Source organism: Juglans microcarpa x Juglans regia, chromosome 5S, assembly GCF_004785595.1.
Source record: "Juglans microcarpa x Juglans regia isolate MS1-56 chromosome 5S, Jm3101_v1.0, whole genome shotgun sequence".
NCBI lineage: Eukaryota > Viridiplantae > Streptophyta > Magnoliopsida > Fagales > Juglandaceae > Juglans > Juglans microcarpa x Juglans regia.
This window is the reverse complement of record NC_054603.1, coordinates 24,162,285-24,234,373: the sequence shown is the minus strand read 5'-3', so window position 1 is coordinate 24,234,373 and position 72,089 is coordinate 24,162,285. Positions and strand designations below refer to the sequence as shown.

The window sequence follows — 72,089 nt, the reverse complement described above, 5'->3', positions numbered from 1 at the left end:
TGACTAGGGACTATCAGAACCTCAAACATTGGGTAGAAGTCATGTGGGAGAATGGAGAATTGGAGTCACTCGTTGCTGAACGTGAGCCTCTACTAAGATAACATGCATCTAACAATATCTAATATTCGCAGCGGATATTTTTTTTTTTTGAGCAATATTATGCACTAAACTAAAGATATCCCAAATACTTACAACATGATCCATGCATATTGAAATGCTAATATCCATTATTACAGCACGAATCTCAAAATATCCGTAATCTCAAAATTATGGGAGACCGAGCTCCATAATTACATCACCAAAGCATAATTATTATGCTAGTTTATCGAGCAACTCGCGTAACTCGAATAACAATGCCATAATATTGTTTATAAATCTAATTGTGGAGGCTACAAGCTCGATGTCGCGTCGGCGCTGCATAATCAACCTCTTCCAGTCGGCCAAGCTTCGTTCCCTCTCCTGGTCTTAACACATTTCCTACCATTCGGGGGGAATGGTAGTTGAGACTACCGTAGTGAGATTTGAGTACAAATCTCAGTAAGTTAACGGTTAATGATGCATGCATGGCAGTAAAGACATGAATGCATAATCAAAGTCATAAGCAGACATAAAATAAATTCACGTATAACATGGCATAATCTAACATGACTTGAACTGAACTTGAAACTTGACCTGATGTGAAATTGATCTGAACTTGAAAACTGAACTCGAAACTAAAACATGGATTAAACGTGAACTTGAAACATGATTGAACGTGAAATACATGGACTTGAACTGAGTATGATTGAACGTGAAATACATGAACTGAGTATAAACATGAACGTGAAGATACATGAACTTGGAATCTTGTTCAATAAGCATGATAAATAAACGTGAACATATGGGTGTGACACGGTTCCCCTTGATCCGTGTGTCCCTACCAATTGCCACATCACAACACAGGTATCTGCACTAGTTGTGAGTGCATTAACATACGTGTCAGTTCACAAGTATTTACACTTTCTATGGAACATGTAATGTACCTATCCCGTGTCAGGTATCTGCATCAGCACGAGTATGTATAACATTAAGAGTGTGGCGGGAGGTAGCCTTGACCGCGCAACTTTGGTGATAAGGGTTAGATGCAACAAAATATTCCACGACTAAATTAACTGACATAAATATGCAAAATAATGGCCATGATGACAATGACAAAGTGTTCACATGCTTTCAAATTCATTGTACTGAATGTAATACACCTTGGGTTAAATGTAATATCTTCTTAAGTGCTCGGCGTTCCAATGGTGAGGTAGTTCACGACCGTTAGCATCTTTGAGATGATATGCTCCCGGATGATAGTTGGCTACCACAACGTATGACCCTTCCCATCAGGGTCCCATCTTTCCCTCTTCTGCCGTAGTTACTTTGGTTTATTTTAGGACTAGGTCACTCACTTTGAAGGATCTTGGTCTTACTTTTTTATTGAAGTACTGCTCCGTCTTCCTTTTGTGGGCTGCCACTCTTATTTCGGCTTCCGTCCTCACTTCTTCCAACAGGTCTAAATTTTCTTCTAGTTTCTTGTTATTCACTTCAACCTCGAAACTTTCCCTTCTGTGGCTTAGCAACCCCACCTTAACTAGTATCATTGCTTTGCTCTTGTATGCTAATGCAAAAGGTGTTTCGCCTGTCAAAGTTTCTCTTTCGCTTACATTCTTCTTTAGCTGTATGATAATGGTTTTGTTGGTTGCTTCAACCTACCCATTTACTAGCGGGTGTCCTGGGGAGGAGTATTTGAGCTTGATCTTGAGTTCGACACACTATTTGCAATAATGCTCCGAGTTAAACTGTTTAGTGTTGCTTGAGATAATGCTTTTTAGCACCCTGAACCTGCATATCACAGTCTTCCATAAAAATCTTGTCACATTTTGGGTGGTCACTGCAACCATCGCCTCAGCTTCCACCCACTTGATAAAGTAATCGACATCGACAATGATGAATTTGGTTCCCCCTTTGCTCGGGGGCATAGGGTCGACCAAGTCTATACCCCATTGAGCGAATGGCCAAGGGGAGATTATCGATCTCAGTTGTTTGGGAGGGGTGCTCGGGACTGGTGCGTGTAGTTGACATTGAATGCATCCTTTTACAAACTCTTTTACATCTCTTAGGACATTTGGCCAATAGTACCCTGCACTCATGATCTTCACAGTAAGGGATTTCCCTCCTGAGTGATTTCCGCACACTCCTTCAGGCACCTCTTTCATGACATATTCGACCTTTTCTTTCGATATGCACCTTAGAAATGGGGCCGAAAAACCTCCCTTGTATAACCTCCCGTCTACCATTGTGAACAAGGCCGCTTTGTTTCTGACTTTCCTCGGTTCTTCGCAGGAGGTAAGAATGTCTTCTATTCGTATTTGATTATATTATTTGTCCACTCCGGTGCATTACCTCTTATCTCCAACACTTCATTTCCTACGATCATGGTGTCAACAGCTCGCATAGTGACCTCCCATGGTAAAGTTTCTTCCTACTTTGTCGAGGCTGCTCGTGCTAATCGATTGGCTTTCCAGTTGTCCACTCGAGAGATTCGCTGAATTCGAAAACTGAAGGCAACTGCACCCTTCTTTGACCTAATGGAGGTACTTGATCAATTTTGGTCCTTTTGCCAAATTCTCTCCTGTCATTTGGCTGACCATGACTTGCGAGTCCGTTCTCATCTAGATTTCCTTTCTGCCTGAAGTCTCCACTATGGCCAACCTTGTGAGCACTGCTTCGTATTCAGCCTCATTATTTGTTACCTTGAAATTCGGCTATATTGCATGATTCAACTTGGTCTTGTCATTTGTCACTATATGCACGCCCACGCCACCTCCTGTTTTGCAAGATGATCCTTCAACATACACCTACCACAGCATTTTCTCTGGAGTCTTGGGCATCTCTTCTTGAAAATTTGTGAATTCCGCTACAAAGTCAACTAGGACTTGTCCTTTGATGACAATTTTGGGAACATAACTAATATCGTACTCATTTAGTTCGATGGACCATTTAACCAACCAGACTGATTTGTCTGGCCTTTACAGCACCTTCTATAAGAACGACGAAATGACGACTTTTATAAGGTGAGCCTGAAAATAAGGGCTCAAATGTCGCACAGCCATCACCATGGTAAAAGAAATTAATTCTATATTTGGATACATTATCTCAGCTCCTCTTAAGGCTCGACTTACATAGTACACATGTCTCTACTCCTTCCCTTCTTCCCTTACCAATGTGGTAGCTACGACATCTGGGGTTACTGCTAAGTACATCGACAACGGCTCTCCTTGCTTAGTCTGGCTAAGCAACGCTGAGTGTGCCAAGTATTCATTGAGTCATGTAAATGCCTCCTCGCATTTAGAGTCCCAACCTTGTGCTTTTTTTAGAACTTGAAAGAAAGAGAGACACCTATCTGTCGATCAGGACACAAACCTATTGAGCGCCACTATTTTCCCCTCCAGCTTTTGAACTTTGTTTAGGTTCGTGAGCGACTTCATCTTAATGATTGCCCCCAATTTCTCGGGATTTCCCCATTTCTGAGATCATGAACCCCAGAAACTTGCCTAATTGTACCCCGAATGTGCACTTAGTTGGGTTAAATTTCATCCTATATTGGCGTAGCACACCGAAGGCCTCCTTTAGATCCTCCATATGTTGTTCGAACTCCATGCTCTTCACCAGTAGATCATCAACATATAATTCCATGTTTCGGCCTATTTGATGTTTGAACATCTTGTTTACCAATCTTTGGTATGTCGCCCCCGCATTCTTCAAGCCGAAAGGCTTGACCTGGTAGCAGTATAATCCCCAATCAGTTATGAAAGTTGTCTTTTGTTGGTCAACCTGACTCATTCAGATTGGATTATATCATGTGTAGGCATCCATGAAACTCAACACCTTGTGTCCTACTATGGGTCGACTATCCAGTCTATGCACGGAAGAGGAAAACTATCCTTTGGGCAGGCCTTGCTAAGATCCGTGAAGTCCACGTACATCCGCCATTTCTCGTTGGATTTTTTCGCCAACACTACATTTGACAACCACTTGGGATATTGTGTTTCTCTAATGAATCCGGCTGCTAGTAACCGTTCTACCTCTTCTGCAATCGCCTTGTACTTCGTAAAACTTCTTCTATCTGACTACTCAAGCTCCCAAACTAACGTTTAGTTTGTGTTCTATCACCTCCATATCGATTCCCGATATATCTTTATGACTCCATGCGAAGACATGTTTGTGCTTAAGGAGGAGTTGTTGCAGTAGTCGCCTTTCATCACCTGTCATTTTGGTCCCAATTTTCACGCAGTTCTCTGGTTGAACTGAATCAATGTTGATAAGCTCCAAAGGTTCATCCGCCTCCCCTTGTCTCAAGGTGTCTTCATCTCTTGTTTTTGCTTCTGTCATAAAAATTTCAAGTGGCGATGGGAGAGTCGCGACGACATCGCCCTGTATCTCGACCACTTCCACTTCTCGTTCCCTTTGCTTGAGCTCTTGGACGTAGCATTCTTGGACAAGCACCTATTCATTGCATACCTCACCAATCCTCATTCTCGTGGAAAACTTCATTTTCAAATGGCATGTGGAGGTGATTGCCCTTAAAGCATTCAACGTAGGTCGACCAATGATAGCATTATACGTTAATAGGGTTCTTACCACCAGGATAGAACTATCGTGGTAGTGGAAAGGTGGGGATCTGTCCCTATTGACACTAGTAACGTGATAGATCCCATGGGTTCTAATGCTTCCCCAATAAACCATTTCAAAGTAGTTTGTGCAGGGCGCAGTTGGTCTACATTAATTCTCATTCTTGTGAATGCGTCCCAAATTAGGACGTCTGCAGAACTCTCATTGTCGATCAATATTCTCTGTGTGGTGTAATTTACTACCAGCATTGTTACTACTAACGTATCATCATGCGGGTATACTACTCCTTGACAATCATCATTGCCAAAAGAGATCGTGGGTAAAACTTGCACTCGGGTCTGCTTGGTGGGTCTCCCCTAGCCCACCTAGCATATGCTTTCCTCTCGAAGAAGGTGGGGCCACCCCCGGCATATCTTCCTGTTATCGTCCGTATCTCACCTATGGGTGGGTTCCTTCAATTCCTGTCCTGCCTAAGGTGTCACTCATGTGGTTCCTGTGATCTTGTTGGCGTTTGTGTTGTTGCCTTCTGTCGCCCAGACACCCCGGGGGGGGGGGGGGGTAGCGTTCTAGGCGACAATGCGTTTAGCTCGCCGCTTCCCTCCATCTCCTCAATCTTTTATTTCAATGTGTAGCAATCTTCAATTTTGTGGTTGCTTGTATTGTGGTAAGTGCAGTACTTGTGGGTCTGTCGCCCCAGCCCCTGTTCCTCACCACACCTGGCTTCTTTGATTTTGTCTTGCATGTGTACACTAGAGTAATGCACATGATTGCTTGTGCAGGCGCCTCATCTTCCTTCGTGCGGGTTTCTCTTGGATCTCGACCCTCCATCTCACTCATTTTTTAAATTCCATTCGGGCGCTTGTTCTTCCTTCTTTTTTGGTCTGGCGGTCAAAACGATCAGTGTATCTTCAACATTGACGAAATCATCTACCCTGTCCATAAATTCTCACAAGGTGGAAAGGGTCTTCCTTGCCCACTCGGCCATAAAGGGACTTCTTAGCCAAATTCTCCTGAGCAGAGTAGCCAACATAATTTTTTCATCGTGATCGTCGACTATCATTCTCTCCTTATTGAACCTTGTCAGATATGCCTTCAGACTCTCCTCTTCCCTTTGGTTCATAGTTAGTAGGTACGCTGCTGGCCTTCTCTACCTCCGACTAGCCATAAACTCGTTAAAAAACTACTTGCCCAACTCTTCAAAGCTTTCAATGGATCCCAGTTGCAACGCTCTGAACTACCCTTAGGCCATTCCTTTCAAAGTTAAAGGGAATGCCCTACATGTGATTTTTCTGGAGAATCTGTGGAGTGTCATATGGATTTTGAAGGTTTCCAAGTGCTCCACTAGATCTTTAGATCCGTCGTACATGTCTATTACTAGGACTTCGAATTTTGGGGGCAGGGGTATTGCCATGATTTCTATGTTATATGGCAGATTAGTGCTAGTCAACAATTGATCCACCAAAGAAGCCATCTCTATTTTCTTGGCCATCTTTTTGTATTTGTCCATCAAGCTGCGAAGGTCATGGTGCAGCTTTCTTGTTTCCTCATTTTCTTGAGGAGGTTGGCCTGCTCCGGCGCTATGTGCTTCCATCTCGACCCTGTCGGCTTGGCTGGGTGTTTTGTGTCCTCTCCTGATGGCCCTTTTTTGCCTTGAGGGTCTCGTTCTCCTTCCGCAGTGAGTCTACTTTAGTAATGAGTTTCTTTACTATTCCCTCCATGCTATGCGACGTCACTTCTTGGTCTCTGGTTGCCTGAGATCCAGTGGTGGTAGACATGTGAAAACACGTTGGTTGTAGGATAGATAGAGTCAAACCCCACAGACGGTGCCAACTATTATGGACGTGTTTCATAGTTTCACCCACACGATCACATGCAACCAAATAGTTTTGTGGCTTATGGGTTCTAGGGAACGCCTCTGATACCTAAGTTAGTGATCACAATAAGAATCTCATTTTCTAGACAAATGAATAAGATAATCTTCACATACCTAGGTGATATGTATGTATAGAGCCCATGAGATTTTTGTTACCGTGTGATAGCGGACTTATATGTTATTTGAAACTCAAGTCTCGGGATAGAGAGATTAATCAAATCCAAATGATCAGATAGCTCTTCTTGTCCGAGAGATTCTCAATCAGTTATTCTTTTAATGGTTAGGATGAATTGGGCTCTCAGGGGAGTAGGTTGTGGCTTAGGCCTGTGAAGCAGCCTAATAGGCCTCGGAGTGGCCTGAGTTCTTGGTAATTTTCTAGTTGTTCGTCCTTTAGTGGATGTTTCAGCATACTTCTATTGAAAGATGAGGGTGCCATCACTTTGGTATATTTAGGCGGCAATGGTTAGTTGATGCTTCCACAAAAATCCCTCCCGCATCTCAGTTAACCTCAACCAGCCACTAAGCTTCTCTCCCCTTTGATGTGCTATTTCTTCTCATCTTAGCTAGACGTGAGGTTTTTATTTTTTGTTCTTTTTTCTCATATATTTTGTCGAAGCTTTTGACTTGCTTCTTAGGGGGTTTGTTTTCGTTCCCTTCTTTTTTGGTCTAGAATTTGCTTGAATGACTGCTAGTTGAAATATTTTTATTCGTATTAAAAATAAAAAATAAAAAATAAAGTGGTGGGTTTAGTAGAGTTCGTGATGGGCATGAAATACGGATCTTTGTAAAAGGTGCTTTTGGTTTACATCATCAATGAAAGATCAAACTTACTCCATATCTTATATGCAATATGCATATCTTATAATGTAATCCTCTAGTTTTGTTTGTTGCTTCCCGAATGAATATTTCAGTCTTCCTGAACGATTTTTTAGCTCGTTGCAAGAAGACATGCTAGTTTTTATTATAGCTTCTTTTCTTTTCTTTTTTTTTTTTTTTAATAGTGTTATGTTTGTTGCAAGTCTGGACATATTTTTGCTTTGGTGTTTTCCTTTCTGATAGTTATTAAGGTTAGGTGTGAATAGTGAGTTGAGATGAGATGAAAGTTAAAAGTTAAATAAAATATTGTTAGAATATTATTTTTTAATATTATTATTGTTTTGAGATTTGAAAAAGTTGAATTATTTATTGTATTTTATGTGAAAATTTGAAAAAATTGTAATGATGAGATGGGATGAGATGAGATAAGATGGATTGAGAGTATTTCTCAATTCAAACTGAGCCTAAATGTTATTTTTCTTTAGAATTTGCCCAAAATAATTGTCTTTGGAAGCTAGAATAACCCCAACTTAATCTGTTATTGACATATATATATATATATATATATATATATATATATATATAACTAGGCGGGAGCAACGTGCAATGCATGTTTGCCTAGTTTTATGAAATGGTTACCTTCTCTCCCTTTTTCCAACTCTTATTTTTATCTATTTTGAAGTTTCAAATGTATTGTAATAGAAGACATGATACAAATTTTCATTCAACAATAGCTTTTATGTTGACTAACAAAATCACGAAGTAAAGATCAATCAAAGGTCATTTGTAGGTACTTTGTTTAGTGTCAGTCACTTAAAATAAACACAATTAAGAGACACAGATGAATACCTTCTCCAAGATACCCACAAGATTATTCAATTTTGCAAAATTTGAATACTATCTGTTGTTCCAGGTCTCAACAACTTACTACCAAAAATAAATAGCAAGTAGTGGCCCATAGATCCAAGCATTCAAGTTGGTGAACATGGTTGTGGGGCTCTACACTTATGGTTTGGCCGTGGTCACAACGGAAACTGGGCTGCTAGAGAAGTTGACAGTCTTGCAGATCAAGAGAAACCTATCCAAACACTGTTAAGAATCCATGATTTTTAATAGCCTAAGACTTAGATTGGCCCTGCTTTGTGGCATTGAAATATTGGTTGCCGTTTTACCAAAGCATCAAACTCTTCAAACAAAATTCATGTACTCAGATGCCAAGTGCTTGTCGTCCTAAAGAAATGGAAATTGTTTTTCACTCGGCATAATAGTATTTCTTTCATCGTGGATGTAAATTTGGTTCTAATGTTATTTGGTTGAGTTGGGAGTTTGCCACCCCTGATTAATGCTTCTAGCTTGTGAATAGAGGGGCAATGACCTCGATTTTCTAGCAATGTTTCTTGGAGGCTCAAGAACAACACTAGTTTCTTAGGAAGAAAACAAGGAAACCAACACTAGTTTGACCAGAGTCTGCAAAAAATGCATATTCTAATTAACCAACAGTGGCTCCTTCATACCCTGTGAGATCCGTGGAAAATGATTGATTTTGTAATAAGTGTTATTTGTAATTGATTCCTCTTGAATAATCAAGTGTACAAAATATGTCAATACAATAATTTCCTCATTTACATCCAATTCCCATTTATATTTTATAACGACACAAGATTAATGTACTAAAAATAAACATGTAGATCAATCAAAAGTCGTCACGTTACGTCATATTAAAGAGTAAAAAAGTCCAAAAATTAAAAATACCATGCATTTTGATAGGTCCATGAGTGCACTTCGACTCGATTTTGTACCATTAAGAAATTATCAAGAATTGATTAGAAGGATTTTTATTTTTTATATAGAATAGTAATCAAATTTTTCTAGTAGACTGATCTTTTAAAAAAAATAAAATAAAAAATGAAGAAGGTCGGGTCGGAAAATCATATGTTTCCAAAAGTATTTTTAGGTCTGGTAATCGGCTATTCAGGTAACTGCTTAATCAGAAGGTTCTCGGGTCGGAACATGTTTTTCGGGCAGGATGAACAGTCCTACAATTCGTACCATTGGTGACACTTCATGGCCATACTCGGTGAACCTTCGTGGTCACACCCATTGATACCCAGCCACAATTGATCACCCCAGGGGTGGCCCTATGGTTGGTTAGTTTGGCTTAAGTACACTGGCCACCTATGTTTCGAAAATTTTTTTCATAGTTTTTTATTTTTAATCTAAATAATAATTTTCCTTAAAAGTTTTTTCTTATAAATGTTTTATAGAAACATATGTTCAAAATAACTTTCACAAAATTAAACTTCGTTTGTTACTATTAATAAATAATAATAAAAAATCCCAAGATTTTTATAATTAAAATTACGGGTGTAAAAAAAAAAAAATCAGTGAGCCGGTAAATTAGACCGAACCGAACTGGTGAGTTTGGTCTAGTACCGAATTTGGATCGGTCTAGTACCAATTTTATTTTTTTTAAAACTGATCAAAATTGGTTCGGTTCCAATTTTTCTTTTTTTAAAACTAGATTGGACCAAACTAGACAAGTTCATATATATTATAATTTTTTATATTGTATATAATTTAAAATAATTTTTTATTATATGATAAATTACTAATTAATATAATATTAAATTTTAAAATCTTATATCACTATAATCTATTATATTAATAGTTACATTAATATTATATCATTATATATTATAATATATCACTATACTCTATAATATAATTATAATATACTATAATATATTATTACTATAGTATTATATATATTATATAATATATAATATAATATATTAAAACTAAAAATTGAATTGAAATTAAAAATATCAGAAGTACCAATTTAACATAATAACTAATTCAGAATCGATTCTTAAAAATATAAAATCAATACATACCAATTTAATCTCATATTTTATCTAAAATCGAACCTGATCGGTTACACCTAATTAACACGGACTTTGCAACAAATTGAAGACGTGGTCCGCTAAACCCTAGCATACATGTTAACGTGGTCGAGTCTGGAAAGAGGGAAAGCAGAGGGGAAGGACAGCAAACCCAGGATATGGCGGTTCCCGGAAGGCTCAACGGAATGATGGACGACGAAGAAAACGAAGACAATGCTCTGTTCGAAGAAGAGGGTCTGATCGAGCTTGACTCTGACACTCCTCCCCACCTCCGCGACCTCGCCGCAGCCTCTCAGCTTGGCGACCTCGACGCTCTCCGCCTCGCCCTAGGTTCCATTCTTACTCTTTATCTTATTCTTCTTCATACCTTATCTTTGGTGCTTTAGTTTGTTAGATTTATTCGATTGTCCGGGGTTGTTTTTTGGGTTAATCTTAGATAGCTTTCGAACTAAGGGTGAACTTTCGGGTACCAAAAGTTCTATGTCTAAGTAAAGAGCAGACGTGGTTTTGCTTTTTGTCTGCATTTTCGTAAAATTCTGGAAGCAGATAAAATAATTGCGTTTTTTTTTTGGGGGGGGGGGGTAATAAATAGCTAATAACTTGTTTCAGCTGGATTTTTCTTTCTTCAGAGTGCTTATGTACAATTTTCATGGTTAGCAAAACGCATTGGCTCGTTTGGTTTAATGAGTAGAGCTGCTTTTTCTGTACATGATTTACCAAAAGTCTTAGTTCTGAAATGAAATAAATTGATACTATTGGCATATGTATTTTTATTTAAATTGTAATTACCAAAAGTGTACTTTGAATTCTATGCACAATCTTTTGCAGTGTTGATACACTTAGCATAAATGGCGTCTGCAGCCTAGCTCAAGTGCAAGCACGCTTTTGAATGAAGTAAAGTGCACGTTTCTAAAAGTAATGTATAATAACAAAGAATCCATAAGATGCAATAAAAAGGGTTTAGTATGCAAAATAGAAAGCTATTTATGTAATGAAAAATGCTTCATTCACAACAAGATTTCACAAAAGTAAACTCACAAACTGACGTGGCTTGATGTAATATGTCAAATTGTAAAGTTTATTTTACTATAAAGTAGATCTAATGTACTATATTAAATCACATCAGTTTGTGAATTTACTTTTATGAGATCTTTTTGTGAATCTCAAACTTCTCTTATTTAATTATATTTTGCTTTGCTAAATATGCACATTGTTGATGGTGTGTCTCGCACACCTAGGACGGAGTTCCCTTCGCCATGAAAGTTCGACCTAATAAGATAAGATGCCTGAACGCGGTCGGTCCCCTTTGGCCAAGGGGAGCCTTGATGCCAAGTCAGTCAAAGGAAGGGGTATTTTACGACTATCTTTGGAAGAGGGTGATTGAACGTACCTCTGGTTCCTCTTTCCTTTCTTACTTCCTCCCTTCGAGGGTCTGGTAGCTGTACTCCTCCTATGGCCTGACTGCCCCCCATTTCTCAAGGGGCCATGCTGCCACATTTAATGCGGTAACCCCACTAGGTCTTTTGTGTGCTCATCTTGGCACAGACAGGTCTTCCGATTGTGTGTATCCGAACATTTAATGTGGCGTGGCTCTTAGTAAGCTTCATCATACAGGGGTGTGTCCAGGCCATTCGGTGCACTTTCCATGACTAAACCCACATTGGGTGAAGGGGATAGATCTCAGCCCCTTTGGAGTTCAAATACTAAACTGTGGGCAATGGGCTTTTGTGTGCCGGGCCTTCTCTATTTACTAGGCCGGGCTTGGAGAATCTGCTTAGCGGCCTCCTTCAGATCTTTATGGCGGTTTAACCCTCACTAGTTGCCCCACAAATTCTCGTTGTGCATGCGCAATGGGAATTTTTTTTACCATGCCACCGTTAAGCTGATTTTTCCCTTGACTGTACAGCGCCAATCTAGTGTTCCTCCATAGTAGTAAATAAGTCATCCAAAGAGCTGAGGGAGGAAGTGAAGTCAGACACGCAAAGGGAAATGATGAAGTGACATAAAGCTGACATTCCCCACCAACTACTCCCAAGGCCTCAATAAAGGGGGGTTTCCTACCCAAGGATCTGGGATCTAATTTGAGAGACTTTTGGGGCTACTTTGGTTGGATTACTCGGTGTAAGAGTTTGAAGATGAAGAAATAATCTGATTCTCATTAATTGTAAAGGCTGTATACATTTCTTATATATATGCAAGAAGGAATCCTAACTGATTCTGACATTTGTACAAACATGTGGTGTGCTTGCAGTGCACTATCATTTGCAACAGAGTCTGTTATAGCAGCTACCAGAGCATTATAAACAAAACCAAGATAATTACAAACGTGCCAATAGGTCACGTATCAAGCCTATTCTAAGTTATTCCAGATGATTCCTAGGTAGTTGCAGTTGTGGTGGAGTTGCTGTCCTTTGTAGATGTTGTGGTGATTCTGTATGATGAGAAAAGCGTGTTGATGTCGTCTGGTGGAGCAGCTGGAATATTCTTCAATTTGGGAAGCAGAGTGGCTGGCTCAATACGCCCCCTCGAGCCTAAGGGGGTATCTACCACAGTAAGGCTCGTCCGTAGTAAAATGAAAATGAGTTGAGACTAGCGGCTTGGTGAGGATTTCAGCCAGTTGATCTTTTGATGGTAGAGAGGCTACTTGAAGAGCTTTGGCAGGGACTCTATCACGCACAAAATGGAAATCAATTTCCATGTGTTTCGTACATGAATGTAGAACATGATTCATGGAAAGGTAAGTAGCCCTAATATTGTCGCACCAAAGGAGGGGTGGTTTGGGAAGGAAAATGCATAAATCTTTGAGAAGTGACTGAATCCACAGCAATTTAGTAGTGGTGTTGGCAAGGGCTTTGTATTCATCCTCGGTACTCGAATGAGCAATGGTTTGTTGCTTGCGGGAGCTCCAAGAGACTAGATTTTTGCCAAGAAAAATGCAAAAGCCATCGGTAGAGCGGTAGTCATCGGGCCCAACCTGGCCAATCAACATCTGAAAAGGCTTGGAGTTGAAGAGAGGCTGACTTAGAGATAAAGAGTCCACAATTTAGTGTTTGTTTGAGGTAGCGAAGCAATTGCTTCACAGCTTGCCAGTGAGGATTTTTGGGATTGTGCATGAATTGAGAAAGTTTATTTACAACAAAGGCAATATTAGGTCTTGTTAGGGACAAGTACTAATGGCTGGCGACACAACTCCGATAGAGAGTTGGATCAAAAAATGGAGTATTGGACAAAGAAAGTTTAGTGGAGGCTACCATTGGAGAGGTGACTCCTTTGGCAGACAACATGTTGGTTTGGGAGAGGATGTCCCGAACATATTTTTCTTGGGAAATTAAAATGCCATCAAGAAGATATGAAATTTCTATGCCTAAGAAAAAGGATAGTTTTCCCAAATCTTTAATGGGGAACACATAAGCAAGATAACTAACAAGATGATCAATTTGTGAGGCATGAGAGCTGGTGACAATAATGTCATCCACATAAACAAGGACAAATTAAAACAAAATTAGAAGAATAAATAAACAAGGATGGATCAGCTTTAGATGGGATAAAACCATACTCATAGAGTGGGAACTAAGTTGTGCAAACCATGCACGGGCTTGCTTGAGGCCATAAATGGCCTTTTGCAAGCGACGAACATGATGGGGATGTTTAGGGTGCACAAAACCAATCGGTTGGACCATATACACAGTTTCATGGAGATCACCATGGAGGAAGGTGCTCTGAATATCGAGTTGACGGAGTGACCAGCCATGGGAGACAGGAAGAGAAAGAACAAGTTGAATCATAGTGGGCTTGACATCCGAACTGAAGGTTTCGGAGTAATCAAGCCCTCTTGTTGATGAAAGTCCTTTGCTACGAGGCGGGCTTTTCTTCATTCGATAGTCCTATCTGCACGGTCGTTGGTTCAGAAGACCCACATGTAGCCAACAACGTTAGAAGAAGGGGGAGGGGGAACAAGAGTCCAAGTGTTATTTTTGAGGAAGTGGTATATGATGTTGGTTCTTCGGGTGTTTCAATGGAGGTGGTGAGATAGTGTCGTGGTTGGGAATAGAGGATGAGACCATCAGAAAGCTGTTTTGGACGAGATGAATTGGTTTTTGATCGGGTTATGATAGGTGATCTGGGAGGATTGGAGGAAGGAAGGGATGTTGAATCGAAAGGGGGGGGGATTCGAAGGAAGTGAATTAGCCCAAGAGTTTTCAGAGGGTGAGGAAGAAGAAGAGGAGAGTGGGCCGTGCATGTGGAGAGGGCTTAAGGAAAGAAATGGGCTGGATGATGGGTTGGGAGGTAGAGGGCCCAAAGTGGTAGAAATAGATATGGGCAGGACAGTGTGTGTGGATGAGAGGGTTTGGTTTGGAGCAGGAGCAGAATTTGAAAAAGTAATGTAAGGAAAAGAATTTTTATTGAAGATGACATCGCGAGAGATATACAGCCTATTGGATGGAAGGTGAAGACACTTGTAACCTTTGTGAGTAGGATTGTATCCAAGGAAAAGATAGGATAAGGAGTGAAAATGAATTTTATGGTTGTTATAGGGCCAAAGGTTGGGCCAATATTTGGACCCAAAAACTTTGAGAAAGGAGTAATTAGGATCCTTTTGTGAAGAATAAGATGAGGGGATTTATTTTTGAGAGATGGAGATGGAATTAAATTAATGAGGTATGCTGCAGTTTGAAAAGCATCGGCCCAAATTTGTAGGGAATCGGTGCGGTTGCTAAAAAAGCAAGACTCGTTTCAACAATGTGGCGGTGTTTTCGCTCAACCACACCATTTTGTTGGTGCGTATGTGGACAAGAGAGATAGTGTGAAATGCTTTAAAGAGTTAAGAATACGAGTTAGGGATCGAAATTCACCGCCCCAATCACTTTGAACGTTTTTAATTTTAGTATTGAATAAGCATTCAACATGGGATTGAAAAAGAAGAAAAGTAGAAGTAGCATCTCCTTTTGAAGTAAGTGGATAAAATCAAGTATATCTACTACAATCATCAACAAAAGAAATATAGTAATTGAAACTGTCCCTTGATAGATAAGGGGATGAACCCCAAACATCAACAAAAATTAAATTCAAAGGTCTTGAAGACCGATTAACAGAGTTTTTAAAAGGAAGTTGCCGACACTTGGCAAGAGGACAACTTGAACAAAAAAAGTCCAGTTGAGATGGAAGAAAGGGCAAACACTTGGTGCGCAGTATTTGAGAGACAAGCTGAAGAGTAGGATGGCCTAGTTGATGATGCCATTGAGCTAAAGTGGTCCGTTCACCAATGAGAGCAACATGATCAGATGATGGCGAAGCGGGAGGAGGAAAAAGATAAAGGCCATTACGAGTTGGTCCTTGGAGAAGAGGAGTGCCCGTCTGTTTGTCCTTCACAAAGAAATTAGAGGCATGAAATTCGAAGAAAACAGAGTTATCATGACAAAATTGTTGAACGGACACAAGGTTTTTTGTTATATGATGCACATGAAGCAATTTACATGGTAAAAAATTAGAGGAAGAGGAGGAGAGTTGAGAGTCCCCGATGTGTGTGATAGGGAGAGGAGTGCCATCGCCAACATGAATTTTTTCGGGACCTGAATATGGCTCAGTTGAGAGATTCAAGTTCTGATGATCAGAGTTTAGATGATTGGTGGCTGCTGAATCTGGGTACCACGAATGGTCTAAGAGAGAAGGAGAACTAGTGTAGTGCGTAGAAAGAAAGCGTGGTGAATCAAACTGGTAGGCTTGATCAAAATGATGGTAGCACTGAAGTGCTGCATGACCCACCTTGTTGCAAACTTGGCAAGTTGGCTTGTTTGAAGACTGAGATAGATGTTGAGGGGTTGAGAAAGATTTGCCACTACGAGAACGCCCACCACGTTGATTTTGTCGACCACCACGATAGAAGGTGCAACCTCCACGTTGGGAATTTGAAGGAGAAAAGGTGGTGGTGACAAGGGCAGAGGGGGTTGGGAGCAACCCATGCTATATAGAGTTAAGGGTGAGACGACTTTCAAAGGTGAGGAGATGGTTAAATAATTTTGCAAAGCTGATGGGGGTAGAGCGAGTGGTGACAGAAATAACAAAGGACTCATATTCTGAGTTGAGGCCATTTAAGAGGTAAGAGACAACCTCAGAATCACGTAGAGGCTCTCCAGCCGTCGTCATTGTGTCGGAGAGAAGACGCACTTTGCGGTAGTAATCTGTGATGGAGAGGGAACCTTTTTTGAGATTGGTGAGCTGGAAAATCTTTGCTTGGGATTGAGAGGTGAACATGATGTCAAGAATGATCCATAGTTCACAAGAGGTGTGGTAGGCAATAGCCTGGGCAAGAATGGGTTTAGTTAAGGAGGAGAGAAGTGCGCTGAGCAGGAGCTGGTCAGTATGGTGCCAAAGAAGGTAGGCTGGGTTGGGTTGAGAGATGGATTGTCCAGATTGGGAGGGAGAAGAGATTGGAAGCATGGGAGGCGGAGGAGGAGTTGAACCATCAATGAACTGGAAAAGTTCTTGGCCATGGAGGTAAGGGATGATTTGGGCGTGCCAAAGAAGGTAGTTGTCTGAGCCTAACTTGACTGAAACGATATAGGAGAAGTTGCTTGGGAGTTGGAAGGTGGTGGAGGAGGAAAAATGTTTTTCAGAGAAGGATGAGTTTTCACTGGCCATGAGGAAGAGACGGTGGTCGATTCCAGCTCTGGTACCATGTAAGAGTTTGAAGATGAAGAAATAATTTGATTCTCATTAATTGTAAAGGCTGTATACATTTCGTATATATATGCAAGAAGGAATCCTAACTGATTTTTGACATTTGTACAAACTTGTGGTGTGCTCTGCAGTGCATTATCATTTGCAGCAGAGTCTGTTATAGCAGTTGCCTAAGCATTACAAACAAAACCAAGATAATTACAAACAAGCCAATAGGTCACGTATCAAGCCTATTCTAAGTTATTATAGATGATTCCAAGGTAGTGGCAGTTGTGGTGGAGTTGCTATCCTTTGCAGATGTTGTGGTGATGCCATATGATGAGGAAAGTGTGTTGATGTCGTCTGGTGGAGCAGCTGGAATATTCTTCAATTTGGGAAGCAGAGTGGCTGGCTCAATACTCGGATGGCTTCTTCAACCTCAACCCAAAAGACTCTAGAGATATTATCTTCTCTAGGCTAAAGTGGTCATCGACCCCCATTGTACTGTGAGATGAGAAACTGTAAAATACGCCCATTATAGTGGATTTGCCCTCCAAACACCACATGGACGTAGGCTCTATGCGGAACCATGTAAATCCGTGTCTCTCTCTCTTATTTACCTTTTTTTATTATTATTTGCTAGGGATGAATGCTAGATTTGAGGTGTGTGAAAGACATCATCAACACACATGATTGAATCAAAATCTACCAAAAGGACCATGACCAAAAAGGCTCAAGATTGTAGGTATTGACTTGTGTGCTAACATAAGCAATCAAATATTAATCCATCTATAAAGTTAGCTTGGACTATTAAAGTGGATTCAAAGCAAATTCATCATATATGACAACATGTGGTGCCATAACCCTTAGGGTTGGCTCAAGTGGTAAAGACCTTGGGCTTGGGGATATGCTCCTCCCAGATCTAAGGTTCAAATCCCCTTGGGTGCAAACAATCTCTAGGGGCCATCGGACCGGAGGATTTTTTTCTTTGCATTATCCGAGGTACACTTGCTGGAAACTCCTTGCCGAGGGCCTATGCACCCCCGGGGTTAGTCGGGATGCTGTTCTTGGACACCCGTTGCCAATCAAAATAATATGTAAATGATCTCTAATATCAATTAAATACTTAAGAATATTTATTTACATCTTTTCCTTGGCCTTGAACTAATATTCTATAATTTTTTTAAAGTTACAAAAGTACCCTTTTCTATGGTTTATCCTCGCACAAAAAGTGTGCTTTGTAAATGCACTGCACTTTTGGTAAGCAAAGCACTTCACCTTGTTTCTTTGTGCTTATGCATGCTTTTACTAACACTGGCCAGTAATCAATCTTCTGGTAGCGATGCTGCTGGTTTCAGTTCCGAGGAGAAAGTAACCTAGTTTGTCTTCGTGTGTGTGCCTTCCTTTGTTGGGGGTTGTGTGTGTGTTTTGGCTGGAATGACGATTAGTTAGATGTGAAACCACAGACTTGGTGTTTTGAGATTTGTTGGATTTGATTGATTTGGTATGGCTGGCAATCAATATTGGTGAGTGTAGAAGATATCTTTATGGGCTGAATTGCTATAATTATTTATGTTTGAGCTTTTCACCAAGCAATTGCTGTGTTTGAGTATCCTGGCCTTTTATGCCTTATTTTCTTGTACTTAGCCCTTGAGTTTTGTATATGGGGATCTGGGGCGAAGGGCTGGGTGTCAGGACTTGCTGAGACTGATTTTGCTAGAGAGGCAAAAAGGTTAACCACCAAGTTCGTTAGACATGTTGCACTGACAAGAATGACCTAAATGGTACAACTTTTGAAGGATGCACAAAGAAACTAGAAACGCATTGGCTGATTTTATGTTCAGAATATAAAGGTTATATAGGTTGTTGACTTGATCATGTTTAGAAATCTGGGTTGTGATCGCTTCCTTTGTCAAAGTTTAGATCATTGAGGGAAGTTTGGTACATCAAATTATGTCGACTTTTCATAGGATGTAGGTATTAAAATCTAAGCGAAGCAAGCCACGCATCCACTTTTCAGCTGACTTCAAGTAACTGTAGATCATGAAGTCAGAGTAAAGAGTTCACTCAATTCAGTTTCATACTTTCATTCCCACGAATGCTTTTTCTTTATAGTTAGCATTCCCAAGAATACTTCATGAATTGAAGTTCAAGAATACTTTGTTAGCATCGGCAGGAAGATGATCTCCAAAAAGGGTTTTGGGGAGAAGGATTTGAAATATGGGTCCTTAAAATCCAAATTCTCTGTTTGGATCATGTATTAAAAGTTGGACGTGGATTTTGCTCCAAATCTAGACCAGATCTTAACCCTTCAAAATCTTGGATTTCAAATTACATTAAATATAAAGGAATTTGAAATCATAGCATTTCAAATCCAAATTCTAATCTAAATCCATTGGGCGAGGGAGGATGGGTGTGATTGAAACAAAAAGAAAGTAGGGTGAAGAAGAAAGAGAATTAAAAGGGCCTTCTGTAATCTATATTTATGTTTTAGGTCATGCTGCATATTCTTGTAATATATTAAATAAAAACAGTGTGTCCATGGTAACTTGAATTTTGACGTGTGATATTTATGAAATTATTACATTAGTCTGGACAATTATGTAGGGATGCTATTTTCAGCTTCTAGAAATTACACTATCACATGAAATTGGGCCTTCAAATGCCATGGAAAAGAGCATCATGGTTTTGCATTTTTGTGGCATCCACAAGCCCTGTTTGGAGGTCATTTTCCCGCTGATGCTTTCTTAATCAATACAAGTGCAGATAACTTGACTGGCAGCATTGATGAACCTGTGGAAGATGGGGACACAGCTCTCCATCTGGCCTGTCTCTATGGCCATTTCCCCTGTGTTCAGGTCAGTTGCCTTACACTTCTCTTTGTAACTTCTTGAAATTAATGTCCGTCAAAATAATAACAATAATAGTAAATTCTGCATGCTTTTTTCCACACAGCTACTTTTGGAAAGAGGAGCTAACCTGGAAGCTAAAGATGAAGACGGTGCAATTCCTCTTCATGATGCTTGTGCAGGAGGTAGGCTAAACCACTTCCTAACTCTTTTATTACAATGATTTTTTTTCCCAGAGATTCCATGATTTCTAATGCTCACATCTATGTTGCAGGATTTGTGGAGATAGCCCAACTTCTTTTAACCACAGCAAATGACACAGAATCTGTAAAGAGGATGTTAGAATCAGTTGATGCGGAAGGTGATACTGTGAGTATTAATTGGAAGTCTCTACTTATCTACTTATCAAAAGAAGTTTTAATTGGAAGTCACTTATAAAAAAATTAAAAGAAAAAAAAAAGAAGAAATTTTAATTGGAAGTCTCTTCATTTAACCAGCTAACGAAAAGTTAGTTAAAAACTGTTGTAATCCTGTCTGCATGACAGCAAAGGATGCACTGGGATTTCTCAGATTTCATTTTTTCCTTTTTTTAATTTTTTGATATAGAAAAAACCGTTTCTTTAATATACCTTATTTCAGTAGTTATTGATCATTATTTTGACTCTAATTTACAGCCTCTCCACCATGCTGCAAGAGGTGAGCATGTTGATGTTGTAAGGTTGTTACTGGCTTCTGGGGCTTCTCCTGCAAAATCAAATACTTATGGAAGGGTTAGTATTTGAATGGACTTTGAAGTTGGTTTTTTCTTTTTTCTTCATTTTCATGTTTACAGTTGGTAATAATTTTTGGACAGACCCCGAGTGAGCTAGCTGATCCAGACACAGAAGCTAGGAGTGTATTGGAAGCTGCTGGTGGTGGTACTGGGGCACACGAGTAGGCTTTACAATGTAGTTGCTGAAAACATGAATTATTTAATGTTGCGGCCACTGTTTTTCTCTGTCTCTGTGGTATAAGCAGCTAACACCAGATTTTGAAGATCTTGATCAATCCTCATGATTAGTATTGGTTGTTAAGTCTGATAGATAAAGAGCTCAAATGGGTTTCCTATGATTGCAATTTTTCTCATATAGGTTTCTGTCCATTCATGGATCATATTTCCCTTGTCCATGTAGCAGGCTAGCAGCTACCATTACGAAGATGTTTCCCCTTGAAATTCAGCCCGAGTATTGGGCTGTGAGGAACACCATTTCTCTAAAATTAATTCTGCAGGAAGGGAAAAAAGCCGTTTAGCTATGTTATTCATCATTCTATATTTCGTCATTGCTCAGTCATGGTTGCTAATATAGCACATTTTTCAATGATTTCATATTTCTACCACTTAAAATGTGCAACGCCTTCAGCCCTTGCTTGAGATTGGACAGTGATCGAAGTGTCGAGACATGTAATTCAAGGTTACATACTCCCTTGCATGACAGTTATGATGCAATGCATCTAATGATCTGGCAGTATTTAAAAAATTGCAGCGGGAAATTTTTCTTAACTACATTAAGACCAGTGGTAATGTAATAACATGGTACCAAAGTGTAAGCATCCCAAATTTTTTAAACTTCATTAAAGTACTACTAAAATAGACATTGTTTCAAAAGTCCCTTAAAATAAGGGAACATCAAAAGTTGATTTCACATAAAAATAGTCATTACTTTTTCTATCACTATTTAATGATCCCTATCCAAAATATAATTTTACAAGTCCATTCTTATCCAGCCTTGTCTCTGTTCAAAATTCTCCTCAGCTCCTCGAAGAGCTGCAATACTTCAGTAATGAATTGGTCGACAGCTTCTAGCCTATCTACTAAGGATGGCTCGTATGAGCTCTCATAGCTCTTCGGGGTCTCCTTGACTATTTGGGGAGCTGGCTTCTTATGTATCCCCATGGTCATTCTCCTGCAGTCTTGTAACAACTTTTATCAGTTAGGGTGGGGAATGGTAGTGGAAACTACCACACTGAGATTTCAAGAAATCTCAATAAGTAAACAAATAATATACAACAAATAACATAGGCATATAATGGCAAACCATAATGAATGCATGGAGGTGTTTTGACATAAAACTTGACTTATGTGCAACATTGACTTTTCAAAATAACATGTAACATAGACCTTTTAACTTTTTCAAGAAAACGTATTTTCCATCTTTTCATCTTTGGTTCTTAAACATATAGCATATCATTGAACTCGAGTTCTTGGTCATTCACATATAATGTCTTGGAGCTCATTGTCTTATTCATTTATTGTAACATATGGTTGGATACCTCACGACTTCCATATGCACCATGTGTTCCCTATTAGTTATCGCATCATCCAACGACTCACTTGATCATGGTGACTACGTCATATTCTTTAACATACTTATTACAGCAGTTCGCATATTTCACCTTCACTGTATAGCACCCACTAGGTTTAGGTGCAGCCCTGTTGTGGTAACCTTTCCACAAGAATCCATTCGAGGTTCGTGGACTGTACTTCGTCGACCTAGGGGGTATCACTCTATTTTAAACATTTCAGAGTGGACAGATGAATTTCACTAGGGCATTCCCCTGTCTTAGCATTTGTGGTCGTGACAAAACGTTTACTGACTCGTTTCTTGAAAACAGTGTACAAACCCAATGCATGTGACATGGACTTATGATGCTATGTTTTTCTCATGGATCATGTAATCATGTATGCCGTGATTCATGCAATCATACAAACAATATACATCCCGCGTTACGATTTGAAAATATTAGAACATGTGAATACTTGATTTACACATACAAACAATGACATTCAACGATTAACAAAGGGTAAAACAGATTCACAACCTCATTCACCATGCTTGGTTGAAACATATGGTACTTGAAAGCATGATTTTACAAAAGTAACATGAACTTATAACATCTAACATGTTTGGTATAACATCATCAAGCAACATGGCAACATAATCATATAGATTCGAATACAAGGCATGGTATTACAAGAGTTTTCATTTAACTAATGATCAATATGGCAACACATATTTAGGTAAAACCAAGTATGTAACATGATAAGAGATTTCGTCCAATCCAATATCAAGCAAAAGTAAGTTCACACGTCATATACACATATTATCCAAAAGTAGGTTGAAGGTCTACTTACAAAAATTCAATGATTACAAATAGTAAGTTGAAAATGCATATCGAGTGTGTGTCGTGTACATAGCTCATGAAACTCATTCCCAAGACAAGAAGGGCTCCTTAACATTCGGACTTCACTCTCAAATCTGAAACTTCATGAAGAAATAGCTTATCTAAGTGTAGTGGTCATGGCTCTCTTTCATTTTCAAAGGTTCATATTCACTTGCTTAAGGCAAGTGGTGGTTCGGGTCTCTCTCTCCCTCTTGAAGAAAAACCCTAGCCCTCTCGAATGTGTGTGTGTGTTTGCGTGTATGTGAAAACTCATGAAGCCCGAAACCCTACTCTTGTTTCTCTCTTTGAGTGTGTGTGTGTGTAAGAGACAAGTGAATGATCCTTACCTCATGTGCTCTTTGCCCTTGGATGGCATTGGTACTCCTTGGTGTGCTTGAAATGGTGGTTGGAGGAAGAAGGTAGGTGCGTGTGTGGTGTTTGGGTGGAGAGAAAATAGTGGAAAGTAAGAGACTTGTGTTGAAAATGGTGTACTCGAGTGACACAAGTAAAAATCAGAAAATGACCAAAGGACTACCAATTTTCAACTCCCCCTTCTTATAGGCATCTTTTATCTCCTTGGAAAACCAAAGGTCTTGGTGCATGGATGCCACTTGGCATCTTGGTCGAGTATCTCTTCGCCTTCCCCATGATGGGATTGTGATAGAAAACCAAAGATCTTTTGGACAAGTGGTGTGTGGCTTCCCCAATCTAAAATCCTAATTCCATCTATGCCCTCCTCTATGTGTCTAGGTTCACTAAACTTGGTGGCAAAAAGGTCAAAATCAAACCCTAAATCAATCTTGGACAACTACACGTGTGCATGCTTGACATTTGACAAGTGGGGCGTGTGTGTGTGGTTGCCGAAAATCCTCTCATCTCCCAAAGAAAACCTCTTCTCCTTCCTAGATCTAGGGTAACGTGTGGTTGATTCCTAGGTGGGTGGTGGCGTGTATAACTCTTTGCCCTAGCTAACCCTCTCTCTTCTTCTTACCTCAAGATTCTTCTAGAATCCTCAATGGGCGTGAGTGTCATTTCCCAAGCAAATTTTTCCTCTTCCCCATGGTTCTCTCTCTAGGATTTTCACAAGTAAGTGACAAGTGGCATCATGTGAGGAAATGTGTGTGTTGGCTGAAACCTAGGAACTAGGTTTTTGCCCCTTCCCAATGCAACTCTTCCACTTCTCAATCATTTCACTCTTCTAGTAAGCTATGCATGAGTGACACTTGGCATTTCTCCCTTGAAACCGAAACTCCATCCTCATGGTGGGTTGTGCCCTTGCCTTTTGAACTCCCCTAGGTGCCACTTCCACATGGGATCCTCTTGGAACTCAATCTTGACAAGTACCATACAAGCACAAGTGGTTTGGTGAGGGTCCGTTGGCCGAGTGAAATCCTTGGCATTCCCAATGTGTCTCAACATTTCCTTCCTCTAGAAGCCCTCTAGGTTGGTGTCAAGTGTCAAGTGTCAAGTCAAGTGCTTCTCTCAAACAAGGTCTTATGCATGCGTGACAAGTGGCAGAAGGTAGGTGAGCATCCCTTGATAGGTGTGTGGGGCTTTTGGGTTACCAAGACCCTAAAGTCTCTCACTCCCTTTTCCCCATATCACGTCTAGGTTCATTGCACCTAGTGTAGGACACAAGTGGAATGACATGTGGCACTATGTGATGAGTTGGGCTTGTGCCCTAAGGTCCAGTAGGGTTTCCAAACCCTAAACCTATGTGATGGCCGAAATCTATGGGCCTTGTAGACTTAGATGCCTAATGTATCAAGTCCAAAGTTCCTAAGTATCTTCTTCCTTCTTGATTGGCCCAACAACCATACATAACCTGATAACGAAATATGAACAAAGATTTGCCTAAGTCTGGATTATCACAAAATGTCTCGCGCCCGAGTGGAGGATGACAAAATCAAGGACAAAGAATATAATTTATCAAAACCAATACCATATTAAACTCTTTGGCAATCCTCTTCGCATGTTCCACTGTGTTCATGATATAGGTGAAGACATTGTGAAGTTACTGGGGGCCATCTATAATACATCCAATTATAGTGTTAGCTAAAGTAATGAGATTTAGTGGGATTAATCCTAAGTAGGATCCAAATTTTTGGATCAGTCAAGTTTCGAGCTATATATGAACATAGATAATTTTGACAATGTGAAATTGTAATACCCGAGTCCTATTACGTAGGTCCTTACGTCATCTATTAAAAATATTTTTAAGCTAAATATTTTGAGATAAAGAATTTTATCATTTTAATATTTTACTAATCTATTTTAAAGATGGGTGTGCTTTTATTTTTAGGTGGGTTATGAAATAATTCAAACGTGTGATTTTTTATGACTTCGCAATTTTTCTTTTAAACCCTTTAATTTTATTTACTCAAGAAATGGTCCAAACTCTTTCTTTTATTTATTTATCTCCTAGCTTATGGGATAAGTTTGATTAAACTCATTGACTTTATTCTCCCTTAACCGTAGCTTCCCAAGCAAGCCAATTAAATCTCCTTGCTTCTCCTACACGCCGTCTTCCTCAACAAGCTATTGGACTTCTTTCTCCTTCTCTCATCCGTCGGTCACAAGGAATACGAAAGAAAAGAGAAAACCAGTCTCCTTCTTCACACAAGAAACCCTTCGGTTTCACCCAAGCCGCGCGATCCCTCTCGTTTCTTCAAACCGATCTCTCTCATTTCTTAAACCTAAGATCTCCACTGTAAATCTCCAAGGAAAATCGACCTTGTAAGTGAGTTCTATGGCTCTAATCTCTAGTTTGAAATCTTAGATTTTATGGGTTAACCTAAGGTTTTGTTTTTAGGAAATTTCTGTTGTGTTCCAGACTTGAATCTTTCTAATTTCTCTTCCTCTTTGTCATCTGCCGTGTGCTTCCATGGCTTGAAAGGAGCCAAGTCAGGTAATGCTCTTTCCCTAAGATTTCTTGTGATTGAGATTATGCCAAACAAGTTGTGTTATGTATTCGGGGGTTTTTGAAATTCTGTGTGAGCCGATCATCATGTGGTAGTCTCTAGACAAATTCTCATTTATTTCATCTATTAGCTGCTCTAGTGGGTAGTAACCGAAATGCCCTGTTTTCTGGGTAGATCGAGTGTTTTGAGATGGTTTTCCTGTGTGTCTCTAATCATTGAGATGGCATATTTTCTGGTATGAGTTTGTTAGTCACAATTGATGATTATTTTATCTATTGTGTATATATGTACATGTAGAAGCTGTGAGTTATGCCCTGTTTTGGTGTGTTCCAGCCGTGAGGTTGCAAGGCAGATTTTTGTAGTTCTTCTTGTGTTTTCTTGAGTTAAGCTATGTTTTTAACTATGCTTTTATGTGTTAAATTAATGGAGTTAAAGTTTATAGTTTTAGACATGTTTTCCTAAGATTTATGGCCTAAGTAAGCCACCAAGACTTTTAAATCAAATTAGTAAGCTTACTTCAAGAATTCTTAAATTTGCCAAGAGTTGTATCTCTTTATTAGTAGTACTGTTTTCAGAATATATATATATATATATATATATATATATATATATATATGAGGTTTTCTTGAGTTTCTACCACTCTTGAGATATTTAATTGTTTGGTTGAGATTTGGTTAAGTGAGGGATGTTTAAGACCATGAATGCAATGAGATTTGCTAGCATCCCATGTACTACAGAAACTTTGAAAATATATTCTGTTTTGGAAGCCTAAACCAGTCCACTTTACCCTTGCTCAACTTCACCCCTTTTGTTTAACCAAAGATAAACTTTAGTATGAAAAACCATTGAAGAATAAGTGACAAAAACCAACCCTCTTGTGGGCATTGGCCTTTTGTTAGATTTACTTCCACATGATGTTACAAAGTTGTCAAAGTACCCTTTTGATAAAATTTCTAGATTTGGGTGGTACTTCCTTGTTCCCTACTATGCTCAAATAAATCCCTACCATCCTATACATTTTAACTCATGATTCCTCCCTATCCCTTGTATAGAAAAGGGTAGTCTTTAAAGAGGGACAGCAAGTAAGCTTTATGCTTTCATGGGTTCTTAAATATTGGAATGAGAATACTAAGGGTTGAATTAGTGTCATGCATGTAGCTAAAATGGGTTAAAGGAAATGTTTTAATTCTAACTTGGGAAATTTAGTGAGCGCGTATGGGTGTCGGTTAGTAAGCTTAAAGTGAAATGAATATTGATGTATTTATTCCATCTCATTGAATAGGAGTTTATTTTCAAGTTCAAAGGAACTCACTAGTAAAGCTCCCAGGTAAGTAGCTATGACCATGCTTCTTACACCAAGTTCTCTTTATGAAAGAATGTCTCTCTCTCTTATTGTAAATGTTCTTCTAAAGAAAAGGGTAAAGGAATATAGTATGTACAAGCCCTTTCTTGATAGCCTCTGTTAAGCACCCTATCGATTATAATTGTGTGTATGTGTATAAGGTAATGCATGCATGTAGGTTCTAAGTCATGAGGTTTCCATACATGCTCTCAATAAAGTTATTGATTATCCCTATATGTAGTATAGCATGAAAATGTATCTTTTCATGAAAATACATGTGCATCAAAGTAAGAAAGATGATGAGAATGTTTTGAATGTTTCATATCTTATGCTTCAAATGATGCTTTAAATGAGTTTGAAAATACCCCTATGAACTGATGCTTTTAATGATGCAAAGAAAGTGTTTTAAAACGTCCATATGAACTCATGTTTTAAATAATGTGAAGAAAAGCATTTTAGATGTCCCTACGAACTGATGTTAAATTGTCCCTATGAATTGATGTTTTATGGATGCCATGGATAATGATGTTTAAGCTCATGTTTTGAAAATGATGTTCCTTCATGAATGCACTGTTAAATGAAAATATGATGTTAAGTTCAGGCTTTTAAATTACGTTTTTCCATGAATGAACTGTTAAATGATGAAATGGACTGAAAGGACTGACATGAATAAAAGAAAGGACTGAATGAATGAATGTTTTATTGTATGAAAATACGTAACGGCCACATGAATGAGTGAAAAGGGGTACCCAATGAATGAATGGGCAGATTGCAATGCCGGGCAGTAGTATGTGGTAGTGCACCTAGTGCTACACCTTAACGGAATGGGATTCCAACCCATGGCGACGGGCGAATCCATTGGCCACTGGGCCGCTAACCCTAGCACGTGGGGCGTAACAGTGTGCAATGGCCTATGAAAGTGAAAAGATGAAAAGCATGTTTATGCATGAAAACTAATAAATGTTTATGCATGAAAGCAATGAAATGTTTATGCATGAAAGTATGGCTTATTCCTTAAACTGTTATGCATGAAAGCATTGTCAAGAATAGCGAAAATGTTTATGTATGTATGTTTCAAAAGAAAAGAATAGATGCCTAGTATGTTCACTGCATGGTGTACTACTTACTGAGTATTCGACTCATTTTGTGTTAAATGTTTTAAACGTCCAGGTAATGATGAAAAGGTTGGGAGCAAAGCATTGCTGCAGAGGGAGAGGCAGATGCTTAGGACCTTCCCTAACAAGGATAGTTATGTTACGAATGATAGGTTATGTTATGTATATTTTGGGATGGACTCTGAGAGTCCCTTATGGATGAATGTTCAAATAGAATGTCCATTAGGTGTTTCCTTTTATTAAATAAAAAATTTAGAATGCACGAGTGTCATGTCCATGCCGATCGCTTATTATTAGAAAAAGAAAATGATGAAAATGAAAGAAAAAAAAGAAAAGGCATGTAAGTCAGGATCCCGTCCTTCCTGGGATGGGGTTGTGATAGAAATCATTCTGCAAAGTTTTACCATTCTATCATTGTAACGCCCCGGTCCTGCACGGGTCGGAGAATTACTTCCTAACACTTCAACTCACATTTCAACAATATTAAAAAAAACTCCAAATTCCCAATATCATAAAGAAAAATTTGATTCAAACCACTATACTTAAATCATCTCACCCAAAGCCTCAAAATCTTGATCATCAGCTGAACCATCAAAATATCTGAAAAATATTGTAGAGATAAGGGGTGAGTTATCAACAACTCAGTAAGCAGAGAGCATATACTAGCATGTAAACATGAGCATTTATAACATTTGATAAGCAGAACAAAACATTTATTTTCAGAATGCAGAAACAAAACTTTGTACAAAAACATTAGAGCGAAATTTCCAGAAAAAAAATAAACTTATTCCAAAAAGAAAATCCGTTGGCATTTCCAAACTGAAACATTATAATTAAATCATCTCTTAACATCACATCGGGACAATACCATGTTTAACCCCCGTGGTAGGGTTATAAACCACCATTATACCCGTGGCTGGGCCATTTTCTATGTTTCACCCCCGTGGTAGGGTTATAAACCACCATTATACCCGTGGCTGGGCCTTAACAGAAACAGAACGGATTTCATCGAAAATCCGATTACAATCATATACAGAATCAGAACTTCATGCCAAGGTTTTCAAATGACACATCACATCAAAACAAAATACTAGAAAGCTTCAGATCATTTCACATGTTCGAGATAAACATAAACAAAATATTCTCATTTGTTCATAACAAAACTTTTAGAATTCCTTATTCGCTCTTTTACATAGTTCAGAAATAAAGTGCACAAAACTAGCTCATGTCTACACCAGTCATGACAGAAAAACACTTTCTCTTATGTAGAATTTATGCATATGCAGAATAAACATCTGAGGTTGTTTTCAGATCATCTCTTTTCAAAAAATAAACACATTTATTCTCAAAGTCAACCTCATTTTATTTGTTTTATGCAAAACTAGTATATGAACCCCGCTTACCTGGACTTCCTAGCTTTTTCGGAATTTCCTCAAAATGCCGAACAATTATTAATCGTCACCTATAAAATAATCACGTAATTCTCGTAAATTTCCAATTAATCATACATTTCGATATTTAATCCTAGGCTTCTAAAATAACCTGTTTTAATCCTTCAATACCTAACAAATCCTTATAACCCTAAAAAAAAATACCATCATTTCTAAGATCATCAATATCCACTTACTCGAATTCGTACTGAAGAATAAAATTTATCTAATAAGTATTATGATAATTATAGAACTCAATAAAAATTAATATACAAAATATCTAAAATACCAACAATATTTTATAAATAAAAAGAATACATTGGTTATTAAAAAAAATTCCATAAAGTAAGTCACGAAAAAAAATTCATCTCTTAACAAAACTAGGCTTACTTCCTTTAACTAACAATATTATCAAAACACAATAATAATTATTGAAACTTAAAGCAAAATTCCCATTTAAATAAACCCAAAAAAAAAAAATAAAGACTACTCACCCGAAAAACATTAGGTTAAAACTGAGAACCTTCCATATATATACATATATATATGTAAATAAAAATACACCTAAAGAAGAAAAACTAGAGATGAACATACACATGAATAAAAGAAAACAGCGGTGACAGGAACTCACTGAGAAGGAAGGGAGCGTGCGCCAGCGCTCGGAGATAGCTGAGGTCGGCGGTGGAGGTGCGGCGCTTGAGCAGTTGAAAAAAAATGATAGAGAGGGAGAGAGGGATGAACGAGAGAAACACACGGTGAGAGAGACGCCAGAGAGATGAAACACGGTGAGAGGGATCCATGCGAGATGCTCACCGAGGTAGCAAGAGACAGCGACAAGGTGGTTGGGGCGGCAGCAGATCGCGGAGTCGTTGGGCGTCAACGCCGCTGGACTTCCCCTGCCATGGCTAGCGTCACCGAAAGAGTTGAGTGGTGCTCTGTTTTGAGATGCAAAAACAGGGGTGTTTCGGTGATGCGTGCGACAGAGCTTTACGTTCGGCGGCTAAGTGTGGGGTACGGTGGTGCAAGGCAGAGCAGTGGAGGTTTAAAATGTGGCTCGGTGGCTTTCTACGTGCATGGGAGAGTACCTCGGCATGCTGGTCAGCGTCGCTAGATGCTGTGCATGGAGCTGGGCAGTTTCACACGGTGGTTAAACAGGGGTGTTGCATTGGTCATGCGTGGAGGAGTCGAGGCTTACGAGGTGGTTGGATGGTGGTGTCCGTTGGAGGTTGCTGGGTAACTCGGGTTCACGCAGGCAGTAACTGGTTTGTGGTGGATTCTAGGTGCCTTCCGACTTGGTGCAGAGAAGATAGAAGAAAAAAAAATAAAATAAAGGTAGAGAGCATCGATCTACAAGGTGAAGTTTATTGAGAAACCAAAACGCACGGGAAAAAGGGTTGCATGGGGCAGCGGTTACATGCAGTTGCTGTGCTTGATGCGGGGAACTTCTTGTACGTGGGCATGAGGAAGGGATGAGTGAGAGTTGGGAGTAAATAAAAATATATATATATATATGTATATTGCCTGCGAGCTCTATGCTAGACCCGGGTGTCACAATCATTGTGGATGATTAGAAACTCTGGGATCTAAACAAATTTTAATTTTTAAAATGTACTGTTTGAATTCATTGCACATTGAAGAAGAAAAGTCAGATTTAAGGTATATTAGCATTCGATTAAGGTCTAATATGTTTGAAGTTCACATGCAAGAGCTAAGCCTAATAATCCGATAAGTTATCTATTCACCTTGGAAAAATATGCGAGTCATAGCTTTCACAAGATGAAGTAGATGGCAGGAACTCTCAGACGATGGCATTGTGGAAGAATGTCAAATTATGTTGTTGAAAAGTTTGTCAAAGAGAAGAATTAAGATTGTAAATAATAATTATAAGCACCTAATTCATTCCATATTAGCTAACTCTTCTCAATACGATACAGCCTAAAGAGTCCATTTAGGGCCAATTATATCTATCTAATGAATTATCTCTTTAGATTGTTAATTTATATTAATTTGATATTATTAGCTATTGACCCTTGAAAAGTTTATTAACTACTGATAATTATAAAGTAACAAAAATTTACGAAAGAAATAGAATATGTTGAGGGAGGAGGGGATCTTGATTAGGGGGCGAGCTAAGAAATGAGATGTAGCAGAATTAATTAGATTATGGTTCAGGATCATTCTTATTTGGTTTGTATAGGTTTAGTTGCAAATTATTGGGTGTTCACACCTATAGGAATTTTGCCAAATTACTATGGTAAAGTGACATCATATATATTGGTGCCATTCCAAGCAAGTGTTCCATAAGAAGTTTTGTTTTTACTTGGACCTTAGATGTCCAAAGGGATTTCCAATCCTTAATTTTCATCTAAGAGTCCTTTTGTGTAAATGTAGATTGTTGGGTAGATTGTTGGCCAGTCAATTATTGTATATAATCCCCTTTGATATTCAGGTCCAAATTAGTGTCCCTTTTCATAGTTGTAGGGATGTGAGTTTTGAAGATGTTATTGCTTTATCTCTATCAAGACATTGCCTATTTTCGCCTTACCTTATGTGTTATGTTATTAGTTAACACCTATCCTTTTGGGAGGGACAGTCTACACCTCACACAGCAGCCCCTCTAATGAAAGGTGGAGTGGAGTGTGCCATCTCCTTGGTTTCTTCTCCCTCCTTGGGTTCTCACCTCTCCTTCTTTGGGCTCTAGGCTATCCTTCCATTCGCTTTCCAATCAATTGCGTTTCTGGTGGGGGCTAGTATTTGATGACGGCACGTTCCAACACTTCATTCCTCTATTTGGTTCCCGAGGTTGTGACAATCTTCAGTGTTATGACTCCTCGAGTTATGGTAGGTATAGTAGCCATCAGACCTTTATGCGCCTACACCTTTTCCATCGCCTACACTGGCTTGTGCTTCACTGTTCTTGCACATTCATGCTAGAATGCACTAATCTTGTGTTTTGCATGAAGGTGTTGGAACCATTTTCTCGCCTTCGCCAATCTCGCCCACTCCTTCCCTTCCCCTTTCCTCCTTAGTCCGCTGGTCACTTTTGGCTCCTGGTGCCTTCCTTCCCTTTTTCTTTGCATCTTCGCCTTTTGAAAATCAGTCGATATTTTTAGCATATCTTCAGTATTGACAAAGTTATTTACTCAAAATATGAACTCTCGTGAAGTCAACGATGTCTTATAAGCCAATTTCAACATGAAGGGACTCCTAGGCTATAAGCCACCTAGAAGGGTGGGCAACGTTATCTTTTCATCCAAATTGTCTATTGTTAGCCACTCCTCATTGAACAGGACCATGTACTCCTTTACGCTTTCATACTCTCCCTACTTTTTTATGGGCAGGTAGGCAACTGAGCACCTCCTCTTCCTGCTAGGCATGAATTGTGTGAGGAACTGCCGATCAATCTCCTCACAACTTGTGATTAAGTTGGTTTGTAGAATCCCAAACCACCCTCTAGTTGTGCCTTTGAGGGTCAAAAGGAAGGCATTGCCTGCTATTTTCCCTAGAATCCTTGTAGGGTCAAATGGGCCTTGAAAGTCTTCAGATGCTATACTAGGTTCTAATTGTCATAGAAGTCCATTTACGAAACCATAAACCCATCATAAAGGTTGACCATCATTGTCTTCTTGTTGCACGGTGAGGGTGCTTCTACCCTAAAACACATTGCTAGCTCTAGGGCTCTGCTATCGACCCACCTTGCCACCAAGCGTCACGCTCTTGGTGTCTCCTCCCACACAACGCCTAGCCTCAAGTACTGCCCATCATCACTAAGGCCCCTTACCGCTACATGTTACTCACATTTTTCCACACAATAGGTAGTCCTGAGGAACCTTGTTGATCCAACCACCATAGTTTTGATTTTAACCTCTTTTTATTCTTTAAATTGCTACCCAACACAACCTCATACCTCCGTGATTGATGACTAGCAATAAGGAACAAAGATTTCACGAAACCATAACCGAAACAATACAATCAGCCCTACGCAAATTGTAGCAGTTCCTCCTCTCGCGTCCTCCTGCCACCAGCCACCGTGTGGTCACTGTTTAGCCCAGGTGAGTTTGAGATCTTTTCCACCCCTGGTCTAGCCTTTCCTATTCCTTGACATGGCAGTTAAACATTGAAATCAGCCCTGATACTAGATTGTCGAAAGCATAGGAGCAACAAACCTTGCATCGACCACCTCAAGCATCCTCTTGTGGTAATCTAGGCCTCTCCTCTAAGAATATGACACTTTTTACCCTTCCTCGCATGTGTTTAGACCCATAACCAAGCCATACATGAAGTGAAAACCAAGTGGAGAGTGTATATATATTCATGTGTGAGTTTAAAGTGAAATCAAGTACATGCATGTCGTTGGTCGGGTTGTATATATACAGATCGCGTGGGTGAGTGGCTTGATGGTCCAAAAGCATGGTGTAGTTAGACATACGATTATAATACAAGGACTCCTCATGTGGAAGAGTTGGAATATGCATAAAATGTGAGCTTATGTCCCACGTGTAGTTGCAAATTTGACTTAGGCCTGGTTTGGATAGGGAGATGTTTTCGTCTGATCTGATCTTATTTCATCTAATCTTAATATCCAAAAACTACAAAACAAATATTTTCCAATTTTAAATCTTTAAATTTTTCATCTAATCATTACCTAATTATTACAACTTTCCCAAACTTCCAAACAAAATATAAAAAACAATTCAACTTTTCAAATCTCAAAACAAATAAATAATATAAAAAAATATATTCTAACAATATTTTAACTTTATAATATTTTTATTCAACTTTTTCTCTCTTCTTTCTCAAAATCATATAAAATATTTTAGCTCAAACCACTAGTCATAAGTCGATGTGTCCATGAATGTGGTTTGGGATTCAAGTTGTGTAAGCATCACATGGGTTGAGTGTATGTTTAATGGGTTGAGTGTGACTTAATTGTGTTGGGTTAGAGTGTTGCAGTGGCCGAACCAAGAATTTTACTAAGGAGGGCCAACTTTTCTAATGCGTTACACATTTGTATAAAATCATAAAAAAATAATTATATATAAAAATTATATCTCAATAATTTTCTATATATATGTAGAAATAAAATTCTTAAAACATAACTTAAGATATGTTTTCAGACTTCTAACTACAGTGTTTCATAAAATAAAACTCATCAATTATTATTTTTAATAGAATATTTAGAATTTATTTCTTCATTGAAACCAACAATTAAATTTTAGAAGCTCGTCTTTCATTCTAGTTTATTAAGTTTCATGTAAAATTTAGATATTTTAGATCTTAAATAAATAAATAAATAATTCTTGCTAAATGAAATCTAGCTAGAGGATTAAACTTCTAAACTAGTTTTCATATAAATAATCAATACTAAATGATTCTTCCTTTATTTATTTCACTTTGCATTCCATATTAAGAAGCCTAATATTATATAATAAAAAAATTGTAATCCATATTAATAAGGTTATTATTTCGTATAAACTTAGTTTTTATATAATCTTGTAGGGGCCACATCATAGGAAATAGATAATATGTAGGAATTATATAAAATTTTAGGACTAAAAGAAAAATTAGAGAGGCATTTTAATTTTATAGAAATTTTAAAAAATTTTGGAGAGCATACGAATAATATAAAATCTTAGGGGGGCCATTTTATATTTACATAGCATTATGAAAAAAACTTAAAGGAATATTTTAAGTTTTAAAAGAATTTAGTTACGCCATTGGGGTTGAGTTTGATGGGGGTTGAGTTTTAGAGCTCGTTATATTATGTTGATGATCGAAGTGTGACGCCCCGACTCTCACATACAGAAACGCAGGAATTGTGACGTCAGGATGATGACAACACGAGCCATGCATCCCAACGATAAGTGCTCAAGTGTGTGCAACATGCAAGAAGTACACAACAAAAGTCACAGCGGTTAATTAAAAGCTAGCCAACTAAGCATCAGAAATTTGAATACAGATATCCAAAATAAATTACCTTTAAAAAGTTATACAGTTATCTAATATAAATATAATACAAACCAAAGACATAGCCAAAAAGTGGGAGACAAATCCCAATACATGAGCAAGTGATCCCAAATTACTTCTCCGGCGGAGCAGAATCCTCAGGCGTTTCGTCCTCATCTACATCAAAATGTGCGATACCATAAAACAATACCACAGAGTATTGAATACCGTGAGATTATGAATCTCAACAAGTAATAAACCAAGCAACCCAAGAGATAAAAATGCATTAATGCAACCAACAAACATAAGTACATGACGAAACACAAATGTGACCCAAAACCTCATTTTTCTCTTAAAAACCCCATTTGACCAAAAACACACCATGAATAATATCTGTCATTTTTTCAGAAAATGTGCTCGTAACCATTAAATCATAAACCGAAAACATAATAATTTATTGGACACTGTAGGCGGGAATCACATGCGGGACTCTACCACCATCCCTGCTTACCACCATCCCTACCGCAAAGACCGTAGGCGAGAATCATAGGCGGGATTACCCACCATCCCTACCGCGTGCACCGTAGGTAGGAATCGTAGGCGGGACTATACCACCATCCCTGCTTACCACCATCCCTACAGTTCTTTTTCACACAAGAGGTACTTATCAGAGCATTGTAGGCGGGAATCACAGGCGAGACTCTACCACTATCCCTGCATACCACCATCCATATCGCATGCACCATAGGCGTGAATTACGGGTGTGACTATACCACAATCCCTATTGCGTGCACCGTAGGCGGGAATCATAGGCGGGACTATACCACCATCCCTGCTTACCACCATCCTTACAGTTCCTTTTCACACAAGAGGTACTTATCATAACACTATAGGAGGGACTCTACCACCATCCCTACTACATGCACCGTAGGCGGGAATCACAGGTGGGACTATATCACCATCCCTACTTACCACCATCCTTACCGCGTGCACCGTAGGTGGGACTCGCAGGCGGGACTATACCACCATCCCTATATTCTCTTTTCCTTTCTCTCAAACTAGTCAATCCAATCATTTCAAACATACTCAAAATCATTTCTCACATGAAAATCCAGTATTTCAAGTATACACATGAACATGTATGCAATTATGTGGAAATCCAATTTTTAGTTACAAACATGAATATGCGTGCAAATATGTAATGTACATGATATAACACAATATCCAACAACCAAAAAATCACAACATGGTCCAATCATACAAACAACTCCATCCTCCAATCCAACTGACCCCCTTACTCCTCAGACTCAGTCCGGCACAACCAACCAATTCACAGTAAAAATGAGTTAGTGTAAAAATACATTTAAATCTCAAAAGTTCTTTGGCAAAATAATTATAGTACTATAATATAATTTTTGAAGGATCATGGAGGTACTAGAAGTGGCGGTACAACAACATAACAGTGCAAAATGCACTATGGCCATGGTCTCAAAATCCTAGATTTTGAACGGGAATAAACGAAGACTTGAGATTATTAGGGAATGGCTTAGAGATGTTGGTAAAACTAATGGTGGTAGTGGTTGGCCAGGGGTGGTGGCATAGAGGGCGATTCAAGTCCAAAAAGTTCAAAACGAAAATGAAGCTGGATGGACTTCACTGATGGCGGATCGGAGTTGAGGATGGGTGGGTTAGGTAGCTGGGGGGTAGCTGGTGATGTGGTGAAGAGATGGTGGCCAATGAAGGTGCGACGACGGCGCACAAACACAAGGAGTGTCGCGGCTTGAAGCCGTGCATGGGGACTCACAGCGGCGCGAGAGGGGCTGGAAATGGAAGGGGTGGTCGCCGGCCGGAGGGGAAGGAAATGGGAGGGGCGGTGACGCACACGGATGGCTCACAGAGGTGCAGTGGTGGACGACGCACAGATTGGGAGAGAGAGGGACTCGCACGCTAGAAGAGAGAGAGAGAGAGAGAGAGAGAGGAGGAAAAAGAAAATGAGGAGAAAAAGAAAAGAAGAAAAAGAGGAAAAGAAAAAAGGAAATAGGAAAAGTGAGGGAAATAAATTAGATCTAATTCTCACACCTTGGGTCACAAAAATGATCCAACAAAAAAGATTTCAAAACAACAAGTTAAATAAAATAATTTAAACGTAGTGATTAAATGAAAATAAAATAATTAAATCCAACAATAAACTAATTTAAAATAAAGAGCAATTTAAATAATGAACAATAATTAATAACAAGAAAACACATTGAATTAACAATTAAAAAATTTTAAAATAATATCATGTAAATCATCTAAAATTTAAAACAAGCAAGCCCATAATCTTAGTAAATGCAAAAATTTACCTAGTCAAAATATACGCAAATACAGGGTATCACACTAAGAATAAGTTGTGTGATTTCTAAGGTCATACGGTGGTTTTATGTGACCAATAAAAGAAGAGTCGTGCCTATAATTAGTGTTGAATTTAAGGGAGTTTTAAAAGTCATGGGTAGCCTCTTTAGACTTAGTTGAATGTTGCATATTCATATTTTAGTTAACATGAGGCAATACTTATCTGACTGTACGTATAAATATTTATGGGTTCCATTTGACGCTTTGTGATTCATGCATTTAGCTTATTTTGCAAAATAATTGAGATAAGTGACTATGATCATATATATTTTTCTAAATCATTTTATTTAAACTAAAAAGAGTCATTTTCATAACTTTTAGTAATGTACATGTTTATAAGGATATATGTCAATGTATGACCATTCTTGGGAGCCCCTATCTATGAACCCTTATTATTGATGTGATGTGTGTGGATAAAAAATGCATGACTGATGATGTGACTGAATGGTATTATGGTATGACTATACTTCAAATAAATGAAAGACAGGGTAAGGCTAAAGGAAAATAAAGGAAATGAAAAGAATGATTGCATGTGACTGTTGAGGTAAAATGATCTGGCTATGGCAGTGAAGACGACAACATGAGGTTAAGGGGCAGATGATGGAATGTGTCATTGGCAGTGCACCTAGTGATACCCATTCATGAGGAGGGCCAGCTTCTAACCCGCTAGCCCCAAGTAGAACCAAGACTGCAAGGGTCACTAACCCTAACACATGGTGGTTAATAATGTGTAATGACCATTAATGATATGATGTTAGGGAATGTATGTTTCTGTGAGGTTTAATATTATGTATGGTATGAAGATGATGTTGATTGAGATTGTTTAATTAAGTATTTTGGTTTTATGACTTTCATAATGGGATCTTTTATACCTAGTTCGATGCAAGTTAATTTTAAGGCTAATAACATTCAATATCTCTAACTTTTATAACTATAGAGGGACAAAGTGTTACAGTCTAGTGCAGCAATAATATTCCAATAGCTCAAATAACCATCTGGTCCAGGGGAAGATTCAGTGGGTATAGCAGCCATAGCAACTTTTACCTCCTTGAGTGAGGGCGGTCTCAACAAAATCATAATTTAAAAAAAAAAGACTATTACATTGAAATTTGAATGAGCAACCCCTTTGCCCATCATGATTTCCTTTATAAAGGTATCACCCAATATCTTCAGCCATATGCTAAGCAATGCTTGCCAACATTTGTTTGGTGTTGGCCATTTTTTAGGATTTGTTCCCGATTACAATACTAGCGATCTTTGCCACTCTCGTCTACAATTTCATTCGGCCAACTTCTCATCACCATTAATTATCCTGTGAAAGGACACGCATTTCATTTAGCTTTTTATGGCAAGTGCCTATATATTTAATTGTTTGATTATATGCATAAAAGGGTATCTAGCTCGTTCATTTTTTTGTGATCGTAAGTTCTACGTCAAAAGATGGAAGTGACCATAAGTTGCTTCCTTTAGTACTTTGCAAGTAAACATTTTTTCGATGTCATACAATTCATAAATTTGTATGGCAGTCATTTGGAATCCATGCTGGTAAATCGGAGATGGCTAGCGTCTTACTTGTTTTTGAATGCCCAACTCCTTTTGTTAGCTTGGGTTGCTCTTCCTTTCCATATTTGAGTGAAAAATCCTTATTATAGACAACTCCCTTGGGAAATGGTACTTCTCCAAGACATGGTAGGATGACATTTGTTTCTAAGTTAGAATCTTGTCGAATTGGTTTATCTTTTTCCAAGGGGTACTACCATGTTCTAAAATGTTCTAAATAAGAGCCTAAGTTTGTGGTTTGGTCTAGCTTCAAATCCTAAGGGGATGCTTAGAGAATGAGATGCGATGAGAATGTTGTGAATAGTAGTAAGATAGTTTGTGAATAATAGTAAGATAATTTGAGTTAAATATTCATTGGATTTTAGAAAATGAAAGAGAAAAAATTAAATAGAAAATATTATAAAGTTAAAATATTGTTAGAATATAATTTTTTAATATAATTTTTGTTTTAGGATTTGAAAAAGTTGATTTGTTTTTTATTTGAAAATTTGAAAAATTGTAATAATTAATTTGAAAGTGTTTGTGTTTGAATGATGTTTGGGAAGGCAATAAGATGGGGATGAAATAAGATGTGATGAGATATGTTTCCAAATATCCCTAAAGTCTCTCATCATAGCTTAGAATTGACTCGCTCTAATAAGATCATGCGACATCCCTAACTGGGACTTCAGCAAGATGACTATATTCTGACTAGTCTCTACTACAAATGCATACACGAGAACATTGCTCAAAAACTTACATGAGATGGAATTGAACATCTTATGAACACTAGTTTATACAAAACCTCATTTTATTCATAAAACTTACTCACTTACAAATTGGCCCTTATGACTATTAACAACGATCAAAATAACCAAAGCTAACAAATAATCTTTGTGGTAAAAGTCCGAGGACCACAATAGGTCTCCTCCTCCTCTAGTGAAGCCTACCTAATTTCCAAAATGAAGTAATTTTGCATATGGAAATGTGAATTTGCGACTTAGCATGTGACTAATTACCACTAAGCATCCATTTTACAAAATTTCTTCATTTGGTTTCGCCGATGTATTGTTTGGAAATCACATCACAAGGAAGAATGTTAAAATTCAAGTGTAGTATATCTCAACAAAACATTTCACATAACAAGATAGTATTGTAAACAGCATGTTCATTATGCATGTTTTACGACATGCTGCTATACTTGACTTTTGGGCTGAGGCTGCTGCCACCATGAATGCAGTACATGTGAAGGGAAAGAATGACAAGGAGTTAGAGCAGCATATGAGGCAGAAGGTTATTGATAGCATTCTTGAGATGAAAGCCTCTTTAAGAAGCATGATGAAATTTGGAATGGGGGGCTCCGATCAGGTGGTTCAAGAGAGAAAGGAAGAGAGTGGATTCCACACTCTTGGAGAGGAGAGTGGGTTAACAATGCCTGCTGGGAAGCCTGACCTTCAGGCTGTTAAGCCTACAGCCACTGAAAAGCAGACTGCAAAGCTACATGATAGCAGTGCTGGCAGTGGACAGAAGGAGGGAAAAGAAGGGTTTTCAAATTCAAGAAGTGGTGATAAGTGGTTTGAGGGCTTGTGTATCAACTTAATCACTTAGTTGCTCGGATCGTCCCTGTGATGCGGGGTTGGGGCCCCTTTCCATGTGTTGGGGGCTGGTATTATCAGACTTGTATATGTACACCTGTTATTTATTCTATATTACTTAGCATTTTAGATATGTTGGTTATTCCTTTTATACCCTTGCATTTGTATATAAATTCATCCCATTGTATTTTCTATTTTACATCAATAATATCATAAAACAGTTTTTTCCTCAACTTTACTCTATTCTAGAATGGTATCAGGAGAAAACCCTCTGCTTTACCCTTCTTCATCCGTGGCTAACACAATTGATGATCCTACAAACCCTTACTTTCTTCATCAAGGTGATAGTCCTGGAGCCCTCTTGTTTCACAGCCACTCATCAGTGAGAATTTTCACACCTGGATCCGGTCAATAACCATGGCGCTGATTATAAAGAACAAATTTGCTTTTGTTGATGGAAGTCTGCCTCAACCTTCTGCGACTAATTCTCTGTATGTTCCTTGGATTCGAGCCAATAATATGGTTTTATCTTAGATTATTAATTCTTTGTCCAAAGAAATTGCATCTGGTATCATACATTGACTTGGCTGAAGCTATATGGAAAGATCTTAAAGAAATATTTTCTCAGGCTAATGGTCCTCATGTTTTTCAATTAAAGAAAGACATTTCTAGTTTGATTCAAGATCAAGAATCTGTTAGTTCATATTTTACTCGTCTGAAAAGTTACTAGGATGAAATGCAAAATTTCTGTCCAATGCCTAATGTACTTGTGGAGCATTGCAAATAGTTCATGATTATCAACAACAGGAATATGTTCTACTGTTCTCAATGGGATTAAATGAATTTTTTGCTAGTGCTTGTGGTCAGATCTTGCTTATGGACCCTTTACCCCACATAAATAAAGTTTTTTCAAGAAGAACGTCAACGTTCCATCACTATTTTAGCCAACATTCCAGAATTTGCTGTGATGTTCAGTAAGAGTGGTTCCACTAAAAAATTTTCAAGAACTGGTGCTTCTGGTCATACCCGTGTCAAAGACAGACCTCTCTGTCAACATCGTGGTAAAAAGGGTCATACCATTGATAAGTGCTACAAGCTCCATGGTTTCTCACCAGGTTTCATGTTTTCTTTTCCAGGTGCTCAAAATCTTGTTAAGACTCTAGTGTTACCTATAACACGAGCAATGTTAGCAAATTCTTACTTTTATTCAATCTCAATCAAATCAACCTATGGCTACCCCATCAATTGAACCTCCCTCAAATGATCAACCCATAGTAAGTCATGTTAGTAGTTCTCTTTCATATTTTGCTACTGAACATTTAATTCCACATTTTTTAGGTATATCTAATTCTTTCAATCATTCTAAATTCTATTCCTCTCAACCAATCAATTATTTTATCAATTCATGGATAATTGATTCAATAGCAACTGAACATATGATCAGTCCTCCTTTCTTGTATACATCAGCTCCATCTATTATTAATTCCAACATCAAACTACCAAATGGACATTTTGTCTCTGTGACTCATAGAGGCATAGTTCTTATCTCTGCCTCCTTAATACTCAAGAATGTATTATGTGTCCATTCTTTCAAATTTAACCTCATTTCTGTAAGCAAACTAACCCCAGATTCACTTTGTTGTTTGCTTTTCTTTTCTCAATACTATTTTGTGCAAGACCTCTTCAACTGGAAGATGATTGGAGTGGCTAAATCTTTTTAAGGCTTATCTTACTTGCTGCAAGATTTGGCTCCTTCTACGAGAACAATATCTTCTCATTCTTTGGCGTCTTCATGTACTTTCAATTATGTTAATAATACTCACCATATGTGGCATTGTAGACTTGGCCACCTATCTCCTTCTAGAATGCAGCTTTTATATTTTGTTTTTCCAGCAATTAGATTTTCAAATAATACCTGTTGTACTATTTGTCCTCTTGCTAAGCAAAACAACTTCCTTTCCAAATAGTATTACAAAATCTACTTCTATCTTTGATCTCATTCATTATGATATATGGGTTCCCTTTCCCACCCCTCATACCAAGCTTTTCATTATTTCATTTTTACAGTAGATGAGTTTAGTCGTTGCACTTGGGTGTATCTCATGAAACATAAATCTGACACCAGACAGTATATCCAATCTTTTTTTTCAGCTTGTAGAAACACAATCAAAGTTCTACGATCTGATAATGACAATGAATTCAATATGATAGAATTCAACACATCTTAAATGTTACCAGAGCTCTCAAATTTCAATCAAATATTCCACTTTGTTTTTGGTCTAATTATATCCTTAATTCAATTTACATCATAAATAGACTACCCACTCCATTTCTGTCAAATAAATCATCTTTTGAAACTTTATTTCAGAAACCACCTTCATATAATCACCTTAAGGTCTTTGGATGCCTCTGTTATGCATCTATACCTGCTTCTCATTATTCAAAATTTGATGTAAGGGCAGAATCTTGTGTCTTTCTTGGTTATCCTCCTAGAATAAAAGGATATAAAGTACTTGGCCTTTCTACCAAATTGGTTTTCAATTCGAGAGATGTTAATTTTCATGAGGATTTTTTTTCCTTTTCAATTATCATTACCACCTTCATCTTCAGATCCATTCTTAGTCATTCATTCCCCTATTATAGAAGATATTCATTTTCAGTCTACACCTATTACAGAAGATATTTATTTTCAGTCATTACCATCTAACAATAATAATGATCTTCTCCTACACAAAGAAGGTCTATTTGACATAGAAGACAACATATGGTGGTAGAATCATCATAGGAGATGGTTCACATAACACAAGTACAATATATCCTATCTCTTCTACTCTCTCCTATTCAAAGCTATCTACTATTTATTGTGCCTTTACCTTATCAATCTCCTCCCATTCTGAACCCAAAACTTGTAGTCAACCTATTAAACACTCACATTGGAAAGAAGCAATGGTTGTTAAAATAAATGCTCTTGAAGAAAATAAACTTGATTTTTAACTAATCTACCACCTTGTAAGAAAGCAATTGACTGTAAGTGGGTGTACAAATGCAAATTTAACTCAAATGAGACTCTAGAAGGTTATAAAGCTAGATTAGTTGCAAATGGGTACACTCAATAAGAAGGTATTGATTATTTTGATACCTTCTCTCCTGTTGCAAATATTGTTACCATTCGATGTCTTTTAGCTCCGGCAATTGTATATAATTGGTATTTACATCAACTTGATGTAAATAATGTGTTTCTTTATGGATAATTGAATGAGAAAGTATATATGCAAGTGCCACCAGGTTTTGAAAAACCAAGAGATACACGGGTTTGCAAACTACACAAATCTATTTGTAGATTAAAACAAGCTTCCAGGCAGTGGTTTTCAAAGTTTACATCAACCTTGCTATAATATGGATTTACTCAATCAAAGTTAGATTATTCTTCGTTTACAAAATCCTGTTTTTCCATATTTATAGCTCTTATTATGTATGTGGATGATATTGTCATTGTTTGTAATGATTTAAATGCTGTGAATTCTTTGAAATCGTTTCTACAATCCAAATTCAAGCTCAAGGATCTTGGAAACCTCAAAGTACTTTCTTGGTCTTTAAGTGGCTAGATCCACTGTTGGCATTTCCATATGCCAATGCAAATATACATTGGAGATTCTTGTTGGCTTTGGTTTGTTAGCCACCAAGCCTTCCAAATTTCCTATAGAGCATAATTTAAAACTCTCACCTGGTAAGATCCCAAATCTTAATTTCAGATCCCAAATCTTATAAGAGGCTTATAGGCAGATTGTTGTACTTGACTACTACCAGACCTAACATAGCATACTCAGTTAATACTCTGAGTTAGTTTCTTGCTCAGCCACGCCAACCTCATTTTGCTGCAGTTAAGAGGGTCTTGAGGTATCTTAAATCCCCACTTGGACAAGGCCTTTTCTTTCCTAGTTCATCCAAGCTGCAATTACAAGCTTTCTATGATTCAGATTGGGCTGTTGTTCAAATAATTAATTTTATGAAAAGTTAAAAAAATAGTAAATTCCATTAATAATTAATTTAAAATAAATTGAAATAGATTTGCCACCCAAACACAAATTAAAATAAATTAATTTAAAATAATTAATCTTTGGGAATAATGGGTCAAAAATAAAAGAAAAATCATAAGAGCTATTATCTTTAAAATTGTACTTCTTAAATATTCAGCTCTTTGGCTAGATTTGAATTGAGAAACACTCTTAACTCATCTTATCACATCTCATTATTATAATTTTTATAAATTCTAATATAAAATATAATAAATAATTTAATTTTTTTAAATCTTAAAATAATATTTTAAAAAAAATATTTTAATAATATTTTATTTAATTTTTAAGTTTCTCTTAACTCAATCATCACTGACTCTCCAAACCTAATTCTCCGAGGTTTTTTTTTTTTTTTTTTTAAATCTAGAGTTCTCGGTTGTTGTAAGAGGGAGAAGAGAGAAAGAACTAGGGCTCTTGTGGACAGAGCTGAAAATGGAGTCGGTAGCAGAGAAGAAGGAATCGGAGATCCACAACGACAGCAACGGTGAAAATACCCAGCAAACTCTAGATTATTCTTCTTCGTTGTCGGCAACTACTGATAACACTAATACCAGCAACAGTATCAGTAAAGAAGCCCAGGAACGCCAAGCTCGCGACCTCAAAGCTGGCCTTCATCCCCTCAAGGTTTCCGCCCCATCGCCTCTGCCTCTCTCTCTCTCTCTCTCTCTCTCCGCACACACGTATATACCGTGTAATAACTGAATTATTTTGTTGCAAACTCTTCTTCGTGCTCTACAATAGCCTCGGATTTGGTTTCAAGTAATGCTTGAAAAGGACTAATGTTAGGCTGTATGGTTGACAATTTTATGATATTTGGGCTTTTTTCAAACCCAATTTCAGTGTTGACCTAGGAAGATTTGTTAGTTCCTTCAGAGATTGGATTGTTTGCTAATCTTATGTATGAAGAAACGTAGTTTTAGTATACACGCGCTGGAATACCTTCACGTCTGTGAGAGCTTAGGAGCTTTCTGTTGTTTCGAAACCCAAGTCTTTCGTATTGAACTGTTACGGATATTCAGTAAATAGACGATAGGGGGAGGGGACCGAATTGCTGGTTTAGGAAGTACGTGAGGTTTTCCCTTGAGGGGTTTTCCCTTGAGGTGAGGGTTCAAGATGCAAGTGTTTAGTTGAAGAACTAAGCTCGAAAATATGCAATTCTCATCCTAGGATGTGGGTCAAGGCAAACCTTAAGTTTTAACTTTTCTCTTTGCTTGTTTTTAAATTTTATATTTTTTGGGAACTCGATGGAAGAAAATATGGAAGATAAAAGTACTGCCAAGAGCTTCATTTTTTGCTTGGTTAGTATCTCTTGGGAGATTCTTACCATGGATAATATGAGGAGACAGTACTTGGTCTTCTGGAGAGAGGGATACGATCCCTTGTAATGCAGTTGCAATTCATGAGCAATGGAGCAATGAGTCTGTGTTCCATCTTTATTACACTGTCAGATGGCTAGTACTCTATGGATTTATCTTTGGTCAGGTTAGGTGGGTTATGCCTAGAAGCATAGTAGATCTTTTTGACTCACGAGAGGAATAGGTGGTAGCTCACAAATTCTAGTGTGAAAAATGGTTCCTACTTATCTCATTTGGTGTATCTGGAGGGAGAGGAGTGGTAGGAACTTTGAGAATCGGTACAAACGATAGTGGAACTCATGGCTCTTTTTTTCAGCACTCTACTTCTCTGGACAACATCCATAGACTTTAATGTTCACTGTACATGATTTTCTTGTATCCCTTTCTATTTCTACGTTGGTGACTCTCTTGCATACACCTTGTTTGTCAATTGCACATTTTATGGGGTGTTTGGGGAATGAGATGAGATGAGATGAGAATTCTGTGAATATTAGTGAAATGACTTGAGTTAAGATGTTTTATTGGGTTTTGGAAAATGAGAGAAAAAGTTGAAGAAAAATATTGTAAAGTTAAAATATTGTTTAGAATATAATTTTTTAATATTATTTTTGTTTTGAATTTTGAAAAAGAGTATTGTTTTTTGTGTTTTGTTTGGAAGTTTGAGAAAGTTGTAATGATTAGATGAAAAAGTTGTAGATTTGAAATTGAAAAGTGTTTGTGTTTGAGTGATGGTTGGAAAGGAAATTATGAGAAATTTTGAGATGAGATGGTTTGTGTTTCCAAACAAGGGCTTAGTGTTTAATGAAATGATTATTCCTTATCAAAAAACAAATCTTGGGAACTGAGAGTTTTAAATTGTGTGACGCTTAGGTCTTAGATCTTGAGCTATTGAGAACTCATTCAGTTTGGAAGCTTTGAAATTTATGCATGTGCTTTCGAATGTGAGGGTTTATCTTGGTTAGTCCCCATCGAAAAAAAAAAGGTTTATCGGTTAGTAAATAGACAGACCTGGAAAAAATCCTTTTCCTTTTCTTTTTTTAACATTTTGCTTTATATCTGCACATTAAGCAGACACGGAAACTAAATTTTCCTAATAATTGAACTACAACTGTAAGGTCATTTTAATGTGTTTGGAATAAATTGAATTTAACTTGTAACATCATTTTACAGTTCTGAGAAGACAACCCCTTAGAGATTGTAATGACTATAGGGATATGTCTAATTTAGATTAGATGACCTGTTCTAAATCTGTCCTGCCGTTTATGATGTAAGATGATGACTTTTGGTAATCAGCCTGAAATTGATAATTGTCCTAATAATATATTTACACTAACTCTGTGAATCTAGTCGCACCACTAAAAGTTTCATGATATGAATTTCTTTTCATTTATGTGGTATAGGTGCAACAAGCAAGGATCCATTATGTCCTGCCCATTTGCATCCTGAATTAAATTAGTTATCCTTTTCAACCTTACTCATATGCATTTGTTTACATATTTCAAAAAGCATATGCATTCATCTTACTTTTAGAGGTTACATGTTTGTGTACTTGGGCTTTGCCGAATCATGTGGATTAATAAATTCTTCTTACTTATAAAAAAAAAACTTTTAGAGGTTACCTATGGCTCTCAAGTGAGGACTTTATTGTCATTGTCATTATTTTTTATTTTTTGCCTCTGTCGCTGTTATTCTTAAATTTTGTTTATAAAGAAAGCATATATTAGCATCATGTTAACCATTTCCATCTCTCTCTCTCTCTCTCTCTCTCTCGTGTACATAGAACAAAAATTCATTATTTTTATTTTTTGAACTAAAACACTTTTAATTATTAAACCCTATACCAATGAAAGTTCCGAAATGGGAACTTTACCAAGAACAGGCAACTAAGGTGGCTCTTCATTGCCTGTCCTATAGATAGATTATAGTTTGCTATCTTAGAGGTTCAATTTGACTATAATTATCCCCTATAAAGATTTCTAATTTGCTTTGAAATTTATTCTAAAAGGTTTGACTGAATGCTTGACTAAGTACTTATATATGATGTAGTTATTCTTTTTATGTCTGAGATCTAAGGGGATATTTGGAAAAGTTTTTCATTTCATCCCATCTCATTTCCTTCCCTAACATCATTCAAACACAAACACTTTCAAACTAATCATTACAACTTTTCCAAACTTTGAAATAAAAAAACAAAAAACAATTCAATTTTTTCAAATCCCAAAATAAAAATAATATTAAAAAATTTATATTCTAACAATATTTTAATTTTATAATATTTTATTCAACTTTTTCTCTCTCATTTCTATCTCATTACTATTCACAAACCATCTTACTACTATCCATAAAATTTTCATCTCATCTTATCTCATCTCATCTCATTCCCCAAGCATCCTTTAAAACTTTCTTTTTGTCAACTTATTATCACAATGTTATAGTGGCGTTTATTTTTCTTTCATATCTTTGTGATCAGTACAAGTTTGTATTTTGGTACACTCGCCGAACCCCTGGAGTTAGAACGCAAACATCATACGAAGACAACATAAAGAAGATTGTTGACTTCAGTACGGTAAGATCTTGACAAATGCAGATGAGGTTTGAATACTACCTCACGTTAAATTTACTTTCTTGGCCCATTGTTTTCATTTGCACTTTTAACATTATTCCTTCACAGGTTGAAGGTTTCTGGGTCTGCTATTGCCATTTAGCTCGCCCTTCCTCCTTGCCAAGTCCAACAGATTTGCATCTTTTCAAGGAGGGAATCCGCCCTCTATGGGAGGTGTACATATAAAACCTAAGCTAGAATTATTTTGTTTCTCTCTTTATTTATGATTATTTATTTGTAAAGAATTTATCAGAAGTGCGCACAACCTGAACAAGATTTATTGTTTCTCAGGACTCTGCTAACTGTAATGGGGGTAAGTGGATAATTCGATTCAAAAAGGTTGTATCAGGGCGCTTCTGGGAAGACTTGGTAAGGGGAAGGACTGATTTAATTTTCTTTCTTCTCAAGTGTACAGTTTGTCATGCTATATCTGTATTAGAAGTTAATTGCCTTTCTTTTGCAACAACCAAAACTGTTTTTCTTTCACCTTTCAAAAAAATATATTTTCTTAATTTTTTGTTGTTGCCATGCTGCTATTATAAGTTCCAAATGGTTTTTGTCGACAAATTATTTGATTTGAGTTCCCAATTTCGACTGTTCATTCAGAATATGATTTACTCTTAATTTAGTACTATTTTGTTTTTGCACTTACTGATATTGATCTTTGGAACCTTATTCCTGTGATATCCCATATGATAAGGATAAGAGCAGGTGGTGTATGGGAGGGATCCCACATTGCTTGGAAGGAGAAGTTTTTGCTCTTTATAAGGTTCCAATAGAACTTCAATTGTATCATTGACTAGTCCTTCTGGAATATAGGCCATGTGACTTAGGCCTTCCATTGGGGCGTTACAATTCCTGTATCCCAAGAAAATCATTTAATAATTGGAACTAACTTATGTCAATTTACAAGCAGCGCCGGTTTCAGTAAACTGAATTTATCATGAAATTTCAAAGACAATGGAGACCTGTTTGCACAATTGCACATCTAAGAACTAGCTTTAGATGGGCAAATGTGAAGTGTTTTGATACACTAATCTTTGGATCAGGATAGAAACATAATCTAGCAACTTTCAGTGTGTTTTCTTGGCTTCAACTTCTGTTTCTCCTTGTCTTTCTTGTAATCCGGAGACTTTCAGTTGTCTGCCACTCTTATGTGGTATACATATGAGGGCTTTGTTAACTTTGCATGTATATCTTGCATGATGCTTATGGGCTGCAGACATATCTATCAAAACATGTGTAGTATTTATTGTAGTGAACAAGTTTTAGTAATCATGAGCTTCGTGCATGATTGCTTGCTCCATTTCCAGTATTTTGTTTTTTTCAAGATTCTTAGTTAATTGAACCTATGATAGAAGCATGGAAACTCAGTCCAAGATAACATACAAACTTTGGTAGCATCTTTTCGTTGTTTATACCTTTGGGGATCTTACTCTTACCGAAGTGCTTCTAATGAAGTTGCGTTCGTCTTCATAAATACATTTTAGGGATTCACTAGCTGATAACAATAGGAAGACTTTGTGATTGAACTGCATCCAATAATTTTGCATTGACTTTAATTGCACAGGAATTTTGTTGAGTGGTGAAAATACTAGTTGCATATATCTTTCTCTTAGCAGCTGGAACAAATCATGCTACTTTTTACATAATGGTTAAATTTGGGAAAATGATTTCCCTTGTTTTCTACAGAAAGTTGTTGCAGACAGCGAGGTATCTCTTTTAAATATTTTCCTTGGCAACATTTAGACCTAATGTATACTTGATCCTACCCCTTTTATGAATTTTAGAACCCTAGCTTTTTTATCCTGTAGTCATGAACACAACTTTCCTTTTATTATTGTGGAAGTCGCAGTTTGAAAGTTAGTACTGCTTATCTTGCAGATTCTTGCTTTAGTGGGCGACCAACTTGATTATGGAGATAACATATGCGGTGCAGTACTAAGCATTCGTTTCAATGAGGATATAGTAAGTGTGTGGAATCGCAATGCATCTGATCATCAGGTTGGTGAACACACAAATAACTTATAGATGCACAAATTAATTATGTAATAGCTTGACCTTGGTTCGCTCATGCCAGGCTGTAATGGCTCTAAGAGATGCAATCAAACGGCACTTGAAGCTTCCCCACAGCTATCTTATGGAGTACAAGCCCCATGATGCTTCTCTGCGTGACAACTCATCCTACAGAAACACATGGTTGAGGGGGTAGAGCTCTATGATGGATTCTCTCTTCATGCAACCAGACGAGCAATGAAAGAGTTCCTGTTAAGGTCACTGCCATGTAGGAAGTTCATTTACTGATTTCATGTGGTTACGCATGCTCTACATTCAAACTACTGTGTTGGGCGAGTAATGATTTGGTAACATCTAAACTGTAGGGATACCCATATGAAATGAATTTAGTTAAGTTTTAAATATGAATTACATATGTTTATGATAAATTTTATTGTTAGTTGCATGTCTACCGTTTTATGCATATGGGTTCCAATAAATGAATGTGAAATTGGATCAGGGTAGAACGCTGACCCCCTCGAGTCAGTTTTCAGCCCTTTCTGGCGGTTGAACCAAAGATCGTAGGGCTTTAGTTTCAATAATCAACCGGTCGACACCTTGCCACCGAACTGAATGGACCAAAGTTGATGTACAGAGTAACAAAACCAACTTTAGGAAAGCGGTTAGGTGTCTGGTTTGATCTGGAGGGGTGATGTGAGAGTAGAACTTGTCTAAAATTGTTTCTTCAGCTTGCCGTCTCCCCTGCCTGCGAGTGGCTGCTTTGAACAGTTGAGGGAATGCTTGAAAATCTCTTAAGCGTGATAGCTTCCTTGATGGGCCCATGCTGGTTATCAATAACTATTTGTACTGCATCTCTCTCTTTTTTATGTTTCATTTTTCTTTAGTTCCTAAAGTCCTGCATCGGTTGACAAACGCAATGAATTTAAAATGGGGCTGCATTTTTTCTTTCACTAGATCGCATAGATTGGGAGATGATCCCTTAATTCTCACCCTTGCTAGTTTAGGGTTCGTTTCGGAAGTGAGATCAGATTAAATGATAAATATTTGTAGAGTAATGAGATGGTTTGAATTAAGATCTTTGAGTTGGTTTTGAAAAAGTGTTGGGGTCTCATTTACAGATATGTTTGGATGTAGAAGTGAGATTAGATGATTTTAACTTTTTATGGAGATTTGAGAAAGTGGTGGATCTCATAAATGATTATAAAGTATTTTTAATGATTAATTAATATTGATGAAAATATTTAAGCAAAAGTCATGTTCGAAGAATTTGTATCATCTTCCTGTACACCGTGCTTCCATTAATAGTTGGTTCACACCCACTGTTCTCTTCTTCCTCCTCAATTTCATGATTATCACCATTGCTATTACTTCAAACCTAGGTAACTGAAAGCACTGAGACCAACGACAACAAAATCAAGAAGCAGCAGAAGCTCATGAACACTCGCAACATCCACAGATTGCTAGATCTTCATCTACGTTGAAGAGGCTCAAATCCATCAACTTCTAAACCTACAGATCCCAAGAAATTTCTACCACCTTCGAGCAAACCCCAGAATAAGAGACCCATTATGCTTTCAAGCAGTCCCATGAACAAGAGGAACTCCCACTCACCAGATCTCCATTTGTGCTTTAGAGACTCAAATCCATCAACTTCTACAGTTATATATACTAAGGGCCCACCACAGTACAGTCTCACACCACCAACACCACCACCGGTTTGCAGAAAACTCAGGAATCCAATGCCCATTATGTTATGAGGCCCACGAATTGGGCTTGATTCTGAGGGTGCAGAAGGGCCTTGGAGGTTGGCCTACGGATGAGTCCAAGTTCAAGTAAGGAAACGGGGCGTTTTGGGAAGGCAACACAGCAGTTGCGAATTGGAGGAAAAGAATTGGGAAGAGTCATGCGCTCATGTTGGTAGTTTGTTATTTTAGTATTTTACTATTTTGTCCCTTTCAGTTTATTAGTCCACTCATAAGCCACTGATTGGCATGGGTAGTTACCTGCAGATGGGGGGAATCAAGAAAAAGGGGATTACGGTTTTCATTGTATTCATCTCGAAGAATATTGAGCAAGCTTTTTTCTGTCTTTCATGGAGGTTGAGTATTCCTCGAAAATACTCATTTATCTTAATACTGTTCTAATATTTCATTACAAGTCTCAGAGTTTATTATTCATTGTGAATTTCGCTACTTAGTTCATTACAATTGGTATCTAGAGACATCGGTCCTTCATGGCTGAAAACACCGAATCCAAACGTGCACAAGAGGAGAGGATGCAAGCCCACATGGAGAGACTTCACACCCAGGAGGAGAGGATGCATGTCATGTGAGAAGACATCACTCAGTTGATTAAAATAGTCCGCACCATTGTCAGCCAAATAGCTGTCCAGGTGGTTCACTGTGACCTGCACCATGATAGAGAGAACCATGAGTATCGAAGAGATGGCCAAAGAGGGGTCAAACTGGAATTTCCTTACTATGATGGCAGCAACCCAATTGGCTGGATTTTCAAAACTTCCCATTATTTTGATTATTACCAAACACCACCTGCACAGAAGCTGTTAATGGCTTCTTACTACATGGAAGGAGATGCACTAATTTGGTACCAAGATGCTATGGAAACTGGGCAGTTTAACAACTGGGAAACCTTTACTAGGGCCTTGCTGTTACGCTTTGGACCATTAGCCTATGATGATCCAATGGAGGCACTTACTCGTCTCAAACAAGTCACTATTGTTGTCCAATATAAAGCCTAGTTTGAAGCCCTTTCTCCTAAGTGGGCTGAAAGATGAAATTTGTCTGCCAGCACGAATGTTCAACCCACTAAGTCTTACTGCTGCCTTTGGGTTAGCAAAAATTTAGGAGGAATACTTAAACAGCTCCAAGAAATTTGTGAGAGGGTGGATGGAGAAATCCATGGGGTCCACAAGCTCGAGTCCTACCATGGGGCCTTACCTAGGTCCATCACAAGGACAGGGGAAGCAAGGACATAAATTCTTTAAACCTTCCAGGAAAATTTCCTCAACTCAGATGGATGAGAACAGGAAAAAAGAACTTTGCTACCATTGTGAGGAGAAATAGAGTCCCTCACATACGTGCAAGTCACCAAGGGTTTATGTTCTTAAAGGATGGGATGATGACTTTGAGGACAAGGGGGAGGAAGTGCTCTTTGATTCTCAAGAAGTGGAGGATAGCTCACAAGGGAAAAAACAGACAACAAAATGGAGATTTTCTTGAATGCTATAACAGGAGCTCCAAACCCTAAAACCATGAGGTTATGTGGCTCCATTGGAGGGGGAAGAGTGGTGATCTTATTGGATTTAGGAAGTACACACAACTTCCTAGATCCCTTAATTGTTAAGAAGGCCAAACTCTGGTGGACCCAACAAGGAAGCTGAAAGTCAGAATACTAATGGAGAAATGGTGACCAGTGAGGGATTTTGCCAGAATGCCTTTTTATTTGTTAACACTTGGGGGGTGTGATGCTATGTTGTGTATTCAGTGGTTGGTGACACTGGGAACTATTACTTGGAATTTTTCTAACTTGCTTATGGAGTTCTAGTGGGAAGGGAAGAAGGTAGAATTAAAAGTGTAATACATGAGTCCTTGTAATGCCCATCCTTATGGTGAGACTTTTTATAAAATATTTTTATAGAGGACGACGAGAATTACCGTTCGATTTAAAACTTTTTACTTGCATACTCAAGGTGCAAGACTCTACGTTTATCACATAAAAATGTGCTTTTAGAATAAAAGAGGTTTACAGCGGAAAACATGATTCTTACAATGAAAGGGTCCCTCGTACAATTAAAACTCGTGCCTAGACTTCTGTGCTCTTCCCCATGAGCCGTGTCCGTCCTGATTGTTCAGTTCCTGTGAGGGGGAGGGACATGCATAAAAACTAAAATGAGTCGATGACTCGTAAGTATTACTTCATACGGTTAAAATATAACAACATAGGTTTTCATTCATGCATTCATCATTCATACATACTATACGTACATGCATACGTGCGTTCATTCGAAAACATTATTGGACGGGGTTTTCCTTTCAAAATGGTATTCCAAAACACTGTTACGCCCCGTGTGTTGGGGTTAGCGGTCTTCCTTTGGACCCAGACTCCGCCCGTGGCTACGGGTTGGGAATCCCTTTCATAGGGGGCAGTATTGGATGCACTTCCAGTACTACTTACCCGACATTGCAATCTGCCCATTCAATGGTACCCTTTCATTCATTCATGTGGTCGTTACGTGTCTTCATACATTTCATGCTTTCATGTTTTTTCTTTGCTTTTCATTCGTTTATGCCAGCTCTAAAGAGCTAGAGCTTTCATTTGGTTCTTCTTTCATTTAACAGTCATTTCATGAGAAAACATTTCCTTTCATGAGAAAACATCGTTTGGGGCGTAAGCCCGAAAATGTCTTTCCTTCTTTTTTTTTTTTTTTTTTTTTTTTTTTTTTTCCTTCGTTTAGCAGTTTGTTCATGGAAAACGTCATTTTAAAACATACATGAGCTTAAACGTCGGCTTTCATGGCATCCATAAGCGTCACCTTAAACGTCGTCTTTCATGGTATCCATGAGCATCACTTCATGGCGCTCATGAAAGCGTCGGTTCGTAGGATCCATAAGAGCGTCTGTTTTCATGTCTTTCGTGCAGTTCCTGGATTTTCTTAGAAAATACATACAATAGATACAACGTATAGTCATCCATTCACATGCATACAATTAATACTTTCGTTGCGTAAAAGGGGGCTCCTAAAGAGGACCGTACATACGTATACCATTGAACACTTAGCATTTTCTTTCATAAAAATGTCTTTCGTGTCTTTTCGTAAGGCATCGTAAGGAAAAGCGTTTCGTTTTCATTTCTTTATATTTTAAAAAGACTCTAGAAGAGTATGAACGTAACACTTACCTGGACTTCATGCTACTTGCATATCATGCAGTCCATTCATGTGCGTGTCAGATGGCAACCTACATACATACACATAACCTTAACGTCATTCTCTATCTAATGCATAATCAACTTAAACTAGAAATAGAACTACGCTTTACTTAGAACACTCTCCTTCTATCCCGTGCACTTACGTGCCCTTTACTATGTTAAACCCTTCGGGGACCATTATGGTCACCACATCTTCCAACTCAAGGTCTTGCCTCGAGTGCTCATCCACTAAAGTGAACCCATGATTCACCTTAGGATTAAGACATTAAGACCTTAGTCTTACTCTTCTCACTAACCATATTCGACGCATAATTTTGACCGATGGAATCACGGATCCCAATCCTAACAATACACCCGTCACTACCTTCATGCACCTTAGCCCACACTAAATCCTCATTCCCATCCATACAAGCCACATAGCTCTAAGCCAACTCTGAGGCTTAAGCACTGTGTAACTGTGCTCATGACAGATTACCCATTACATATGGTGAATCCGTCTGGCACATGTGTCTAACCAGATTACACATGTACCTTACCCTCTTATCACCTAAGATCAACATATAACACGTTGATCACCTGCTCGCAGGGACAAGGGTGATACTTCGATACCAACCTTCTTTTAACCCGGCTAGCATGACTCTTCATGCTATCCGTCCCTTTTGACAGTTCAACCCAACACTTAACATGACAAGACTCCATTCACCACTTCGCCTTATGTCACGCCATATAGCTCGAGACTACACCCAAGCCACACCATGACCTTGTCACGTTACCTGACATCCCACTACGTCATTCTTACATCAATCCTTAACTCATCACGAGTACGGTTCCTCACGTACTCCTGTCACATCGTGACATCTCGTCATGTTCCTGCTACACCATTTCTACAATAAATCCTCACCCATCATAAGCATGACTGTCAGGAACCACGTCACCTCGTGACGTTGCCCAGTCATGCTTTCGCTGCGTACTCTTATACTTGTTCTGCTACTTCACGCATACTCCTAGCCATAAGTCCATCACGGTGACACTTGTCACCTCAGACTACAAGCTGCACTATAACTACTTCGGGACATTTTTCTACAATTTCCGATACTATTCTCCACGTTCCACGCTCATCAATCACACAACCATCCTTATCTCTGCGACACGCCACACGGAGTGTCACTACCTCGTGGAGTACACTCCACGTTTACTCCCTTTTCACACACTACGACCCATCACCATTATGGCACACGTGCTACATGGTGCATTGTTCTACCACATGGAGTATACGTACTCCCTTCACACACACTACATCACATCACCATTATGGCGTACCTGCCATATGGTGGATCACTCCACCACATAAAGTACACTCCACGTGTACTCTCTTCACACACGTTACGCCACACAGAGTACACTCCACGTGTACTCCTCCCATTCCATAATACATCAGGCGGGTATATTCTATATATACTCTCCTTATTCCACACTACGTCACATCACCATTATGGCATACCTGCCATATGGTGCGTCACTCCACCACATGGAGTACACTTCACGTGTACTCCATTCACACACTACGCCACATCACCATTATGGCATACCCACCATATGGCGCATCACTCCACCACATGGAGTACACTTCTCGTGTACTCCCTTCATACATACTACGACCCATCACCATTATGGCATACTCGCCATATGGTGTATCTCTCCACCACATAGAGTACATTTCTCATGTACTCTCTTCATACACTACGACCCATCACTATTATGGCATACCCGCCATATGGTGCATCACTTCACCATATAGAGTACACTCCACGTGTACTCTCTTCACACACGTTAAGCCACATCACCATTATGGCATACCCGCCATATGGTGCGTCACTCCACCACATGGAGTACACTTCACGTGTACTCCATTCACACACCACGCCATATAGAGTGCACTCTACGTGTACTCTTCCCATTCCACAATACGCCAGGAGGGTATATTCTACATATACTCTTCTTATTCCACATTACGCCACACATAGAGTACACTCAGTGTGTACTGTTCCCATTCCACATACCGCATCACCAATACGGCATATATTCCATAACTACACTACACAACACAGTCTACAACACTGCACAACACAATTCCCAATTACGCTCCACACTTCACAGCGCACTACACAAATGAGCCCAACACTTCACTACACAACACATCTCAATATAGTGAACTCCACAATTACTAACGGCACAGTCCACAACCTAATCAACTAATCAGCATCTAACATAAATAACGAAAGATAGAGGGTTATACCATCGACTAGATAACCCGTGCGTTGCTCGCCGATCGTCACAGTCAATGATGCCGGAAGGGTCGTACGTGGCGGCTAACTCACGTACGGTGACTATTTGGGTGTTTGGATAGCTAAGTGTGGTCTTGGAAGGGCTTGTGGTGGCCTTGTGCTGGTGGAGCCGTGGAGGCTCGAAGGTGGTGGCACAGTGGTCCACGATGGTGGAGGGAGGAATGGCCGTGTGAGAGGGGGGAGAAGCCCGTGAGAGAGAGTGTCATGCAGTGCAAGCCGAAGGAGAGATGGAGGAGAGAGAGAGGGCTAGGGGAAAAGTGAGAGAGAAGAGAGGGGGCCTGGGTATTTAATCCAGTCCTTTCATCTAGGGATTTTCAAAATGATCTAATGATGGAGGATTAAAACACTGATTTGAAAATGCGTAAACATTAACTCAATTAAAAGCACTTAGAGTAATTAAGGTAGAATAATATTTAAACTAACTTTAGTTTATAAAATAATATTCTTCATCATTAATTAATGATGAAATCTTATTTAATATATTTAAAAGGATAAAATCATTTAATTAATTAAAGCTTTCAACATAATTTAAATCTCATAATATTTTAAATAGTTGAAATCATTTTAATAATAATATTAAAATGATTTCCGACAAATATAATATTTTTGGAGCTCTTCAAGAATATTATAATTGTCGTATTTAAAATCAAACTTAATTCAATAACACTGGAAATACTCCTTATAAATATTTCCAGTACATTTAAAACACTAGACGTGCCTTAGAAGTCACATAATATCTTTTAAAACACGCCATCGTGGTTCGGCACACATGATGAGGCTCGCCGTCGCTAGATGGAAAGGGTAGACAATCACACAGTTTCTGCTCTCGGAGTTTGCTTACGTTAGAAAGAAGGAACGTACGTCAGAAAGAGAGAAGCGTACATAAGAAGGAAGGAGCAGGGTATTACAGTCCTACTACGTAGGTTATTAATTATTTAAGTTAAATATTTTGAGATAAAGATTTTTATTGCTTTTAATTATTTTATTTTAAGATGAGTATGCTTTATTTTTAAAATATGATTTATTAAACTAAATTAAGGGTATTATTTTTAAGACTTTGAAATATTTTCTCTTAAGTCCTCTAATTTTTATTTATTTAAGAAATGGTCTAATTATTCCCTACCATTAGATTGATAGGTGAAAAGCATCCTTGAGGTGGATAGATCTCCACCATCCATCTCCCAAGCTTATGTGATAAGCTTTGACCAAAGCAACTAAATCCTTTGAGCTCGTAGGCTTCCTAAGCAAGCCACAAATTATCTTCTTTTTTTTTTTCTTTCCTTGCACCCATCGATTAAGACAACAAAAGAAAGAAGAAAAAACAAAAACTAATGCTAGGCATATCTACTCCTACCCGTTGACCCTCACCCAAGGAAGAAAACTTCATCTTCCTTTCCAAGCAAACCATAGCCAACGCACACCTCCATCCCTTTCCTTCCCCTTCTCTTTTCATCTTCAAGAAACCAAGCTCCCCTCATCTCCTTCAAGCCTTGTGACTCCATGGCAAGGGAAGAAGAAAAATATTTTTCTCTCATCCTCTTCAAACCGTACGAGAACACTCCCTCCATACCCATTTTCGGCTTTGCCTCAAAACTTGGAACTAAAGATTGATTTCATCTTCTAAATGGTGAAATATTGAAGGTAATAGACTTTTGGTTTATTCCCTAGTGTGATTTACATGTGGGTTTCGAGTTTCACCATTTTTCTTACCTATGATGTTTCAATTTTGGGGTTTAAAACAGTGACATCGTGTTGTCCTTCATCCACACAGCTATACCTCTATTTGGTCTTCCACTTGTATTTTGAAAGGGGGCTAAGAGCTTAAGGTAGAAATCCTAATTTGACTTATTTGTTTTTAATGTGATTTTGGAGGCCAACTAAGTTGTTTTAGCTTGTGTTTTGATGTAGTTAAATTCCTATATTGCAAGTAAATATGTATGCCCTGTTTTTGGCCCAAACTGAATGGTATTATAGTTGTTTTGCTATATATTTTCCTATATTTCAAAATGCTATGTTGTTATTAAACCCGGTTTAATCATAGGTAATGATTAAAGTGATTTTAAATTATATATGTTGGTATCATGTGCCTTGTGTTGAGGTTTGGTTGGTAATCCATTTTTAGGATGCTAGAGGTTTGGTTTAAAGGTTTTGCTTGCTCCTATAATTTTATATCTTGCAAAAGAAAGGTATTAAGTGAGTAAATCATAAGTTTAAGTGTTTAAAGGTTTTAAAGTTTCTTAATGGGTAACATTGCTATACTTTATGCTACGCTAATTTTAATGGGATATGTTATCTAAACTATTTAAAATATTGCTTGTGTGATTAGACTATAGCATAGTTGGTTTAGGTACAAGAAATTAATTATGCATGATATATTATGATATGTAAAGCTGTCCAAGTATTCCTAAGTCCATGTCATGCCATGTCTTAAAATAAAAATAGCCTATTTATGTTGTCTCTCGTTTGGTTAAATTCTACCTAATCCAAGAGTCTAAAATGTTGATAAGCTAACCTTTTTATAATGAGGGACTACAAGTTGATTTAAAAGGCATGTTTCCTAAGCTTGTTTAACCTACTTGAGATGCTTAAATCTATTTTAAATTTCAGGGAGGTCATGGTTTGCGTTAGGGGATCCTCTTTCACCCTATTTGTTCATTATTCTTCTAGAAGTCCTTTCTAGACTCCTTATGATGTATGATGATGATGTGGTGATCTTCACAAATGATAGCAAGAGATCTATTCAAGAACTCCTGTCTATTTTTCAGAAGTATGAGACTTGGTCTAGCCAGAGCATTAATAGAGATGAGACTACGATTATTTTTTCTCAAAAAATTCCTTCGGGTTGTACGAGAGCTATTAAGCGTATGACTGGGTATTCGGAAGGCTCCTTCCCTTTCAAATATCTAGGTGTGCCGATTATTTCGGGGAGGCTCAAGCAAGTTCACTTGGAGGAAATGGTCATAAAAGTCCGCAATAAAATCAGTGGCTGGAAGATGAAGCTCCTTTCATCGGGAGGTCGTCTTATCCTCCTGAGATATGTACTCTCTAGCATGGCTCTTCATTTGTTTGATGTCCTTCAGGTCCCTAAATCTATCATCAAGGAGCTGCATGGCTTAATCAGCACTTTCTTTTAGGGAGAGGTTAGTGGAAAAGGAAAGAAAAAATGGGTAGCTTGGAGGAACATGTGTCTTCCAGTGAATGAAGGTGGGTTGGGTTTGCGTCACCTAGATGATATGCAGAAGGCTTTGCATATGAGGTTCGATTGGAATCTAATCCAAGGTAAATCATTATGGGCTCAGTTTTTCAAGGATAAATATGTGAGCTCTAAACCTTAGGCTCTTATTGATGCGAATAAAGACACTAGATTTTGGAAAATGATTGCAAAAAGCATTCCTTTGGTTCTCAAGAATTCTAAGTGGCGGCTCAGGGATGGCAACCTTTTCTTCTGGTATGATAAGTGGCGGGATCGGGGTGTTTTCTGATTTTTCGGTGGTGGGTAATTTTTTACTTAAAGTTAAGGATTGTCAACTGTTGAATTCATTGGATGTGGATTTATCGGTTAGTTTGCTAAGCCATGATCATGTGAATGATATTCTGGAATCTTTAGTAGTTTGCAAGGGAGGATCGGATGTCTTGGTATGGATAAAGCAAGATAGTGGTTGTTTCTTTACAAAATCAGCATGGGATTGTATCCGTATTAGGGGTTCTTCTATAAATGGGCATATTTGGATGTGGCATAATCTGCTTCCTTTGAAGATTTCGATTTCTATGTGGAAGGCTTGGCATAATGCTTTCAGTGTGGATGACCATCTCCGTCGAATAGGGGTGCCGATTGTTTCTAAGTGTGATTGCTGTGATACTGGTAATTATGAAGATCAAAATCATGTGTTGTTTGGAGGGATTTTGCTGTGCGGATCTGGCGCTATTGTGGAGCTATCTTTGGGTTGCCGCTTCGTGGTAATTGGCAAGAGACAGTGTCCCTTTGGTTTCATCGAGCATCTTCCTCTTCTCAGGTTGGTACTATTGTGGGACTCCTTCCTTCTCTTCTTTCTTGGCGTCTTTGGCATCGTACATGTGTTGCTCACATGGAAGGTCATCTTGAGCCTTTTAATTTGGTTTGGCACTTGATTGTTCATGAGATTCACTCAATCTGCCAGGGCATTCACAAAGTTTCGAAATGCTCTAGGCATGATGCTCAGATTTTACAATCCCTGTTTATCTCACCTCTTGTTCCGCCGAGGCGATGCTCGAGGTTAGTGGCCTGGCGCAAACCCACTCAGGGTCATTTTAAGTTAAACACTAACGGTAGTAGTTTTAGGAATCCTGGGCTGTCTGGGGCGGGTGGTATTATAAGAGATGATCATGGTAATTTAATTCATCTTTTTGCCTTTCCTTTTGGGATTGGTTCGAATAATAGAGCAGAATTATTAGCTCTGTTGTATGGCCTTAAAGCTTGCAAAGCTCTTAGAATTGGCTATGTGGATGTTGAACTTGACTCACTAGTGGTGGTTTGGTGGTGTAATCAACGGCGATGTGGGGTTTGGTATCTGGGGGATTTTTGGGAGGAGATTCTTAGTCTTTTGGATTCGATGTTTTGCTCTGTTTGTCATGTTTTCAGGAAAGGTAATAAAGCAGCTGATTAGCTTGCTAAGTATGGTTCGCTTGGCCATCACATGGAGCAGCAAGTGATTGGGGAAGTGCCGAGGTTGCTAAGAGGTCTAATCCGCTTGGACAAGCTGGGTATTCCCTCGTTACGCTGTCGCTAATCTTTTTCTTGCTTTTGTTGTTGCTTTCTTCAGGCTTGTTTAGTTTTTTTCGAGTTTTGTTGGTTGTTTGGCTTAGGCTTGTTAGATTCTGTTTTGGTTTTTTGGTTTATTTTGTCACTTGGTTTTGGGTTAGTTTATAACATTTATCATATAAGCCCCCAAGTGTAATGATGTTACCACGGTATTCCTCCGCCATAAGTGAGGGCTTATTAATAAATTTAGGACGGGGCTACTATGAGTGTGTCTACCGGCTCTTTATAAAAAAAAAAAGAGTATATATGATCAATATATATATTTTTATAAGCTATGTATACTAATATCAGAGCCAGAGTCTGTTAGAAAAAAAGCTCAAACTCCGATGTTGACTTAGACTGCGTTTTATTGGAGCTCTAACTCCGATTGCGCAGAGTTGATGTCGGAATTGAATTTTCGTGTTTTTGCACAATCCTAACCACTGAGGTGGCAAATTCGACCACCTCGAAAATGGCCAACGGCCCTTGAATGTTCTTCAGTGGCCGACCACCACTATATGACCAAAAAGTAAAAAAAATATAATTTTATTATTATTTTTTATTTTTAACATTTTGCTTTAAAAGATATAAACTTCTTAAATGTGTTGCCTTCATGCATCTAAGGAATGACTATTCCTTCCATTTCTAAAAGAAATGGCCGTTCCTCATCAAAGAATATAACTATATTAGGGAAAACTTCAAGGTCTATTCAGTAAACAAAACAAGTCCTTGATCTTAAAATTATTCTGAAGAATAGATATTTTTCTTGAGCAATGCTACTCATAATCTTAGATTTTGTTGTCTTTAATTACACTTTTGTTAGAACATTTTAAATGATTACATATATCACTATTTAAATAGATAGCCATTTAAAATCATTAAAAAAATGACAATAAAAATCTTGTCCTATGTTTTTGCCAAAATGATTTTTTTTTTTTTTGAAAATAACCCTCCTTTGTATTACTTATGAATTAACTGTATACAAACTTTCCTGAAAAACAATGCTTTGAACTTCTGATGGAACACTCTCCATCCAGATTTTTTCCTCAACTAAAGAAAAAGACATTTTTGCAAGCTTATGTGCAACTTGATTACAATCCCTAAACGTATGTTGTACTATCCAACTTGGTCTGTTCTTCAGCACTCCCTTCACATCTTCAACTATTTGATCAAACCATTCCCAACTTTCCTCTTCACTATTTACTGCCTTCACAACAATTAATGCATCTCCCTAAAAAATAACTCTCTCCATATGAAGATCTGCACATAGTTTCATTGCTCTCCAAAAAGCATGAAACTCAGCAAAAACTGGATTGTAGTAACCTCTCTTCGAGCTGCAAAGGGATACCATAACCTCCCCCTTGTTATTCCTTGCAACAACACCAGTCCCCATTTTACCTTCCTTCTGATTTAATCCAGCATCCCAGTTTACTTTCACATGATCACAACTTGGGGCCTTCCATTTGCTACCTCTTCTTCCTATTGCAAAAACCACGTCCCTTCCCTTCACAGATAACTGAGCCATTTGGAACTCTTCTAGTGTTATTGCAGCTTGCTCAAGAATTGCACCAGGGCTAGCAAACTTTCCTTCAAAGATGAAATTATTCCTTCTGAGCCATATGCCCCTCATCACAACTGCCACCAACTCCATCTCCCCTTTTAGTAACTTTTTGAACCACAAATCCCACAACTCAGTAAGCTGCACCTCCTCACTCGACCATTTATGCAGAGGACTCTTCTGTTCAGCCCAGACATCCATAGCCCCTCTACAGCTCCATACAGCATGAGTTACATACTCCATCTCTGATTCACACACAGGGTAGCAAGGGTTGTCCACCACTTTCCTCTAGAACAAATTCCTTCTGGTTGGTAGACAATCGTTTAAAGCTTTCCAAAGAAAAACTTTAACTACTCCCGGCACATTTAGACTCCATAACATCTTCCAAACAAACTTGACCCCTTCTGACTGCTCCCCTCTTTCCCTCCTCTTCCTTCCCACCTCTAAATAATAGGCACTTCTCACACTGAACAACCCATCTTTAGTAGATCCCCAAATCTGCTTGTCAGGTATACCCGATTTACTCAAAGGCAGACTGCAAACAACCTTGGTTTCATCCTCATTAAGGACCTCCCTTATCAGAATTTCCTTCCATTCCCCACTACTAGAGTCAATAAATTCACTTACTTTCGCCTCTCTACTAAGAACAACAACAGGAGATTGAATACAATTAGTTAAAAGGGTTGGAATCCATTTACCACCCCACACCTTTATATTCTGTCCAGTGCCAACTCTCCATACCAAACCTGCATTGAGGAGTTCCAAAGAACTCCATAAACTCTTCCAAATCAGAGATGGCCTATGGCCTAACTTTGCATGTAATAAATCAGAATGTCTAAAATACTTTTCTTTAAGAACCAAAGCTGCCAAAGACTAAGGATTTGTGAACATCCTCCAACATTGTTTAGCTAGCATAGCAGTACTAAAACTTTCTAGCTCTCTAAATCCCAACCCCCCCTCAGCCTTTGACACCCCCATTTTTGACCAACTTCTCCAGTGAATTTTTTTGTCATTCTCCTTAAAACCCCACCAGAATTTAGCCATAACAGCTGCAACTTCCTTACATAGCTTTCTAGGTAACCTGAAGACATTCATGTAGTAATTAGGGACTGCTTGGATGACTGCTTTCAATAGTACCTCTTTTACAGCAGGAGACAAAAACTTGTTCTTCCAGTTATTCACCTTTTGCCACACCCTATCCTTTATACCTCTGAAAGAATTGTATCGTGACCTGCCAACCATAATTGGCAAGCCTAAATACATCTCACAGTTTGTAATCAGTTTTGCCCCAAGTTCCTTTAAAACACCTTCCCTCACTGCTGACTTTGCATTAGGACTGAAAAAAACAGTGGTCTTCTTCTTGTTTAGACTTTGACCCGAACCTTTTTCATATAACTCCAAGATATTCGTTATTTTCCTCCATTCAGACCAGCTTGCTTTACCAAAAATAATACAGTCGTTTGCAAACAAAAGGTGAGTCACTCTTGTACCACCCCTAGCCACAACCACACCCTTTAACTCCTTCATTTCCTCTGCCTGATTAAGCATAGCACTCAACCCCTCAGCACACAACAGAAAGAGGTAGGGAGAGAGTGGATCTCCCTACCTCTGATCACATCACCTGGGCTGCCATTTGTCAAAATTGCATAGGATACAATAGACACACAATCCATTATCATTGTCACCCATTTCTCGCAGAAACCCAGCTTCCTCATAACCTCCCTGAGAAAAGACCACTCTACTTTGTCATATGCCTTAGAAATATCAAGCTTTAGGGCCATACTTCCCACCTTATCCTTTTGCCTTGTTTTCATAGAGTGCAAGACTTCATATGCAGCTATAATATTATCAGTAATAAGCCTTTTAGGAACAAAAGCACTTTACTTTCTCGAGATGACATCACTCAACACTCTCTTCAATCTGTTAGCAAGAGTCTTTGCAATGACTTTATACATCACATTGCAGAGACTAATAGGTCTAAAGTCATTAACTGATTTAAGCTCTTTTACCTTTGGGATAAGGGCAACAAAGGTATGATTCAGTCCACTATCCATCCTTCCCCCAATTAAAAAATTCAATGCAGCCTCACACACATCATCCCCAACAATATCCCAATAAGATTGATAAAAACATGCCCCATAACCATCAGGTCCTGGGGACTTAAGAGGGCCCATCATTTTTAAAGCTTCTAACACTTCCTCCCTAGTAAAAGACTGCTGCAAGTAATTGTTCATATCTTCAGAAACTCGAACCTTTACTGCATTTAAACAAGAATCAATGATGCTGCTAGAAGGGGCAGCAGTAGTATATATCTCAGAAAAATGGGCTCTAAAAGCTTCAGCAATCCCTCTTTGATCCAAACTCAGATTTGACTTGGAATCCAATACTGACAAAATCCTGTTCTTTTTTCTTCTCTGGTTTGCACATGCATGGAAGAAATTTGTGTTCTTATCTCCCATGCAATACCAGTTCTTTTTTGATCATTACTTCCACTTCAAATCCTCTTGTTCTAATAAAGACCCCACATTTTTCTGAAGGGATCTAAGAACCTCTACATTCTGTGGCCCTTCTTGATCCTGCACCTCGTGAATTCTCTTAGTGAGCAACTCTATATCTTTTGCTCTTTTTTTGTCTTTTTTCCTGAACCATCCCACCAGATCCCCCTTACAAGCCTCTAAAAGAACTTTGACTCTCTTTATAGGATCTGTAATTCTACCCTCTCTGTTCCATCCTTGTCTAACCAGCTGCTCGCAAACCTCTTCTTTGATCCAACTTGCCTTAAACCTAAAAGGAAAAAACCTTCTACCTTGTCTATCTTCATCTCCCATCAAAGATAACAGGATAGGTAAGTGATTAGAACTTCTCCCTGCAAGTCCCTCCACCCTAATCTCCTTAAACATAGACCTCCATAGATTATTTGCCACACACCTATCCAATCTTTCTTTAGTAAAAGTGCTATCAGTGTGTCTATTACTCCAAGTAAAGAAGCCACCCTGACAACCCATATCAAACAGACTGTTACTCTCTAAGGCCTTACGAAAATGGGTCATTTGACTTTCACTTCTCTGGTTTCCCCCACATTTCTTTGCCTGTGTAAGAACTTCATTAAAATCTCCAGCAACACACCATGCAGCCTGGTCTGAGGGCTTTATTTTGTTCAACACTCACCCCTTTCCCCTTCCTTCCTTATCAAAACACTAATGTGCCATTGTGAAAAGTTTACTAGTTCCACCTCCTCCTCATGCTTCCAGAACAAGGCTAATCCACCCTTTCTTCCCAATGGATCCACACTTACACAACCATCCATTTGTAAAATTCCCTTCAAACTTTCCAACCTTCCTCCCTTCACCTTTGTTTCCATCAGGAAAACCACATTGGGCTGCTTATTCTTCACCATGAGGTGAAGATCTTGAACTGTCCAAGGGTTCCCAAGCCCTCGGCAGTTCCAACTGATGATTTTCATAATGCCTGGTGGGGCTACATCATAGCCTCCACCTCATAGAGATCCACAACAGGCTCTGCACCCTCATTCATTCTTGCCTTCTTTCCTCCCACAGACAGCACCATATCATTATCTTCATCAATCAAAGAATATTTAGTGTTAAGGTTCAAGAGACATACCAAACTAGCCTGATCCTTTCCCCTTGCTCTCCTTTTCCAGCTCCTTCTTCCCTCCATAGTTCGACCTTTGACATTTGAGATTTGATCTACCTCTGGCAATTGATCAGCCCGAGAAGAATTAGAGTTCAAAACAGGATCTAAACCCTCCCTCTCCTCCAGCCTTTTTGGACCAATCCTCCCACTGACATACGATTCTCCCCTTTTCAGAATCTCCTCCTCCTTTTCTGCCTTAGTAATCCCACCCTTAACTTCCTCAGACAAAATGATAGACTGCTCCCCCTTCCTCAGTCCCTCCCCCTTCATACCATCCACCCTCTCCTCCCCTACTTCCACAGTACTTCTTTTCTCCTGGTTATTGTTCCTCTTTCTCTCATTTTGTTTTTTATTCACCACCCTTGCTCTCATCCAGGTCCCATATTGCGCTGCTTCCACATCCCCTCTAGCAGTACAACCATCTTTCCCATGAACAATGCATCCACAGCTGAAACACAACTTTGGTAACTTTTCATATTGAAAAGGCACCCAGATCTTACCTCCTGAAATATTGACAGTTCTTCCTCGGGCCAATGGAGCCCTCAGATTGCACTCAATCTTCACTATCAGATAATGACCCCATGCCATTCCATCATCATTTACATCGATTTCACTCACCCTTCCAATCGAAGTCCCTATATGCGTCCCCATCCATTTATTCATATATCCTAACGGGAGATTGTGCATTTGAACCCAAAGTTCTGTAGAATCAAAGTCTAGCAGATTTGTTTGAGTTTCCCCATCAAAATCCTTTAACACAAACAGGAAATTGTCAAAAAGCCAGGGGCATCCCTCCAGTACTCTCGATTTGTCTCTCGCACTTGCTAGAGTAATAGCAAAACAATTGAAACCAATCTCCTCAAAATCCAGAGGTTTCCCCACCCTCCATATCTTCTCCATCGTCGCCTTTACTATTTCTTTACCGATCCTCCTCGGCGAACATATTTTCCCCACCAAACTTCTTTCTCCCCTCCTCCTAATACTCTCTTCCTCCCCTCCATTTACATCAATAGGAGTATTTTCTTCTTCATTAAGCCTCAGTCGACTCCAAACCTCTTCTATCTCCTCCATTTCTCCTCCGCAACCCACTGTAGTGAGTAATGACTCCGCTTTTTTCCTCACACTAAACGTGGGAAAAAACAGACTAACAAACTCCACCTTCCAATCGCCTTTTAGCAGACGGTTGAGAGAGAAGACTCTATTTTAATTGGGATCACTCATAATAAACTTTTTGCCAAAATAATTATTTGATAATTCTATTACTGAGCTATGAGGTTTACAATAAGGCTTTAAATTAAACATAAATACTAAAGGATGGAAAATCTTTAGATATGCAAATTCTACAAAAAAACATACCCTGACATCATCTCCATTGGCTGAGAACCCAGTTTCCCACTGGGAGGCTCCTCCTCGAGGCTTCTATAAGATAAACTGGGATGCTAGTCTTCAAAAGCAAAACTGTACAAGTGGAGTTGGTGTGGCCATTAGAGATTGGGAAGGCAACTTTATTGCAATAATGAGAATGAAAAGATCTTTATATCCAGACCCTCACCTTGGTGAATCCTATGCTGCTCAACAGGCTATCCTCCTAGCTACAAACATTGGCCTTAGGAAAATTATTCTTGAAGGCGATGCCCTACAGATGGTGAATGAACTCAAAGACAAAAGTGAAAACTGGTCCCAAGTTGGTCTAATTTCCATGGATACAATGATCCCTCTAAACAAATTCGAATCGTGGTTTGTCCAACTTGTTAAAAGAGCATCCAATGAGATTGCTCACGCTCTAGTTATTGATGATGTAATCATAGAACTAGAGGACATTCCTAATTGTATTGGCCATTTGGTCTCTACTTGATGAATAAATTCATATTGTTCCTTTGAAAAAAAAATACTAAAGGATGGATCGGTATCTTATATTTGTATTAAGATAACACTAACAATAATTTGACCATTCGAACACCCAACTTATTGAGAACCAATTTTTCTTGTCCTTGAAAACAAGAAGACAAAAATGTTAGAAATTTGATTTCACCCTTTTAAACAACTTGCTTATTTGTATGCGCTTCTTAGGAGAAGAAACAAGATAAGGGGGGGATTTCTGAGGACGCAAGCTTATCCATCTTCAAAGACCCTATTCTTCACTTTTGCACAACCTTAACTTCATCTTTAACCTTTCATCTTTTCCATTTTCTCCATCGTAATTGAGAGTGAAATGAGTCATGTTAGCTTATATAAAACACCATATATAATAGAATTCGCTCCAAAAAAAAGTATAGGACGTAGGTCTTAGAGCAAAACCATGTAAATCCCAATGTCTTAGGTGACATATGTTATATCTCAATCATGTAGGTCTAAAAATAGGTGGTGAGACAGAACTTGCCTGCCGATATCTCAATCATATAGGTCTAAAAATAGGTGGTGAGACAGAACTTGCCTGCCGACATTTAGTGGCACTGCTTTTATATATATATGTGTATATATATATAGAGAGAGAGAGAGAGGTACCTGCCATTTTATAAAAGTAACTAGCTGAGAATCGTGCAATGCATGTGCTTGATTCCCCACGTGAGAAGTGTATCAAGTTTATTTTTTATTTTTTGAAATTAAACATAACTTCTATTCATCAAGTGTTATTGGTACAAATCTTGTCCTGTAGTATAAAACTATAATAGCCTTCTGGGCCATCTTCTATCCTCACTTCCTCCTCATTTACATTGTATGCAAATTTTACTAAAAAATGTGCTACCTTATTAGCTTCTCTATATGTGTGTTGAACTGTCCATATCGGTCTATGTACTAACAAACCTCTTATGTCTTCTATTAGTTGGCCATTCCACTCCCAATGCTCTTCTTCATAGTTGATTGCCTTAATGATCCCTATGGCATCCCCTTCAAAGACAGCCTCCCCAATATTAAGTTCTAAGCATAGTTTCAATGCTCTCCACAAAGCTACTATTTTTGCTACAACAGGAGAATTAATATGTGTTTTTTGACAGACACAAAGAAACAAGAACTTCCCCCTCTGCATCACGTACAATTACACCTACTCCCATCTTCTAGTTTTCCTTGTCAAAGGTTGCATCACAATTAACCTTCACAACTCCTTCCCTTGGGGCCTATCCATTTAGCTATCCCTCTACCCCCTCGGATGTTTGCTATGCTTCTGCTACATTGAGCACTTTGATACTCCTCTATACTGTTTCTAGCTTGAGTGAAAATAATATTTAAACTAGAAAAGCCCTTCTCAAAAAAAAATTTGTTCCTCCTCATCCATACATTTCTCAAGACAGTGGCTATTAAGACAAGCTCCTCTTCATTCAGCCTCTCTACCAGTTTCCTCCATACTACACCAACTTCCACTTCACCAGATGACCACTTTTGAACTGGACTACCCTTCTCAGCCCAGACATCTACAGTAGTAGGACAACTCCATAAGCCATGGCAGGTAGTCTCTTCTTCTTTCTCACAGATGGGACATAGTGGATTGTCTATTACCCTTCTTTTGAACAAGTTCCCTTTTGTTGG

The 72,089-nt window shown here is 38.4% G+C and overlaps 3 protein-coding genes across 3 annotated transcripts; 2 read left to right on the top strand and 1 right to left on the bottom strand.

The window, feature by feature from the left end:
• Positions 1-10,280: 10,280 nt before the first annotated feature.
• On the top strand, positions 10,281-20,827 carry LOC121267005 (poly [ADP-ribose] polymerase tankyrase). The gene is made up of 6 exons (XM_041170889.1): positions 10,281-10,578; positions 19,672-19,763; positions 19,861-19,939; positions 20,029-20,123; positions 20,429-20,524; positions 20,608-20,827. Exons 1-6 carry the CDS (start codon positions 10,407-10,409, stop codon positions 20,689-20,691), a joined length of 618 nt encoding a protein of 205 aa, XP_041026823.1. The 5' UTR covers positions 10,281-10,406; the 3' UTR covers positions 20,692-20,827.
• A 24,827-nt stretch (positions 20,828-45,654) lies between these two features.
• On the top strand, positions 45,655-51,728 carry LOC121267004 (eukaryotic translation initiation factor NCBP). The gene is made up of 6 exons (XM_041170888.1): positions 45,655-45,934; positions 49,136-49,231; positions 49,337-49,441; positions 49,559-49,636; positions 51,152-51,271; positions 51,348-51,728. Exons 1-6 carry the CDS (start codon positions 45,743-45,745, stop codon positions 51,477-51,479), a joined length of 723 nt encoding a protein of 240 aa, XP_041026822.1. The 5' UTR covers positions 45,655-45,742; the 3' UTR covers positions 51,480-51,728.
• A 16,659-nt stretch (positions 51,729-68,387) lies between these two features.
• Positions 68,388-69,741, bottom strand: LOC121267240. Its single transcript, XM_041171084.1, has one exon. The coding sequence runs from the start codon at positions 69,633-69,635 to the stop codon at positions 68,388-68,390; it is 1,248 nt and encodes a 415-aa protein (XP_041027018.1). The 5' UTR covers positions 69,636-69,741.
• Positions 69,742-72,089: the final 2,348 nt, after the last annotated feature.

Coding starts and splice junctions, on each gene's coding strand:
- LOC121267240 (XM_041171084.1), bottom strand. CDS start 69,635: ATGGAGGAGATAGAAGAGGTTTGGAGTCGACTGAGGCTTAATGAAGAA.
- LOC121267004 (XM_041170888.1), top strand. CDS start 45,743: ATGGAGTCGGTAGCAGAGAAGAAGGAATCGGAGATCCACAACGACAGC. Junction 45,935..49,135: donor CTGGCCTTCATCCCCTCAAG/GTTTCCGCCCCA, acceptor CTTTGTGATCAG/TACAAGTTTGTATTTTGGTA. Junction 49,637..51,151: donor GGCGCTTCTGGGAAGACTTG/GTAAGGGGAAGG, acceptor CTTATCTTGCAG/ATTCTTGCTTTAGTGGGCGA.
- LOC121267005 (XM_041170889.1), top strand. CDS start 10,407: ATGGCGGTTCCCGGAAGGCTCAACGGAATGATGGACGACGAAGAAAAC. Junction 10,579..19,671: donor CGCTCTCCGCCTCGCCCTAG/GTTCCATTCTTA, acceptor ATACAAGTGCAG/ATAACTTGACTGGCAGCATT. Junction 19,764..19,860: donor GCCATTTCCCCTGTGTTCAG/GTCAGTTGCCTT, acceptor TTTTCCACACAG/CTACTTTTGGAAAGAGGAGC.